The sequence below is a fragment of the Suncus etruscus genome, chromosome 1 (genome assembly GCF_024139225.1).
Source record: "Suncus etruscus isolate mSunEtr1 chromosome 1, mSunEtr1.pri.cur, whole genome shotgun sequence".
Classification (NCBI taxonomy): domain Eukaryota; kingdom Metazoa; phylum Chordata; class Mammalia; order Eulipotyphla; family Soricidae; genus Suncus; species Suncus etruscus.
This window is the reverse complement of record NC_064848.1, coordinates 190,558,566-190,628,504: the sequence shown is the minus strand read 5'-3', so window position 1 is coordinate 190,628,504 and position 69,939 is coordinate 190,558,566. Positions and strand designations below refer to the sequence as shown.

The window sequence follows — 69,939 nt, the reverse complement described above, 5'->3', positions numbered from 1 at the left end:
TCTCTCCAGAATTGTTCTCAAGTTCATGATCTTCACCCTTGAAGCCTCATCCCTCCTTTCTTCCTAGGTAACTTGACCTTACCTGCAAGACCCCTCCCATTCCGGGGAGTGGTCTTGGAAGGTTATATAAAGCCTTTGACCCAGGGGATTGGGCGCTCTCAGCGCTTTTGGTCTTTGGCCAGCATGGAGGTCAAATGGAAGATGGCTGAAAGGAGTTAAGATGCAGGGCTAGTTAAGAATAGAAAATGAGGGCCCGGAGAGATAGCACAGCGGCGTTTGCCTAGCAAGCAGCCGATCCAGGACCAAAGGTGGTTGGTTCGAATCCCGGTGTCCCATATGGTCCCCCGTGCCTGCCAGGAGCTATTTCTGAGCAGACAGCCAGGAATAGCCCCTGAGCACCGCCGGGTGTGACCCAAAACCAAAAAAAAAAAAAAAAAGAATAGCAAATGCTTGAAAGGTTATTATATAGGCCACACATGTGGTGGATAGGGCATGAATAAAGTTGATGCTTCCTGATGCCTGTCTCTGGATGAGTGATTCAAACCTGGGACCCTACAGCTGAATTGCCTTTGTTTTTGTCTTGGGGTCCACACCTAGCCATACTCAGGGCTTCTCTTTGCTCTGCATTTAGGAATCACTCCTGGTGGTGCTCAGGGGACCATAGGTGGTGCTATGAGTTAAACCTGGGGTGACCATGTGCAAAGCAAATAAATGTCCCTACCCTCTGTACTATCACTCCAACCCCTAAAATAGAGTTTTCTAATAAAAAATTTTCAAGTCTTCCCTCTCCCCACAACCTTCTCAGAGTAACTGGCTTCATCTCACTCTTACTTGTTGCCAGTATCCCCTTCTGTATCTCAACAGTTAGTTATACCATATGAAAAGTAATAAAGAGCTGAGGTCCTAGGATTTTGTGAGAGAGCTCCAGCCCTGGACTATGTCCTGGGGAGAAGTTTCTCTAACTTGATCCAGAAGATGGCTGTCTGGCAGAGCCTAAAGCAAGAGTTGGCACCGTGGAGGCAGGCCCTCTGCTATGAAGAGGAAGTGCCTTGGCAGATATCTATGTCCCAAATTCGGAGTCTTTAGCCCTCAAGTGACCTACAGTGGAGAAAAATAACCTTGGAGATATTGAGGCAGAGACCTTTGGGGTGGCAGAGGGCCTTCGGGTCACCCCACTTTATCCCTATTGCCAGACTGCAGCCAAGGACACTGCTGAGGACTAAGAGGGATGAGTCACAGGTGTACAAAAGAGGGCCCAGGTGGCAGAGTCCCGACCCAGCAGAACCAGCCTGGCAGCTCAGCGGGGCACATCCAGAGCTGACGCGCACCTGGGCACGCTTCCGGATGTGGGCCTACACCCACCCCTGTCCTGCCAGCCCAGGGCAAAAGCAATTGGGAATTGGCCTCAATTCAGCAGCCCTCAACTCCTCAGGATTGCCAGCACCTTCCTTCTCCCCCTCTCCAGGAGCCAGGACTCTGCTATTGGGGAATCCCCATTTGCACAACAGGTGGGGGTAACTGGCAAGATAAGAACAGGTTCTGGGTTTTCTTAGGCACACTTGGCCCTGGTGCCGGTAAGGGGGTTACCCTGAAGGTTTGAACAAGGATCGAAGGCATTTCACTCCCATCACACCTAATATTGGTGCTTGCCTCCTCTCCTAGAGAGTGAATGGGGTTCCACAAGGTACCAATAACCACTATCATCACCCCCTCAAGGGACTAGCTATAATGCTCAGGGCTAGAAAACTCAGGCCATAGTTAGTGGGGCCAGGTCGGTCTGACCCAATCCTCCCCATACTGGCCACAGCTGCCGCCAATGAGCTGCAGTCAGCAAGACTGAGCTCAGCTCGCTGGCTTAAATCCAAGGGGGAATTACTTTCCATTCTCACAGCATCCCCAAGTGTATGGGGGAATGGGGTGTTCTAGGGTGGGAGAATGTATCATATCAACCTGAATAAAGGGAAAGTAGGTCAGGAAGAGTCCTTTAAGGGCTTATCTATAGAGTTCTAGAAGGTATTCTCAAGAGTAAGGAAGGATCAAGGAACAGCACTGAGCAGCAACATCTGGAGAAATCTGTATGGGCCAGCTGGTATCGGGGATGAAGGGGGGAGGATGAAAAATAGGAAAAAATGAAGCCCACCTCCTCCCAAAAAGGGAAGACATTAGCAATAGTGTAGGGGTTTCAACTTCGCCAATAATTTCTTAAATATACAATCTAATTTTTAGTGGTCTTCCTTTCGCAAACTCTTTCCAAAATGATTCTTCCACTGCCTCCTCCCTCACCCCCACTCACACCAGCATATAACTCTAGACTTGGGCCAGAATGATAGCACAGAAGGTAGGGTGTTTGCCTTATCTGCTGCTGATCCACGTTCGATCCCCAGCATCTCATATGATCCCCTGAGCCTGCCAGGAGTAATCCCTGAGCACAACCAGGTGTGGCCCAGTAACCCAATAAATAAATAAATAAATAAAACCCTAGACTTCCCTTGGGTAAAGGAACAAGACAGGAAAATGCCAGATCAAAGCTATTGTGTCATCAGTCTTTAATAACTTACAGGCAAATGCTAAAAAATAGTTAAGAATAATGATAGAGAAAACATATGTATAAAAGGGTTGGGGTTGTAAAACATAGGGGAAGGGTCCGTGGCATGTTCATACAGACATAAAGACTTGTAACTGGCCTCTCTAGAAAAGCAGCCTGGGGGGTCAGGGGAGAAGGACTCCTCAGGAGAAGGCAGGGAAGGGGGGGGCAGGGAGGAGAGTCTTTGCTCATCTCAAATGCACCTTCTCCAAGCAAATTCCCTTTGCCCCAGAACAGTCCATCCAAAAGCTGGAGAAGCCCAAAAAATAAAAAAGAGGGTCGAGGTAGAGTCACAGTTTACACTGAACTTTCCAGAGTCCTGCAGCTCCCCCCCTCACACCCCACCTCCTCCAGAGGTGAGGATGAAGGAGCCATATGGAGGAAGACATCCCAACCTTGTTTCCCCCAAGATGGCACAGAAACCGGGACTCCCAGTGATGCCCCTTGCTCCTTCACCAAGGTGGGCATGTCCTGACCCGGGAGGGCTGAGTGAGGGGGGGTGTCACAGGCTCTGCCAGGTTCTATCCAAGTGTGCAGACCCCAAAACTGTTGGAAGGGGCAGCTGTCACCGTCTCTTCTTGCCAGCCCTTGCCGCCTTCTTCCTCTTGAGGATCATCTCGTACAGGCGCTCCAGGCCTGGCTGCAAGCCCTGCCCGTCCACGGCGCTGCAGCCCTGCACATGAGTAAGCGTAGCTGCAGATAACTCCCTCACTGCCAGCCTCTTCTCCACCTCGGCGGCACTCAGCGCCCCAGGCTGGTCCTGCTTGTTGGCCAGCACCAGCACGGGCACCCCCTGATTGTCCGAGGCCCTGCTGATTCGGTGCAGCTCCACCTTGGCTTCCTCCAGGCGCTCCGCCTCGGCAGCGTCCACCACGAACACCAGCCCGTCGGTCCGGCGGGTGTAGGAGCGCCACAGGGGCCGCAGCTTCTCCTGTCCCCCGACGTCCCACACTTGGAAGGTGATGGCACGCGATCCGCCCAGGGCCACCCGGATCTTCTCGGTGTTGAAGCCCTTGGTGGGGACGCTCTGGACGAATTCCTTGAACTTGAGGCGATAGAGGAGGGAGGTTTTCCCAGCCGCGTCTAGTCCGATGACCACGACGTGCAGGGCTTGGAAGTGTGGCAGGAAGGATGCAGTAGGTGCCATCTCGGTCAAGTGGTTTCCCATGACTAAAAAGTGGAGGAAGGTCTGGGGCGAGGCTAGGCGGAGAAGGAGGAAGCAAGCTCTAGGAAAACACACCGGATTTTGCTAGAAGGGAGCAAAAGCCAGGAGAGAAGAAAAAAAGGAGATATTTAAGAACCCCAACTTGCAACTTCTTCATCCTTTCCTGAGCCAGCACAGCAGCCCAGGGTTCCTTTCTAAAATGTGTTTTCTTGGGGGTCGAAGCGGTGGCACAAGCAGTAATGCATCTGCCTTGCCCAGGCTAGCCTTGGACGGACCTGGGTTCCATCCCAGGCGTCCAATAGGGTCTCCCAAGCCAGGAAGAGCCCCTGAGCATCACCGGGTGTGGCCCAAAAACAAACAAAAATGTTTTTTGGCTTTTAAAAGCAATTGCATATGCAGCAAGGCAGTCCCCGTCCCTGCAAGCCGTTAACAGCACATAGGCGATCTAGAAACTCCCTGGGGATCAGGGGCATCGAGGTGGCATGTGCGGGTCCCACCGGGACAGCCTAGAATCGGCTTCCAGCATGTACACCACGACCTGTTTTCCACCCCCTAGCATCCCGGCGGGAAGGGACAAATTGGGCAGCGCCTTAATAGCGGGGGACGCTGGAACCAGAGATTGGGGACGCGGTGCACAAGCTCCAGGCGATTGACACGCCCCATCTAATCGGTGACCTCTTTCCCCCCGGCTCCCCAGGGCTCCAATTCCCCAAATCCGGCTTCGGGGACACGTCTCAGCACGGCCCGTATTGCCTGTCCCTTTCTTTACCTTCTGTCTGCCGCGCTGTCCCCGCCACCAGCCGCTCAGCCGCAGTCCCAGGAACGACCCAAACCGAGGTCCAACGCGCAGTGTGACTGCGGAGCTGTCGGCGAGCGCGTCTTTAAGTACCCTGGAGTGACGTCACGAGGCGACAGCCTATCAGAGGCGCCGTAGGGAAAGGGGCGTGGCGTGGAAATCCACATCGCTGCGGCGAGATGGACGTTTGCCCGAGTGCTGGTCCTTTTAGTCCATCCTCTCTGCATCCTCTTCTCATATTTGGAATTAAATTCGGGGTGTACCCGGGTGGAAGGGGGAGCGGGGCAAAATGAACAAGAGGTTAAAAAAAGAACAGCCTGGTAGTGCCAATACCGCCCCATCCCCTCCTCCAAGGACTCCACCCGCAATGCCCACTCCCTTCTCCAGGGTGTGCTTGAAGATGCTTAAGGGGGTTCCCTCCTTTGCTTTTCTAGTTTAATATTCAAATATGGACAAACCCCGAATCCCCATAAGCTTAGCCTATTAGCGCTCTTGAGCTTCACGGGAGCTGGTGAGTTACGAGCAAAGATTTTGCTGCATTCTGTAAGGAACTAGAGCTCAGAATTGCTTCATGACTAACCTTAAGGTAAACAGCACTGGCAAGGAATAGGAGGATTAATCCGGTACCTGAGCTCTGCATTCCTTAGTTATCCATCTTCTCTCATCAGAAAGCTCGAAGTATTTCAGCAAAAAAAAAAAAAAAAACTTCAACGGCTCACTGGTCACTGCTGACCAGCTGCAGTTCCCCACCCCACAAGGGCCTCTCTTACTATAGCAAAGACCAAAATTTTCGCTAGATGGCTGTTGACCTTGTTCCCACTGAGCTCTTTCTGAGCCAGAGACCTGGTACATAGAGAATGCACGGCCCCCTGGGCCTGGCAGAGAGCACTTGGGGTGAGGGGTGGGAGTTGTGGGGGCACGATGACTTACAGGGGAACTCAGTGGCAAAACAGAGAAACTCATTAGTGGATCTTCATAATCAGGAGGTAAGAAGTTGTTGCATTTCAGAGATCGAAGAAATATATGAAATAGATGCTTCTGGAAGGTTTTTTTTTAAATTTACTCCTATAAGAGGGAACACAACTGGGTGGCATTTTGTTGTTATTTGGTTTTGTTTTATGGGACACACCTTGTGGCACTCAGAGATAATCTTTTTTTTTTTTTTTTTTTTTTTTTGGTTTTTGGTTTTTGGGCCACACCCGGCGGTGCTCAGGTGTTACTCCTGGCTATGTGCTCAGAAATAGCTCCTGGCAGGCACGGGAGACCATATGGGACACCGGGATTCGAACCAACCACCTTTGGTCCTGGATCGGCTGCTTGCAAGGCGAACACCACTGTGCTATCTCCCCGGGCCCAGAGATAATTTCTGATGGGGCTCTGGGAACCATATGGGATATAGGGGCTCAAATCCAGGTCAGCCACTTGCAAGGCTAGCACCTTACCTCTGTACTATAGCTCTAGTCCTGGGGTATATTTTTCCAGCCATTGCCATCCAGGAATCCCTAACCAGGAAGAGAAGTAATAAATGGATATTCTGACCAAAAGGACAACAGTGATTACCTGGGGGTGAGGAAAGGGGTATCAAAGGAAACTGAGACTGAAACACAAATTGCCCTCTGGAGGGGGATTCCTGTATTTATGGTGAGCTTCAGTGTCAACCTTTTAAAAGTCTGTCATCAGTTGCAGGGAATGGTGCATAGTTGTGAAGAGGAAGTCCATGCCAGCCAGCATGGACTGGCCCTTCCTGCCCCCTTGCTTCCCATCTGTTTCTCACTAGCCTGCTTAACCACCTTCTTCTCTCTGCTTCAAAACCATCTTCCTAGTGTCCCCAGTAAAGCAGGGGGGCTCTCCAAATCACTGAAGAAGATCTTAGGAATGAGTTTATAATAGCTCAGCAGGGGCTGTGGCCATTTGTAGTAGGGGCTCAAGCACCGAGCTGGATTTAAGCTCCGGAAATTAGAAGAAAGCAAGACAGACAAGGCCAAAAGGTAGGTAACCACTCTTCCCCCTCTAGTGGCCACTGAGTGTCAAAATCTAATAGAGGAACTTCATATACATTTTTTCTTTTTTCTTTTAGTTTTGGAGTGGGAATGGGAGCTACATTTGATGGTGCTTAAGGACTACTCCAGATTTTGGATTTAAGAATCATTTCCAGGGCCCGGAGAGATAGCACAGCGGTGTTTGCCTTGCAAACAGCCGATCCAGGACCAAAGGTGGTTGGTTCAAATCCCAGTGTCCCATATGATCCCCCTTGCCTGCCAGGAGCTATTTCTGAGCAGACAGCCAGGAGTAACCCCTAAGCAACGCCGGATGTGACCCAAAAACCAAAAAAAAAAAAAAAAATCATTTCCAGGGCCACAGTGATTGCAGAGTAGGTAGGGTTTTTGCCTTGATGTAGCCGACCCAGGTCAATCCCCTGCATCCCAAATTATCCCCTGAGCCTGCCAGGAGTCCTGAGTGGTTTTCTAAGTAGAGAGCCAGGAGTAATCCCTCAGCAAAGCCATGTGTACTCGTCCATCCAAGAAAACTTGTTTCTGTGGTGCTCTGGAACTACAGGAATCAGCCCTGAGCTTCCAGGGCTAGGGCTTCCAGCATGCAAGCAGTCCTTTGAGCCACATCCCTTAAGCCCCTTTTCCTTTTTCAATCTGTAATTCCACCCAGGAAGTAAGTATGGTAATCTAAGAATTTCTTTTTATTTGGGGACCACAACAGTGATGTACACACCACTGGTATTGGATTGTGTGTGGGTGGAAAAATGGGATGTGTGCTCATGGTTCCATTAGGATGCCTATGATTAAACCTGGGCCTCTAGTCTGCTGAATGTGCATACTAGCCCTACCTAGTACTGTTACTTTTTTAGCTGTTGTTTTCTGTTTTGAGGAGATCACACCCAGCTGTGCTCAGGGGTTACCACTGCTTGCAACTAAGGACTTCAGGGAACCAGAGATCCAACACAAGTTGGCTGCCTTTAAGGCAGTGCCCCACAGTACCTTACCTACTGTACTATCTCTCCAGCTCTTTTAGTACAGTTATTCTAAAGAGAAGCACAAAATTAGGTAATTTATCCTACTTGATCTAGTGAGAAGTGAACCAGAACTGACTTTGATCAAATGTTACAATGGCCCTTTAATGGAAAGGCGCCAAGGAACTGAAACGCACAAAAATTTACCCAGAGCTCAGCCAGTCTTGTGTTTCTGCCCCATCTTTGAACCCTTGTTATTCCTCCTGCATCTCCATTGCTTCACACCCTACATGAAATTCTCACTGGACTATCTGATAAAGGAGCTGAAACTGGCAATCCCACCCCACCCTTCATCTTTCATCTTGGCTAGGAAAGGTGTTGATGAACAAATGGGAAAGAGGAGGTGGGCAGAGGAGGGTAAGGAGGAGCCCCTCCCCTATTTGTCAAGGGAGCACTAAGCTGTGGCTCTACCTCAGCCTTTTCTCCTCCAAAGGGAAACTCTGTCACTGCCCCAGCCCAAGACCTAGACCCAGAGAGACTCCCTCTGTTAATTTAATCCTTGTGTTTTCTAGCAGCCTCATTTAAGCAGCCCTTTCTCCTTTTTAAGATTAACAGCCCAGGGGCCGGGTAGGTGGCGCTGGAGGTAAGGTGTCTGCCTTGCAAGCGCTAGCCAAGGAAGGACCGCGGTTCGATCCCCCGGCGTCCCATATGGTCCCCCCAAGCCAGGGGCGATTTCTGAGCACATAGCCAGGAGTAACCCCTGAGCGTCAAACGGGTGTGGCCCAAAAACCAAAAAAAAAAAAAAAAAGATTAACAGCCCATGCCGGAGAGATAGCATGGAGGTAAAGGCGTTTGCCTTTCATGCAGGAGGTCATCAGTTCGAATCCCGACATCCCATGTGGTCCCCCGTGCCTGCCAGGAGCAATTTCTGAGCCTGGAGCCAGGAATAACCCCTGAGCACTGCTGGGTGTGACCCAGAAACCACAAAAAAAAAAAAAAAAAAAAAGATTAACAGCCCATGAGAGATTCACCCAGGGGTGATTCAGGCATTTAAGAATCATGCAGTTCCTACTAGGTGCTGGGAGCCACGCTAGGTTCCAGCCTACAGCCCTGAGTCAGATGAATTCAAAGAGCTGCTTTCTGGGAGATGGCAGGTCTGTCTCCATCTGGAGATTATATTGTGTAGGAGTGAAGAGGATAGATTTGAGGTCCTGGGATGTAACTCCTTAGCAAAACACTCGCCTTGCACATGTAAGGTTCTGGCTCACAAAGAAAGAAGAGGAATGGAGGAAGGGAGGGAGAGGATAGGTTCAGATGGGGATCCATGTCCTCAGAGACAATAAAACTGGGTGATCTGACAAAGATACTGGGGGCAGGGCAGGACTTTACATAAAAGGAGAATGAATTGCTCTGGAAGGTCTCCCCATCTTTAGAACCAAGGTTGAAGTGATCAGGAATCCAATAAACATTTAGGAGAGAAGGACTGGCTGGGCTCTCACTGTTTCCACCTCTTGTGTGTGTGTGTGTGTGTGTGTGTGTGTGTGTGTGTGTGTGTGTGTGTGTGTTTTTGTTTTTGTTTTGGGGCCACACCCAGGGTGCTCAGGGGTTACTCCTGGCTGTCTGCTCAGAAATAGCTCCTGGCAGGCACGGGGGACCATATGGGACACCGGGATTCGAACCAACCACCTTTGGTCCTGGATCGGCTGCTTGCAAGGCAAACGCCGCTGTGCTATCTCTTCAGGCCCTGTTTCCCACTGGCATCAGATTCCCCCAGGTGCTGGACCTGTCCCTAGAGCTATCTCCCATGCCAGCCTGAGCCTTAAGCCTGGTTCCTCTGAGCAGAAGTTTTTGTGCCATGCCTGACACACAGGAGGCAGGCAGGAAAACTAGCATCAATTGGTGCATATAGGATGGAATTATTAAATGACCTTGGGGTCATTCCCTGAGTATGGGAGCTACTTTTAGCCTGAGTTCTCTGGCCTGGGGTCATGGGAGTTCTGTGGATATTGGGTTACCTGGGATTCCTCATAAAATCCTGCTTTTTTTTTTTTTTTTTTTTTTTTTTTTGGTTTTTGGGTCATACCCGGCAGCGTTCAGGGGTTACTCCTGGCTCTATGCTCAGAAATCGCTCCTGGCAGGCTCGGGAGACCATATGGAATTATGGGACTTGAACCACCGTCATTCTGCATCTAAGGCAAACGCCTTCCACTGTGCTACTCTCCAGCCCCAAAATCCTGCATTCTTTTTTTTTGTTTGTTTGTTTTGTTTTTTTTGGGTTTTTGGGTCACACCCGGCAGTGCTCAGGGGTTATTCCTGGCTCCAGGCTCAGAAATTGCTCCTGGCAGGCACGGGGAACCATATGGGACGCCGGGATTCGAACCGATGACCTCTTGCATGAAAGGCAAATGCCTTACCTCCATGCTATCTCTCCGGCCCCAAAATCCTGCATTCTTGAGATAGATAGTATAGAAGGTAATGTAGTTGCCTTGCATATGGCTAATTACAATTTGATCCCTGCTATCACATATGGTCTCTTCAATACCACCAGGTACCACTCGTGAGCACAGATCTAGGAATAATCCCAGAGAAATATATATGCTCCCACAGTAGAAAGAATGAAATGGAGGAACCAAGAGTACAGTGATTAGGGTGCATAGCTAGCAAGTATCTGAGCTAGGTTTGGCCCTTGGCTCCAAAAGTCACTAGGCAACACCAGGTATATCCCTGGAGGTCCCTCAGCACTGACATGGTAGCCCTAGTGAACCCTAGCCTGCAAGACCCACATGCTAACACATCCTCTCAAGCTCTAGCACTAAACTGCTGGCCTGGTTGACCTGGGAAACTTGGGAATGACCCTCAGACCCCAATAGCAAAGCATGAGATCTAAAAATTAAAAATTAAGGGGCTGGAGAGATAGCATGGAGGTAAGGCATTTGCCTTGCATGCAGTAGGACAGTGGTTCAAATCCTGACATCCCATATAATCCCCCGAGTCTGCCAGGAGCGATTTCTGAGCCTAGAGCTAGGAGTAACCCGAGTGCTGCCGCGTGTGATCAAAAAAACAAAACAAAAAAATTAAAAATTAAAATTAAATGAGGGAGGGGACGGAGAGATAGCACAGTGGTAGGGCATTTGCCTTGCATGCAAAAGGATGGTGGTTCAAATCCCAGCATCCCATATGGTCCCCCGAGCCTGCCGGGGGCAATTTCTGAGCATAGAGCCAGGAGTAGCCCCTAAGCGGTGCCGGATGTGACCCAAAAAAAAAATTGAATGGAGGAGCTGGGGATGTAGCTCAGAAATACAACACTTGCCTTGCATGTAAGAGGTCCTGGGTTCAATTCCCAACATCACATGTTCTCTAAGCCCTTGAATGAACTAGCCCTCAAGCACCACCATGTGTGGTGACATTCAAACAGAAGAAAATAAAAACATATTTTTCCTCATAGAAAAACAGCAATAGGGGCCGGAGAGATAGCATAGAAGTAAGGCGTTTGCCTTTCATGCAGGAGGTCATCGGTTTGAATCCCGGCATCCCATATGGTCCCCCGTGTCTGCCAGGAGCAATTTCTGAGCCTGGAGCCAGGAATAACCCCTGAGCACTGCCGGGTGTGACCCAAAAACCACAAAAAAAAAAAACAGCAATATATTAAAAACAGGCAAATAAACAAGCATGTGAGGGTGCCTGAGAGATAGCACAGCAAGCAAGGCTCTTGTCTTGCGTGTTGCCGGGTGGGGTTTGGATCCCAGCATTTCATCTGGTCCCCCGAGCCTGCCAGGAGTGATCCTAAGTACTGAGTCAGTAAGTTGTGATCAGTTGTTGTGACCAAAAAGAAAAAAAAAAAATTTGAAACAAAATCAAAGTGTCCCTTTCTCACTACCAGCCTTTCCCACGGCTGGGGCAAGAGCTATGAGGCAGCAATTGCTGCCCTCTGGTGGATTTATTTGTCACTACAGTATGTGCCTTCTGAGGCCTTCCTACAGATTGGGTTTGTAAATGAAAAATGTTCACTTTTTAAATTTTCTTTGAATTCAGATTTAAATAAATTTATGTGTAGGAGCCGGAGCAGTGGTGCGAGTGGTAGGGCAATTGCCTTGCATGTGCTGACCTAGGACGGACCGCAGTTCAATGCCCCGGCAGGAGTCCCACATGATCCCCCAAGCCAGGAGCGATTTCTGAGCGCATAGCCAGGCGTAACCCCTGGCATAACCCCTGAGCGTCACCAGTGTGGTCCCAAAACAAAACAAAACTAAATAAATTCAGATTTAAATAAACATTTGTGCAAAATATCATTTGTTAATGAGGGTTTAATAATAGACACAAAAGGTTGAGCAGAAGGCCAGAGAATGTTGGAAAGAACCAATACCACCATATATCTGCAAAGATTAAGGTTCACGTAAGGTCAGATGTCAGCAGACACCACACAGGAGACTGAAGCTAGGGAGGGTCTCCGGAGAAGAGATGAGTGAGCAAGAAACAGCAGCAGGGGCCCCAGAAACAAAAGCCAGAAAGGAGGAGCTACCAAGTTAGAGATAAGATGGAGGAAGGGAAACAGGGCGCTTGCAGGCTCCCCGGGAGCACCATGACCATTAGTTTTTCAAGCTGGTGTGTTTCTCAGAGCATTAAACAGGCTCACAGCCAGGAACTTCCTCTTAGAAGACTCATTCTGGTTCATTCCAGAAGAGTTCTTCTTTGCCAGGTCAGAGTTCACATACTGAAAGGTGTTGCTTCAAATACTGGTTCTCAGCACCATGAGTGATGTAGAGGACCTGAATGAACAGAAGCCTATGACCCACTCACACAACCCCGATTCCATGTGTTTTCAATTTGTGGACAAGTGCAGCCCATATATCCATCAGTTTTTCTCCCATCTGGCCCTACCTGGTATCTGAATACTGGGGGCTGGGGAGAAAGGAATTCTAAATTCAGGCCCTGGATTGGAGCTTCCCAAGGGCAGAAGCAGTGTCCAGAGTCGAGCTGTAGTAGTACAGCTGTTAGGGTGTTTGCCTTGCACATGACCAACCCAGGTTTGATTCCTACATCCCCTATCATTCCTCAAGCACTGCTTGGAGTAATCCCTGAGTGCAGAGCCAATAGCAATCCATGAGCATCACCAAGTGTGGCTCAAATATGAAGGAGAATCAGCAGCAGCAGCAGCATCTACCCCTTCTCTGCTCCTAGCCCCTGCTCAGGGATGTCACATCAGATATCAGGCAACCAATGACCTATATTCAGTTGGGAGGGATAATTAAACCCTTTCCTGAAGGGAAAGAATTTCAGGGTAACAGTCTTCTACAGCTGCCTACGATTTTTCCAGTTTTAGGTCAGGGGAGATAACTCAAAGAGCTGAAGTACATGCTCTGCATGAGATAACTGTGGGTTTCATCCCCAACACCACATTAAGCAAACAAACAAATAAGGACTTTTCTGAGGCTGGAGAGATAGCACAGTGAAGGTGGTTCAACACCTGGCATCCCATATGGTCCCCTGAGCCTGCCAGGAGAGATTTCTGAGCCCAGAACTAGGAGTAACTCCTGAGAACAGCTGGATATTATCCCCCCTTCCCTGAATAAAAAAGACTTTGCCAGCTGAGCACCCAAGGTTCCACACTCCAAGAAATCCCTCATTTCAAAGCACATAAGGTAGTTTGTCACTACTGGGTCCCTTGTATGTCTGTTTATATGTGTCTGTGTGTGTGTGTGTGTTTAGTTTTGGGGCCACACCCGGCAATACTCGGGTTACTCCTGGCTCTGCGCTCAGAAATCGCTCCTGACAGGCTCAAGGGACCATATGGGAAGCCGGGAATCAAACTCAGGTAAGTCCTGGGTCAGCTATGTGCAAAGCAAAGCCATCACTCTGGCCCCCCTTGGTGTGTCTCTGACTTTCTCGGCTCATCTATTCCTGGGCTTCCTCTCACCAAGGCTTGGTGGATCATATGGGATGCTGGGGGATCAAACCGTGGTACGTCCTAGACTAGTGTGCGCAAGGCAGACACCTTATGGCTTGCACCACCGCTCTGGCCCCAATGCCAGGAGTGATTTCTGAGCAAAGAGCCAGGAGTGCCCTCTGAGCATTGGGTGTGGCCAAAAAACAAAAAACAAAAAGAAAAAAAGAAAATTCAGAAGCAGGCCCAGAGATGTAGTACAGAGGTTAAGGCATTTGCCTTACATAATGACTGTCCTGGTGCCACATATAGATCCCTGAGGAAGGAGACAAGAGTAAGTCCTAAGCATAGCCAGGTTTGACCCAAACTCCACAGAGAAAAGAGAAAGAGAGAGAGACAGAGAGAGACAGAGACAGAGACAAAGAGACAGACAGAGAGGAGGAGAAGAAGAAGAAGAAGAAGAAGAAGAAGAAGAAGAAGAAGAAGAAGAAGAAGAAGAAGGAAGAAGAAGAAGAAGAAGAAGAAGAAGAAAGAAGAAGAAGAAGAAGAAGAAGAAGAAGAAGAAGAAGAAGAAGAAGAAGAAGAAGAAGAAGAAGAAGAAGAAGAAGAAGAAGAAGAAGAAGAAGAAGAAGAAGAAGAAGAAGAAGAAGAAGAAGAAGAAGAAGAAGAAAAATAAGCATAGGAACAAGGGCCCGGAGAGATAGCACAGCGGCGTTTGCCTTGCAAGCAGCCGATCCAGGACCAAAGGTGGTTGGTTCGAATCCCGGTGTCCCATATGGTCCCCCGTGCCTGCCAGGAGCTATTTCTGAGCAGACAGCCAGGAGTAACTCCTGAGCACCGCCGGGTGTGACCCAAAAAAAAAAAAAAAAAACAAAAAAAAAGCATAGGAACAAATGAATGAAGGAAAAGGGAAGGAAAGGGGAAAAAGGAATGAAGGCAGAAGAGATATTACCACAGATAGGGCACAAGTCTTGCACAGTCAACCTGGGTTAGATCCTCTGCACTCAATTTTTTTGTTTTGTTTTGTTTTTTGTTTTTGGGCCACACCCGGCAGTGCTCAGGGGTTACTCCTGGCTGTCTGCTCAGAAATAGCTCCTGGCAGGCACGGGGGACCATATGGGACACCTGGATTCGAACCAATCACCTTTGGTCCTGGATGGGCTGCTTGCAAGGCAAACACCGCTGTGCTATCTCTCCGGACCTCTGCACTCAATTTGGTCCCTGGAGCACAACCAGGAGTGATTCTTGAGTGAAGATTCAGGAGTAACCCCTGAGTACTGCTAGGTGTGAAACACACACCCCAAAAAAAAAGCAGGATAGAAAGGAAAAAGCAAATATATTTTGGGGTGGTAGGGAGACACCTAGAGGTGTGAGGACCATACTATCTCAGGCGCCAATGGGAAAAAAAAAATCTTCACTCAACAACTAAGTAAGATTCTACTTGGAAAAGAGAACAGGTAAGGTAAAAGTAGCCAGCCCCCTCAGTCCGGGGAAGGTTTCGACTCCTCTGCAGGGAACGGAGGAGAGTTCAATGCTTTGGTGGCCTTGGGGCCCAGAGCAAATATTCCTGCATTGCTCTCACGGTAAAAAGGAGTTCCCCAAAACACAAATCAATGGACGCCCCTCGGAGAGGCCGAGCCCGGAGCCTTTCTCCCAGAAGCCCAAGAGCTCGGCCCAAGGACAGTCAGAGATGGTTATAAAGGCAAAAAGTCAAATCAAATCAGAAAATGAGGACAACGGGGAAGAGGGTGCGATCAGGTAAGCAAGTTGGGGAAGCCAAATAAGCTCGTTAATAGAGAAGACGCTTATGGCCGGGAAGATCAATTGGCTGTGGGAAGGGGGAGCCTGTCTCGCCGACCGCCTCCCCCGGAGGCTCCCTGGACCGAGGAGGCGCCTCAAACGTCAACTCGAGGGACTGGGGGGCGGTCCGGCCTCCTGGACACGCCCTCTGATGGGCGGGGCATGCAATTTGAACGGCCGCGCGGGTGGGGGCCTGGACGCGAGCGTGGCCGGTTCCGCGCTCGGGACGTGGAGGCCGGAGGATGGCGTGAGGCGTGCGGGGGGCGGTGCGGGGGGAGCGCGAGGGGCGGCGGGGCGGGGCGGGGCGGGTGGGAGGGGGGCAAAGGCGCAGGCGGCTCACCGTGAGCTGAACCGGGGCGGCGCGGGCAAGGCTGGGGCGCCAAGGAACATCCGAGCATCGCTTCTCGGCCTTTTGGCTAAGATCAAGTGTAGTATCTGTTCTTATCAGTTTAATATCTGATACGTCCTCTATCCGAGGACAATATATTAAATGGATTTTTGGAGCTGGGAGTCGGAAGAGGAGCTTGCTCCGTCCGCTCCGCGCATCGACCCGGTATTGCAGTATCTTCGGGAACGGTGCACCCCTCTCGGGGGTTAAAATCAAGGTCACAAAGGAAGAACTTAAGAGATTCTCGGGTGTCAGTATCTTCTATTACCTTTCAGTATGTCCACTTTTACAAGGGCCGTGTTTTTTCCTGGTTGGAGGATAAAATTTCCTTTTGTATGGTTGACACCTGGTGGCTCTCACCAGGCCCCTACTGTCAGAAGTCACGTCTACCAGGTTCAGAGAACTATATAGGGATTCAAACCACCGCCCTTATACTTCGTGCTATCTCTTTGTTCCCGGGAGTTGTTCCTTATAACTGTGGTTTATATGTATATATGCAGAGATCTGGGCCCGTAGCGGCAGCTAATGACGGCGAGCAGGGCATTCTCCCTCCCAAGCGGCCCACGAGCTCTATCCCTGGCATCCCTCTGTGATTCCCCAAGCCTGAGAGAAGCGATTTCTAAGAGCAGAGCCAGGAATAATCCCCAAGACATGGGGAAATTAAAAAAAGTCACTGCTGGGGCCGGAGAGATAGCATGGAGGTAAGGCATTTTTGCCTTTCATGCAGAAGGTCATCGGTTCGAATCCTGGCGTTCCATATGGTCCCCCGGGCCTGCCAGAGCAATTTCTGAGCATGGAGCCAGTAGTAGCCCCTGAGCACTGCCGGGTGTGACCCAAAACACACACACACACACAGTCACTGCAGAGATCCAGAGGTGCGGGATCTATGGACTGGGCTTTTTGTTATTTTTTGGTTGTTGTTTTTTGGTTTTTTGTTTGTTTGTTTGTTTTGTTTTGTTTTGTTTTTGGTTAGGGTTAAGGAAATGCAGACACGTGTATCATCTCTGGACCCCCTGCATGAGACATCCTTAATAAAAATTCTTCATGTAATTATTTTCCATAACCTGCCTGCTTCTTTATTTTTTTGGAGAGGTGAGCCCTACCTGGTAGAGTTTATTAGGGAGCTATTCCTAGGTTTTTTTTTTAATTGTTAACAACTTTATTGTTCCACTGGTGCAAAAACAAAGATCAAAACAAAAATAATATTGTATGATGCAATTATCCCTAAATTTACAAAGTTATATATAAATTATAAAGATCACAAATTTTCTAATTTAATCTACTTAGAACAAACTATTTGATAAATAGGTCCAGAGGACAACATAGAATTCTTAATGATTGCTGAGTCCAAATATGCAAAATATAGTTCCTCGTTTGACCATGGTACTTTACAATTCTCAAACATGCATTAATAGTCCAATTTTAGGGAAAATATTACACATAGTCTTCTCCTGCATTTCTGTGAAAAACCGAAGCTGAATTTCATGTACAGTATTCATTTTCTCGAAATTAATCTCAAATTAGACTAGAGAACAAAGAAGACTGATACTTTTGGGTTAGTTCCCAAGTAATGAAGAAAATTATACAAGATGTAGAAAACAGAAAGAGAAAGGAAAATTTCATTAGTAGCCAAGTGAATTTTTTTGGTGTGTATTTTTGTTTTGTTTTAAAGTGATCACGGGAATTTTATTTTATTTTATTTTATTTGGTTTTTGGGCCACACCCTGAGGTGCTCAGAGGTTACTCCTGGCTGTCTGCTCAGAAATAGCTCCTGGCAGGCACAGGGGACCACATGGGACACCGGGATTCGAACCAACCACCTTTGGTCCTGGATCGGCTGCTTGCAAGGCAAACACCGATGTGCTATCTCTCCGGGCCGATCACAGGAATTTTAAACTTTAGACCAATCATGCTACTTGGGGTGATCAGACAGACCCGAACACTTATAAAGTGAGTAACTTTATTGAGGTCCTGAAGGTGAGTGTCCGAAGGTGCTGGATTAACACATCACAGGTAAGAAACAGGAAACCTACCTCAGCATTTATTCCTAGTTTTTTACATGGATCAAGCCCTGGTGGTGTTAAGCAGACATATACAGTGCAAGAGATTCTGGATCAAAAGGAATGCAAAACAAAAATCATAGACTGTACCAGGGGTACTCCTGGTGGGCTCAGACAGATTTTATATGAGACTATATATGTATATGTATACATGTGAGGGGAGGTCGAACCCCTTGCTGATGGTCTGCGAGTCCAAAAATAACTCCCAGAAAGATAAATTAAATCCCATTCTTCCGTCCCCCCTTTTGGGGGAGACCTTGGTAATAATATCCAGAGTAAATAATCAACAAAGGCTAAAGATTAGGGGACCAAAGGTTCAACAAAAAGAGTTTTTTGTCAGTTGCAGCCAGCTCTGGCAAAAAGCCCCTTACGCCTCCCCAACAAGCTATTTTATTCTTTCCTTAATCGCCCCACCTGGAAGATCCAGGTGGGACGACAGGCAAAAACAATATTACAAAAAATACACAACATATACATACCCTTATGGCCAGGAAGAACAATTGGCTTGTGATTAAGGGGGACAGTCACAATTAGGAGTAGTGATGCCAGCAATGGAACAGTTGTTTTAGGGCTGGCTGTCCTTTTTTGTTTGGTTGGTTTGGTTTGGTCTTTGGTTTTGGGGGACACACCCAGCAGCTTTCAGGGGTTACTCTTAGCAGGCTGGGTGGGGGTCATATGGGATGCCAGAGATCGAACAGCCACGGGCAAGGCAAACGCCCTACCCTCTGTGCTGTTGCTCGGGCCCAGGACTGTCCATGTTAATGGGCTACACCAGCCCCTTGGGCGGTCCCTTGCCGAGAACAGGCTAGGAGAGGACAAAGATGGAAGTCCCGAGGTCGGGGGACTCGTCGCCCCTCTGCACTCGGGGTCAGACTTCGATGCAGCACCCTGGATGGAGCCCAGAGGCCTCTTCGTTGGCTTCCCGGTGCAATCAGAGACCTGCGCACCGTCTAGTGAAGCCCCGCAGCAAACGGTCCGAAGCAGCAGCCGGCGGGCCGACCGGCCGACCTGTGGGGTTTATTTACACTCACACTGGGGTCGCCGTAGCAGTCGGATGGGGTCGGATCGCTGACCCGCAAATGGTGCAAGCCACAGGATTGGCCCAAAGGATGAAGGGGCGGGGCATGCAAATTGCACGGGCCGCGCGGGGGTGGGTGGGGTCTGGACGCGAGCGTGGCCGGTTCCGCGCTCGGGACACGGAGGCCGGAGGATGGCGCGAGGCGTGCGGGGGGTGGTGCGGGGGGAACACGAGGGGCGGCGGGACGGGGCGGTGGGGGCAAAGGCGCAGGCGGCTCACCGTGAGCTGAACCGGGGCGGCGCGGGCAGGGCCGGGGCGCGGGACAGTGAGTGAGCATCGCTTCTCGGCCTTTTGGCTAAGATCAAGTGTAGTATCTGTTCTTTTTTTTTTTTTTTTTTTTTTTTTAAATTTTTATTTTTAATTATGAGAACAAGGGTGCAAAGTAAGAGGACAAGGTAAAGTTACAGTGGAAGGACAATCACCCATAACATAATTCTCAGAAGTCCCCTTGCTGATATATTAACTTTGAAATTTCAGCCAAAGAACATTAAGATAAATAACACAGAATCCATGTACAATTACTTTGTCCCTCAAGTCCCCAGATTGTAATACATTATAATATTTCTTAACAGTACACAAGGCAATCTAAAGCCATAAAACTTACGTAACTCCTTAAACATTACAGGCATAGTATTTTCTTACATTTCCATATACATGCATATTAGCTTAAGTTAACCTCAAATTTTAAGTGAGTTCTTTTTAAGGATTAGAGTTAAAGGAGCACAGTAAGAATGGTGTTAGAGTGGCAATTGTTGTTTGCATAGGCTCACCAAAATATGAGGAACATGGAAAGAAATAACCTTGGCCTAAGTACAAAGAGACCAGACCCCTGAAGTTTCCTGGCACAAGACCAAGTCTAGGCTCCAAGCAAGCTAGATCGTCCAATCCAATACATTGTCTGTAGTGCCAACACACTTTTATTTTTCACACAGTCTCTGTTGTTGGTATCATGTTTCTGTATTAAAGATCCTGGAATCTGCATATCTTACATTGAAGTCAGGACGTGGAGCATCCTCTCCTTTCACCTCACAATCAAAGGGCAATGCAGGGAGCCCTGTCCTGTAAGCCGGTCGTTGTTGTTGTTAAGTCTTCTCAGTGTTAAGGGAAGTCTCTTTTGAGCAGGTCGAAGTCTGAGCAGTGTAGGTCTTCCATGGTAGAGGATTGCTTCCAAGTGATGTTATAGACCAGCCTGGATGTTTCGTGGATGGCTTTCCTGGTTCAGGGGAGAATGGAATATGCCCTTTCTTCTGACGTCTGTGCCAGGTCGTTATGTCAATGTTCAGGGTGTAAGGTCCCTTTGCACTACAAGGTTTGTGTGTTCTAATCTCTATTAGATAGGATCTTATTTGTATTTATACTATTTTCCCATTTTAATGTGCCTATGCAAATAAGAAGCAATGCCACATGGTGTTATTGGCGCGTATGGGGGCCATAAGAACAATTACAATGATTCCATTGACATGATTCAATCATAAGCATTAAACTGGGGGACTCTTCCACCAAAATTCCTTGTTAAACAGCTCAAAAAGAGAACATAAAAAGTGGTTAGAATCATCACTATATAAGACAACATTTAGTAAGAATTATAGCTGTCAGAGAAAAAACACAAAATATTCTAAAGAAATACGTGTCCATTTTATGTATCTTGAAACAGTTTGGGGTTGTCATACACAATGCACAGCTTTGGACTGTGATTACGATTCTACACTACTGAAGTTAAAAAGAGAAAACTAGATTAGTGATGTTTGAGAAGGGGTTAGAGAGTTAAGGAGTGAAAAAGAGCTTTGTAGGGGTGTGGGAAAGGGGAGAATACAAAATAAACATTCTGTGTACGGAAAACATAACATAAGAATAAGGGATATTCTGAATACATGAAATACATGAAGTACGCGCGGGGGCGTAAGCCCCCGCGCGGTTCTGTAGTTTTTGGATGCCTAGGGAGGAATTTCTCACCCCCTCCCCCCAAGGCCCGATTAACCAGGCGTGGCCCTGAAGACCCGCCTGGTGTAGGGGGAATCATGCTCTCCTGGACAAAGTGGTCAGCCCAGGGTCCTATGGCTAGCTGTCCTGCCCAGAGCCCCCATCATACCAGTCAAAAGCCCACGAAATCCTGGCATGTGGAGTGTTCTGGTCCCAGCCGAGCCTCTGTGGTTTTTGGATGCCTAGGAAGGATTTCTCACCCCCTCCCCCCAGGGCCCGATTAACCAGGCGTGGCCCTGAAGACCCGCCTGGTGTGGGGGAATCTTGTTCCCCTGGACTAAGTGGTCAGCCCAGGGGTCCTATGGCTAGCTGTCCTGCCCAGAGCCCCCAACATACCAGGCAAACACACCAAGAAATCCTGGCATTCGGAGTGTTCTGGGCCCAGCCAAGGCTCTGCAGTTTTTGGATGCCTAGGGAGGAATTTCTCACCCCCTCCCCCCAAGGCCCGATTAACCGGGCGTGGCCCTGAAGACCCGCCTGGTGTGGGGGGGAATCATGCTCTCCTGGACAAAGTGGTCAGCCCAGGGTCCTATGGCTAGCTGTCCTGCCCAGAGCCCCCATCATACCAGTCAAAAGCCCACGAAATCCTGGCATGTGGAGTGTTCTGGTCCCAGCCGAGCCTCTGTGGTTTTTGGATGCCTAGGAAGGATTTCTCACCCCCTCCCCCCAGGGCCCGATTAACCAGGCGTGGCCCTGAAGACCCGCCTGGTGTGGGGGAATCTTGTTCCCCTGGACTAAGTGGTCAGCCCAGGGGTCCTATGGCTAGCTGTCCTGCCCAGAGCCCCCAACATACCAGGCAAACACACCAAGAAATCCTGGCATTCGGAGTGTTCTGGGCCCAGCCAAGGCTCTGCAGTTTTTGGATGCCTAGGGAGGAATTTCTCACCCCCTCCCCCCAAGGCCCGATTAACCAGGCGTGGCCCTGAAGACCCGCCTGGTGTGGGGGGAATCATGCTCTCCTGGACAAAGTGGTCAGCCCAGGGTCCTATGGCTAGCTGTCCTGCCCAGAGCCCCCATCATACCAGTCAAAAGCCCACGAAATCCTGGCATGTGGAGTGTTCTGGTCCCAGCCGAGCCTCTGTGGTTTTTGGATGCCTAGGAAGGATTTCTCACCCCCTCCCCCCAGGGCCCGATTAACCAGGCGTGGCCCTGAAGACCCGCCTGGTGTGGGGGAATCTTGTTCCCCTGGACTAAGTGGTCAGCCCAGGGGTCCTATGGCTAGCTGTCCTGCCCAGAGCCCCCAACATACCAGGCAAACACACCAAGAAATCCTGGCATTCGGAGTGTTCTGGGCCCAGCCAAGGCTCTGCAGTTTTTGGATGCCTAGGGAGGAATTTCTCACCCCCTCCCCCCAAGGCCCGATTAACCAGGCGTGGCCCTGAAGACCCGCCTGGTGTGGGGGGAATCATGCTCTCCTGGACAAAGTGGTCAGCCCAGGGTCCTATGGCTAGCTGTCCTGCCCAGAGCCCCCATCATACCAGTCAAAAGCCCACGAAATCCTGGCATGTGGAGTGTTCTGGTCCCAGCCGAGCCTCTGTGGTTTTTGGATGCCTAGGAAGGATTTCTCACCCCCTCCCCCCAGGGCCCGATTAACCAGGCGTGGCCCTGAAGACCCGCCTGGTGTGGGGGAATCTTGTTCCCCTGGACTAAGTGGTCAGCCCAGGGGTCCTATGGCTAGCTGTCCTGCCCAGAGCCCCCAACATACCAGGCAAACACACCAAGAAATCCTGGCATTCGGAGTGTTCTGGGCCCAGCCAAGGCTCTGCAGTTTTTGGATGCCTAGGGAGGAATTTCTCACCCCCTCCCCCCAAGGCCCGATTAACCAGGCGTGGCCCTGAAGACCCGCCTGGTGTGGGGGGAATCATGCTCTCCTGGACAAAGTGGTCAGCCCAGGGTCCTATGGCTAGCTGTCCTGCCCAGAGCCCCCATCATACCAGTCAAAAGCCCACGAAATCCTGGCATGTGGAGTGTTCTGGTCCCAGCCGAGCCTCTGTGGTTTTTGGATGCCTAGGAAGGATTTCTCACCCCCTCCCCCCAGGGCCCGATTAACCAGGCGTGGCCCTGAAGACCCGCCTGGTGTGGGGGAATCTTGTTCCCCTGGACTAAGTGGTCAGCCCAGGGGTCCTATGGCTAGCTGTCCTGCCCAGAGCCCCCAACATACCAGGCAAACACACCAAGAAATCCTGGCATTCGGAGTGTTCTGGGCCCAGCCAAGGCTCTGCAGTTTTTGGATGCCTAGGGAGGAATTTCTCACCCCCTCCCCCCAAGGCCCGATTAACCAGGCGTGGCCCTGAAGACCCGCCTGGTGTGGGGGGAATCATGCTCTCCTGGACAAAGTGGTCAGCCCAGGGTCCTATGGCTAGCTGTCCTGCCCAGAGCCCCCATCATACCAGTCAAAAGCCCACGAAATCCTGGCATGTGGAGTGTTCTGGTCCCAGCCGAGCCTCTGTGGTTTTTGGATGCCTAGGAAGGATTTCTCACCCCCTCCCCCCAGGGCCCGATTAACCAGGCGTGGCCCTGAAGACCCGCCTGGTGTGGGGGAATCTTGTTCCCCTGGACTAAGTGGTCAGCCCAGGGGTCCTATGGCTAGCTGTCCTGCCCAGAGCCCCCAACATACCAGGCAAACACACCAAGAAATCCTGGCATTCGGAGTGTTCTGGGCCCAGCCAAGGCTCTGCAGTTTTTGAATGCCTAGGGAGGAATTTCTCACCCCCTCCCCCCAAGGCCCGATTAACCAGGCGTGGCCCTGAAGACCCGCCTGGTGTGGGGGGAATCATGCTCTCCTGGACAAAGTGGTCAGCCCAGGGTCCTATGGCTAGCTGTCCTGCCCAGAGCCCCCATCATACCAGTCAAAAGCCCACGAAATCCTGGCATGTGGAGTGTTCTGGTCCCAGCCGAGCCTCTGTGGTTTTTGGATGCCTAGGAAGGATTTCTCACCCCCTCCCCCCAGGGCCCGATTAACCAGGCGTGGCCCTGAAGACCCGCCTGGTGTGGGGGAATCTTGTTCCCCTGGACTAAGTGGTCAGCCCAGGGGTCCTATGGCTAGCTGTCCTGCCCAGAGCCCCCAACATACCAGGCAAACACACCAAGAAATCCTGGCATTCGGAGTGTTCTGGGCCCAGCCAAGGCTCTGCAGTTTTTGGATGCCTAGGGAGGAATTTCTCACCCCCTCCCCCCAAGGCCCGATTAACCAGGCGTGGCCCTGAAGACCCGCCTGGTGTGGGGGGAATCATGCTCTCCTGGACAAAGTGGTCAGCCCAGGGTCCTATGGCTAGCTGTCCTGCCCAGAGCCCCCATCATACCAGTCAAAAGCCCACGAAATCCTGGCATGTGGAGTGTTCTGGTCCCAGCCGAGCCTCTGTGGTTTTTGGATGCCTAGGAAGGATTTCTCACCCCCTCCCCCCAGGGCCCGATTAACCAGGCGTGGCCCTGAAGACCCGCCTGGTGTGGGGGAATCTTGTTCCCCTGGACTAAGTGGTCAGCCCAGGGGTCCTATGGCTAGCTGTCCTGCCCAGAGCCCCCAACATACCAGGCAAACACACCAAGAAATCCTGGCATTCGGAGTGTTCTGGGCCCAGCCAAGGCTCTGCAGTTTTTGGATGCCTAGGGAGGAATTTCTCACCCCCTCCCCCCAAGGCCCGATTAACCAGGCGTGGCCCTGAAGACCCGCCTGGTGTGGGGGGAATCATGCTCTCCTGGACAAAGTGGTCAGCCCAGGGTCCTATGGCTAGCTGTCCTGCCCAGAGCCCCCATCATACCAGTCAAAAGCCCACGAAATCCTGGCATGTGGAGTGTTCTGGTCCCAGCCGAGCCTCTGTGGTTTTTGGATGCCTAGGAAGGATTTCTCACCCCCTCCCCCCAGGGCCCGATTAACCAGGCGTGGCCCTGAAGACCCGCCTGGTGTGGGGGAATCTTGTTCCCCTGGACTAAGTGGTCAGCCCAGGGGTCCTATGGCTAGCTGTCCTGCCCAGAGCCCCCAACATACCAGGCAAACACACCAAGAAATCCTGGCATTCGGAGTGTTCTGGGCCCAGCCAAGGCTCTGTAGTTTTTGGATGCCTAGGGAGGAATTTCTCACCCCCCTCCCCCCAAGGCCCGATTAACCAGGCGTGGCCCTGAAGACCCGCCTGGTGTGGGGGGAATCATGCTCTCCTGGACAAAGTGGTCAGCCCAGGGTCCTATGGCTAGCTGTCCTGCCCAGAGCCCCCATCATACCAGTCAAAAGCCCACGAAATCCTGGCATGTGGAGTGTTCTGGTCCCAGCCCGTAGTATCTGTTCTTATCAGTTTAATATCTGATACGTCCTCTATCCGAGGACAATATATTAAATGGATTTTTGGAGCTGGGAGTCGGAAGAGGAGCTTGCTCCGTCCGCTCCGCGCATCGACCCGGTATTGCAGTACCTCCGGGAACGGTGCACCCCCTCCTCGGGGAAATAAACTTTTTCAAGAAAAGACCTAAAGCTTCACAGTCTACTTCTTAGAATTTATTACTCTTTCTGCGTTTCCACTTTAATTGACAAACAGCCCTTCTATCAATTTTTTTTCCTTGGGCACCGGAAATGAGGGGAGGTGCACCGTGTGTTTGTGTGTGTGTGTGTGTGGTTTTAGGTCACACCTGGCAGTGCTCAGGGGTTACTCCTGGCTCCATGCTCAGAAGTTGCTCCTGGCAGGCACGGGGGACTATATGGGACGTCGGGATTCGAACCGATGACCTTCTGCATAAAAGGCAAAACACCTTACCTCCAATGGAGATGGGGGACTGTAGAGTTTGGTGTCCTGAAAGGAGACGGTTCCAAAACCTACCAATGTATCTGGACCTGGCAACCTGGCAGAGTGGCACTGAAAGGTAGCTGATATGCTCCCAATTCTGCAAATTCACTCACCAGGCCTGCCTCACTCCTTGGTGGCAGAGGTCCTCTCAGGTAGAAAGGAAGCAGGCAGTGAAGACGAGAGAGCTGAAGACCCTGAGCATGGTCCCAGACAACGACAACCACTGCCTTTCTTAGTAAGCGATTTGTGCAAGGACATTAGCCCCCAACCTAAGCACTTACTGAGGTCACCTATGGGGTAGAAGCCAATGAGACTGCCCCATTAGATGGGGACCAAAAGCAAGGAGAGGAAGCAGGTCCCTACCACTGAGATTCTGGCCCAAATACTGAAGGCCTCAGCACCCTACCACAGAAAGTAAAGGTGACAATGAAGAAACCAAGCCCAGCCAAAACCCAATTGAGAAGCTGCTTTCAAAACCTCCTGCACCTGGGTCATTTCCGAAAAATTAACTTTCTGCTAGGTTACTCTTGATCCTATTTGCATCGGTCACTATATTGTTGGTTAAGATGTGTGTTCTGGGGCCCGGAGAGATAGCACAGCGGCGTTTGCCTTGCAAGCAGCCGATCCAGGACCAAAGGTGGTTGGTTCGAATCCCGGTGTCTAGCCAAGGAACAGACCGCGGTTCGATCCCCCGGTGTCCCATATGGTCCCCCCAAGCCAGGGGCAATTTCTGAGCACATAGCCAGGAGTAACCCCAGAGCGTCAAACGGGTGTGGCCCAAAAACCAAAAAAAAAAAAAAAAAGAATTTTAATGTTCTTGGGGCTGGAGAGATAGTATGGAGGTAGGGCATTTGCCTTGCATGCAGAAGGACGGTGGTTCAGCATCCCATATGGTCCCCCGGGCCTGCCAGGAGCAATTTCTGAGCATAGAGCCAGGAGTAACCCCTGAGCGCTGCTGGGTATGACCCTCCAAAAAATGTTTAATGGTTCTTGGCTATCCAAGTTTATGTTTCCCAATTGTTATGATGTTTGTTTGTATATATTATTTAGCAACATATTCTCAAATTGTCTGCAAAATGTTCTAGTGTTTTTGTCCACAGTATTCTATGGAAAAGAAATTTCGATACAGTAGACTCTTATTACAGTGTTGTTATGACAATGTTTTAACAAACTTATTTTCAAACTATGTATAGATGCAGAATTGTTCTAATGAGGGGCTGGAGAGATAGCACAGCAGTAGGGCATCTATCTTGCATTCTGCCAATCCAGGACAAATGGTGGTTTGAATCCCAGCATTCCATATAGTCCCTGTGCCTGCCAGGAGTGATTTCTGAGCACAGAGCCAGGAGTAACCCCAGACCACTGCTGCCAGGTGTGACCTCCCCCAAAAAAGAAGAAATTGGGGCCAGAGAAATGGGGGCACAGCAGTAGGGCATTTGCCTTGCACATAGCCTATCCAGGATGGATGGTGGTTCGCATCCTGGCATCACCTGTGGTCCCCATTGCCAGCCAGGAGTGATTTCTGAGAACAGAGCCAGGAGTAACTCCAGAGCACCGCTGCCAGGTGTGACCCCTCCCCAAAAAAGAAGAAATGTTCTAATGATTTTGTTTAGGAAGTTCATGAGGGGGGGGGCAGAGTGATAGCACAGCAGTAGTGCATTTGTGTTGCACACGGCTGGCCCAGGACAGATCTGGGTTCAATCCTCAACATCCTCTATAGTCCCCGAGTCAAGAGCAACTTCTGAGTGCATAGCCTCCTGAGAGACTCTCTGAGAGTCATTGGGTGTGGCTCCCCACAAAAAAATAAAGTCTGGGGGCCGGGCGGTGGCGCTAAAGGTAAGGTGCCTGCCTTGCCTGTGCTAGCCTTGGACGGACCTCGGTTCGATCCCCCAGTGTCCCATATGGTCCCCCAAGCCAGGAGCAACTTCTGAGCGCATAGCCAGGAGTAACTCCTGAGCGTTACTGGGTGTGGCCCAAAAACCAAAAAAATAAAATAAAATAAAATAAAGTCTGGGGCTGGAGAGATAGCATGGAGGTAAGGCTTTGCCTTTCATGCAGAAGGTCATCAGTTCAAATCCCGGTGTCCCATATGCCCCCCCCCCCCCCCGTGCCTGCCAGGAGCAATTTCTGAGCATGGAGCCAGGAATAACCCCTGAGCACTGCCCCAAAACCACAAAATAAATAAATAAATAAATAAATAAATAAATAAATAAATAAAGTCTATGGGGAAGGAACTTGGATGCTCTAGCTCATATTATAGAGCTTGGTGTAAGAATGTTTTCAGGGGCCGGGCGGTGGCGCTGGAGGTAAGGTGCCTGTCTTACCTGCGCTAGCCTAGGAGACGGACCGCGGTTCGATCCCCCGGCGTCCCATATGGTCCCCCAAGCCAGGAGCGACTTCTGAGCGCATAGCCAGGAGTAACCCCTGAGCGTTACCGGGTGTGGCCCAAAATCCAAAAAAAAAAAAAAAAAGAATGTTTTCAAAGTAAGTATATTTGTTTTCTGTTTTTTGTTTTGTTTTGGTTTTGGTTTTTGGGTCACACCCGGCGGTGCTCAGGGGTCATTCCTGGCTGTCTGCTCAGAAATAGCTCCTGGCAGGCACAGGGGACCATATGGGACACCGGGATTCGAACCAACCACCTTTGGTCCTGGATCGGCTGCTTGCAAGGCAAACACCGCTGTGCTATCTCTCCGGGCCCAGTATATTTGTTTTCTAATTACATTTTCAAATTAAGTATATTTGCAGTTTTAACTTGAAAACAAGTATATCTCTGCAGATGCAGAGAGGTTCTGATGTTTATTTTCAGAAATATTTATAAAAATATTTTGTGAGCTGCAAGGGAGATAGCACAGTGGTAGGGCATTTGTCTTGCACATGGCCAACTCCATGATGAACCTCGGTTCATTCCCAGCATCCCATATGGTCCCCCAAGCCTGCCAGGAGCAATTTCAGGGTGTAGAGCCAGGAGTAACCCCTGAGGCACTGCCAGGTATGGCCTAAAGACAAACACAAAAAAAATTTGTGATATGTATAAAAGGGATACGTAAAAAGCTGATTGTTTTGAAAATGATATATGCACAATCTACTCTATGATGCTTTTACAGCCAAGTCCACCCTCATTAGGAGTTCTGAATAAGCTACAGTAGTAATTGGCTTAAAATATCCTCACCACCTTACTTGCTGCTAAAAGGTTTTTATTCCTTTTATCTTCGAAACTTTTACCTTGACTATGCAAAATAACCACTTTTATGAGTTCTGATCTAGGGTTGCTGCTTATAGTGGAAGACAATCTAGCACAGCTAATCTAGCTCTTCTTTATTTTATTTTATTTTATTTTATTTTATTTTATTTTATTTTATTTTATTTTATTTTATGGTTTTTTGAGTCACACCAGCAGCACTCAGGGGTTACTCCTGGTTCTAGGCTCAGAAATCACTCCTGGCAGGCTCGAGGGACCATATGCGATACTGGGATTTGAACCACCATCCTTCTGCATGCAAGGCAAACGCCTTACCTCATGCTATCTCCCCGGCCCCACTCCTTTATTTTTTTGTATGCTTAATAAACTAATTACTTTCAGCACACACCCTATTTTAACACCCAGAGCAAACCACCTGCTTTCACTCACACCCTTACCCAGTCTTTTCTATATTAAAAGTATATATCCTGTTTTATTTATTCATTTATTTACTTGCTTATTCATTTATTTATGTTTTTGGGCCACACTCGTGGCGCTCAGGATTACTCCTGGCTCTGTGCTCAGAAATCACTCCTGGGGCCGGGAAGGTGGCGCTAGAGGTAAGCAAGCGCTAGCATAGGACAGACCACGGTTCGATCCCCCGGCGTCCCATATGGTCCCCCCAAGCCAGGGGCGATTTCTGAGCGCATAGCCAGGAGTAACCCCTGAGCGTCAAATGGGTGTGGCCCAAAAACCAAAAAAAAAAAGAAAAAAGAAAAGAAAGAAATCACTCCTGGCAGCCATGGGGGATCATATGAAATGCCAAGGATCAAATGTGGGTCCATCCCAAGTCGATGATGTACAAGGCAAATGCCCTACCGCTGTGCTATCTCTCGGCCCAAAAATGGGGTTTCTTAATGGTTCTTCCTCACAGTTTCAGTTCCGGAGATTCATGTGTCAGTTTGCCAGCACCAGGTTGGAAACTTGGAGCCACCCACCCCCCACTGAAAGGGCCATGCTTAATCATTCTCACCACCCAACTGCAGTGAAGGTGGACGAAGTCCAGACTTGAAAACACACCTCCCATCTGAAGGAAGCACCAGACACTGCTGACTCTGAGGACCAGGAATGGATCCCCAGCCATGTTGAAGAACGACTTAAAACTAAAGTGGATGGTATTTGAGTGACATTGCCACGGGGATTGTAAAATAAATTACACATTGTAAAATGACCTCACGCACCATATTTCTTTTTTGTTTGTTTGTGACCTCACACAGCCAGGGATAGAACCTGGTAGACCCTGGTCAGCAGCGTGCAAGGCAAAGGCCCTACCGCTGTGCTATCACTTCAGAAATGCACTGTATTTTTTTTTCTTTTTGATTTCTGGTCCACATCTGGTGGTGCTCAAGGGTTACTCCTGGCTCTGTTCAGAAATCGCTCCTGGTAGGCTTGGGGACTATATGGGATGCCGGGAATCGAACCCAGGTCCATCCTGGGTCAGCCACGTGCAAGGCAAATGTCCTACCACTGTGTTATTTCTCCGCCCTGCACTGTATTTCTTTTCTTGTCTTTTTTTTTTTTTTTTCTGGTTTTTGGTTTTTGGGTCACACCTGACAATGCTCAGAGGTTACTCCTGGCTCTGTGTTCAGAAATAGCTCCTGGCAGGCTCAAGGGACCATATGGGATGTGGGGATTCGAGCCACTGTCGTTCCTGGGTCTATTGCTTGCAAGGCAAATGCCCCACACTGTATTTCTTTTTTTCTTTTTTCTTTTTTGGTTTTTGGGCTACACCCGGCGGTGCTCAGGGGTTACTCCTGGCTGTCTGCTCAGAAATAGCTCCTGGCAGGCACAGGGGACCATATGGGACATGGGGACCAACCACCTTTGGTCCTGGATGGGCTGCTTGCAAGGCAAACGCCGCTGTGCTATCTCTCCGGGCCCCCCACACTGTATTTCTAACCCCAGGTAGGTGTGAAGAAGCCGGGTAGCCGCTAAGAATGAATAAACAAAAGCCAATCAGAAAAGAGTCATGGAGTCAGTTTGCTTCTCACCCCACCTAGTCGTAGATGCCTGAGAACACCAAAGCCAAACTGCCTTTACTCTCAGTACAAAATTCAACCAGGTTGGGGATGGGATGGAGTGGAGCAAGATCCCAGTGAACGTTTACATATCAAACGGCTTGATGAAAAGGAAGGAGGAGATTAGGGGAAGCCTCTTGGGTTAGTTCAGGGGTCTCAAACTCAATTTACCTGGGAGCCGCAGGAGGCAAAGTCGGGGCGATCCTTGAGTGCAAAGTCAGTAGTAAAGCCTTGAACATTGGGAGGTGTGACTCAAACAACTAAAACAAAACAAAACAAAAAAAGATTCCTCTAGGGCAGGGCCACAAAATGTTGTACGGAGGGCCGCGAGTTTGAGACCCCTGGATTAGTTGCTGTGTGTCATTTTACATGTGGGTGAAGGGAATGTTAATGTGCACCAACCCTAATTTTTGGCAGTGGGTGTTAATCGACATCCAAACGGGGAAGCTTTTGGCTAAGGCTACACACAACCCCCCAATTCAAGATAGATCTGTACTCTGTGGTGACACTTGACCTGCCAGAGGGAAGCCCTCCTATTGCCCCATTCCCAGGAGGTCCAGGACTGTAGATGGCACCACCGTGAGTGTACAATAGCCACAACATGCTGTGGAAATCTAGTTATGAGCAGCAAGCTGTCACAGAGGGGTTCTACGCTTGTCCCTAGGAAGGGAAAGAGGAGAGCGAGGGAGAACTTCCATACCCTTGTGCTACATGGGCCTGTGAGACCTGGAAGAGAGACCAGAGAAAAGACCCCTACATACATACAGAGAACCACCAGCCCTCAGTGTGTCAAGCAAAGGGACTTACAACACTTTAAAGAGAATTTTTGTTTATTTGCTTTAGGGTCACACTCAGCAGCGCTCAGGGATTACTCCTGGCTCTGTGCTCTGAAATCGCTCTTGGCAGGTATAGGAGACCATTTGGGATGCTGGGGTTCGAACCACCATCCGTCCTGGACAAAACTCAGGGGGATGGCTGGAAAGAATATTCACTTGGTCTCCTTGGATGACCACCTAACAGCAACTCTATCTAGCTGGACCTCTTGTGCTTATACTGCTTGCTCTAAGGATAGGCCCGGCTATCCTGTTCTGAATGTCATATGATTATACAACAAAGAATTGGAAGCATGAACATGATTGGACCAGGGGGCTGGAGAGATAGCATGGAGGTAAGGCATTTGCCCTTGCATGGTTTTGGTTTGCCTTGGTGGTTCGAATCCCAGCATCCCTGAGTGCTGCCGGGTGTGACCAAAACAAAAACAAAAACAAAAAGACGGGACCATATGGGCACTTGAGTAGAGAGGAAGAGTCAGAGTCAAAGATTTGACTAACCATAAGAAAGAGGGGGAGGGACCAGAGAGATAGCATGGAGGTAAGGCGTTTGCCTTTCATGCAGAAGGATGGTGGTTCAAATCCCGGCATCTCATATGGTCCCCCACGCCTGTCATAAGCGATTTCTGAGCGTAGAGCAAAGAGTAACCCGAGTGCTGCCAGGTGTGACCCAAAAACAAAAACAAAAAAAGAGGAGATGAAGAGGGTAAGCCTAAGATTAACTTGACTATATGACCAAGGTTAACTTCGTATAGATATCATAATAGATCAGCCATTTTTATGATATATGCAGAGCTCGAGGAAAAATTACTCTTAGATCACCACCACCACCACCCCCCCCCCCCCTGCTGACTGGCAACACCTTTTACCACAAATGCCCCACATACCAAGCTAGCAGTAGGGAAATTATTGTCACCCAACTTCCTAAACCAGGCAGGGGTCCTCAAACTTTTTAAGCAGGGGGCCAGTTCACTGTCCCTCAGGCCTTTAGAGGGCCGGACTACAGTTAAAAAAAAAAAAGATGAACAAATTTCTTTTTTTTTTTTTTTTTTTTTTGGTTTTTGGGCCACACCCTGTGACGCTCAGGGGTTACTCCTGGCTATGCGCTCAGAAGTTGCTCCTGGCTTCTTGGGGGACCATATGGGACGCCGGGGGATCGAACCGCGGTCCGTCCTAGGCTAGCGCAGGCAAGGCAGGCACCTTACCTCCAGCGCCACCCGCCCGGCTCCCGAACAAATTTCTTAATTTCTTCTTCTTTTTTTTTTTTTTTTTTTGGTTTTTGGGCCACACCCAGCATTGCTCAGGGGTTACTCCTGGCTGTCTGCTCAGAAATAGCTCCTGGCAGGCATGGGGGACCATATGGGACACCGGACACCGGGATTCAAACCAACACCTTTGGTCCTGGATCGGCTGTTTGCAAGTCAAACACCGCTGTGCTATCTCTCCGGGCCTCTTCTTCTTCTTCTCTTCTTCTTCTTCTTCTTCTTCTTCTTCTTCTTCTTCTTCTTCTTCTTCTTCTTCTTCTTCTTCTCCTCCTCCTCCTCTATTTTTTTTTTTTTTTTTTTTTTGGTTTTGGGTCACACCTAGCAGCACTCAAAAGTTATTCCTTGGGGCCAAAGAGATAGCATGGAGGTAAGGCGTTTGCCTTTCATGCAGAAGGTCATCGGTTCGAATCCCGTCCCATATGGTCCCCCGTGCCTGCCAGGAGCAATTTCTGAGCATGGAGTCAGGAGTAACCCCTGAGCACTGCCGGGTGTGACCCAAAAACCAAAAAAAAAAAAAAAAAAAAAAAAAAAAAGAAGTTACTCCTGGCTCTATGCTCAGAAATCACTCCTGGCAGGCTCAGGGGACCATATGGGATGCCGAGATTCAAACCACCGACCTTCTGCATGCAAGGCAAACGCCTTACCTCCATGCTATCTCTCCGCCCCCAGATGAACAAATTTCTATGCACAATGCACATATCTTATTTTTTTTTGCACATATCTTATTTCGAAGTGAAACTCTAAAATGGGAACGACTACAATATTTAAAATGAAGGACAAGTAACGTTAAAGCAGCAAACTTACCGGTATTTCGATTGGGAACTGAACGATGGGCCATAATTTGAGGGCCCGGACCTCAGACCAATTGCAGCACCTGCAGCACCCATCATCGGTCTGCCTAAAGTCGGCTTCTTTTGCATTTGAAGAGAGAGATCCCCACCCACCTGTCAATTCTTAGAAAAAGAATAACAAAGGTGGATTTGACCGCGCCACAAATTTCAAAAATAGACTTCTTCCAAATGGGGCAACCAAGAAAGCATCTGATGCCCCCAGTACTCTTGAGCTCTGATGTGTTGCAGGGGTCCTCAAACTTTTTAAACAGGGGGCCAGTTCACTGTCCCTCAGACCATTGGAGGGTCTGACTATGGTAAAAACAAAGCTTATGAACGAATTCTTTTTTTTTTTTTTTTTTTTTTTGGTTTTTGGGTCACACCCGGCAGTGCTCAGGGGTTACTCCTGGCTTCATGCTCAGAAATTGCTCCTGGCAGGCACGGGGGACCATATGGGACGCCGGGATTCGAACCAATGACCTTCTGCATGAAAGGCAAACGCCTTACCTCCATGCTATCTCTCCGGCCCCATGAACGAATTCTTTTTTTTTTTTTTTTTTTTTGTGGTTTTTGGGTCACACCCAGCAGTGCTCAGGGGTTACTCCTGGCTCCATGCTCAGAAATTGCTCCTGGCAGGCACAGGGGACCATATGGGACGCTGGGATTCGAACCGATGACCTCTTGCATGAAAGGCAAACGCTTTACCTCCATGCTATCTCTCCAGCCCCATGAACGAATTCTTATGCACACTGCATATATCTTATTTTGCAATGAAGAAACAAAACAGATACAAATACAATATGTGGCCCGCGGGCCATAGTTTGAGGACCACTGGAGGGTATAAAAAGGCACTGATCTATTCTCTGCCTGTGGAGCCGGCCCTGTCCCGACCCTTTGCTTGACCTGTGCTGAATAAAACCCTTCGATAGACAGCTCTTGCTTTGTGTGGTCTTTCGGGGACCAGCCCCTAACAGGCGAGGGGCCGGGAAAAGCGATCCAGGCTACGGGGGGGCCGACACATGCTGGGTGCTGTGTCTCTGAGTGTTCCCGAGAGCCGTGAGGGCCCTGGTGGGAGGAAACGCTTCCCGCCTCCCGCCTAGCCACGCCCTCTGACGGGCGGGGCATGCAAATTAACGGGCCGCGCCGGGGGGGCCTGGACGCGAGCGTGGCCGGTTCCGCGCTCGGGACTCGGAGGCCGGAGGATGGCGGGGGGCGGTGCGGGAGGAGCGCGGGGGGCGGTGCGGGAGGAGCGCGAGGGGCGGCGGGTCGGGGCGGTGGGGGCAAAGGCGCAGGCGGCTCACCGTGAGCTGAACCGGGGCGGCGCGGGCAGGGCCGGGGCGCGGGACAGTGAGTGAGCATCGCTTCTCGGCCTTTTGGCTAAGATCAAGTGTAGTATCTGTTCTTATCAGTTTAATATCTGATACGTCCTCTATCCGAGGACAATATATTAAATGGATTTTTGGAGCTGGGAGTCGGAAGAGGAGCTAGCTCCGTCCGCTCCGCGCATCGACCCGGTATTGCAGTACCTCCGGGAACGGTGCACCTCCCTTTATTTACAGTGTCTAAAGAAAGAATTTGATAAAAGTGTTCCTTGTATACGTTACTTCACAATGGTGTTGCACCTATGTGCATACTTAGTTCCGGGGACTTATTGAAATACAAGGGTCTCTTGTCGCTCTTTTTCTCAGGATGCAGATGGCTATTGGAAAGATGCTACTGCAGATTCATAGAACCTTCCCAGGGTTGAATTTTTGTTGCTGTCAACCAAGTTTTTACCTAGTTTTTTTGGACTAATGACTAATCCGACAGTTAGTACTCCAGGCTTCCCTTACTTCAGTTTTTAGTACCTGAAGCACACTGGGCTTTTTTTCCTTTTTGGTTTTTTGAATATCACCCGCCAATGCTCAGGGGTTCCAAACTTCTGGCTCTACGCTCAGAAGTCGCTCCTGCCAGGCTCGGGAACCATATGGGATACCGGGATTCAAACACCATCTTTTTGTTTGTTTGTTTGTTTGTTTTTGGGCCACACCCGGCGGTGCTCAGGGGTTACTCCTGGCTGTCTGCTCAGAAATACCTCCTGGCAGGCACGGGGGACCATATGGGACACCGGGATTCGAACCAACCACCTTTGGTCCTGGATCGGCTGCTTGCAAGGCAAACACCACTGTGCTATCTCTCCGGGCCCCTCAAAATCTTAAGTCCTGGGTTCAGCTGCTTGCAGGCAAATGCCCTCCCGCTGTGCGATCTCTAAGGCCCAACACTGGCAGTTGGAGCTGATGGACTTCGTTCAGTTCCACTCCCAACTCAACTGCGGGAGGCGGGAATGGGGGATAGAGTTTGATTTCAGGGACAATAGTTTGATTTGCGGAGTGAAGAATTTGATAAGGGTGTGTGGTACTGTGCTTTCTCTGGACTGGCTCCATGCGGTGTAGGGGCTCCAAGCATTGGGAGGAGAAAAGTCAGCCACCTTTTTGTTGGGTTTGGGGACCACACCTGGTGGTGCTGAGGAAGTACTCTTAGCAGGCTCTGGGGACCAGATGGGATGCCAGGGGTTCAACCCAGGGTGTGCCTCAAAAAAAAAAAAAAAAGCTTCACCCGCTGTGCTATATTGCTCTGGCTCCAAGTCAGCCCTTAAGGCAAGCTGTATTCTGTCTCCAGCCCTGTTTTGATATCTTTATAAATAATTGATAGTTAGCAATGACTTCATTTGCATTTCGAATAAGGACATAGGGTAGGACAGCATTTTCAACCACTGTGCCAAGAGATATTTTCTGATGTGCCTTGGGAAAAATTACAATTTCTTTCATCTTTTTTGTTTTGTTTTGTTTTGTTTTTGGGCCACACCCGGCCGTGTTCAGGAGTGACTCCTGGCTGTCTGCTCAGAAATAGCTCCTGGCAGGCATGGGGGACCATATGGGACACCGGGATTCGAACCAATCACCTTTGGTCCTGGATCGGCTACTTGCAAGGCAAACGCTGCTGTACTATCTCTCCGGGCCCCCCACCTCTTTTTTTTTTTCATTTTTGGGTCACATCTGGCAACACTCAGGGGTTACTCCTGGCTCTACACTCAGAAATCGCTCCCAGGGGCCAGAGAGATAGCACAGCAGTAGGGCGTTTGCCTTGGATGTGGAAGGATAGTGGTTCGAATCCCAGCATTCCATATGGTCCCCCGACCCTGCCAGGAGCAATTTCTGAGTGTAGAGCCAGGAGTAACCCCTGAGCGCTGCCAGGTGTGACTCCCCCCTCCAAAAAAAAAAAAAAAAAAAAAAAGGAAAAGGAAAAACACTGCTATAGATGGTCTGGGCGCACTAGATGCCCAGCCAGAACTCCTCAGCAGCAAGTTCTTGGTCAGAGTCCTTCTGTGATCTCTCCTCTTTGGCCTAATGAATAGTGTTTCCTGCAGTTTTGGATCCAGAACATGTTGGCCAAGAAATCCCCTAGATTCGCAACGGGTTAGCCACCAGAACACAGGTGTCGACAAGAGAACCATTGAGAAATTCGAGGAGGCCGCCGAGATGGGAAAGGGCTCCTTCAAGTATGCCTGGGTCTTGGATAAGCTGAAAGCTGAGCATGAAAATGGTATCAGCATTGATATCTCCCTGTGGAAGTTTGAGACCAGAAAGTATTATGTGACCATCATTGATGCGCCAGGACAAAGAGACTTCATCAAAAACATGCTTACAGGCACCTCTCAGGCTGACTGTGCTGTCCTGATTGTTGCTGTTGGCTTTGGTGAATTTGAGGCTGGTATCTCCAAGAATGGGCAGACCCTCGAGCATGCCCTTCTGGCTTACACATTACGTATGAAGCAGCTTATTGTTGGTGTTAACAAAATGGATTCCACCGAGCCACCCTACAGCCAGAAGAGATACGAGGAAATTGTTAAGGAAGTTAGCACCTACATTAAGAAAACCCAGATACCGTAGCCTTTGTGCCAATTTCTGGTTGGAACGGTGACAATGTGCTGGAGCCAAGTGCTAACCTGCCATGGTTCAAAGGATGGAAAGTCACCCGTAAAGATGGTGGTGCCAGTGGACCACGGTGCTTGAAGCCCTGGATTGCATCCTGCCACCCACTCATCCAACTTACAAACCCCGGTGCCTGCTTCTCCAGGATGTGTGCAAGATTGGAGATATTGGTACTGTCCCTGTGGGCCGAGTTGAGACTGGTGTTCTCAAACCTGGCATGGTGGTCACATTTGCTCCAGTCAATGTTACAACTGAAGTTAAGTCTGTTGAAATGCACCATGAAGCTCTTAATGAAGCTCTTCCTGGGGACAACGTGGGTTTCAGTGTCAAGAACATATCTGTTGGGGGGGGGGTCAAAAAAAAAGAACATATCGGTTGAAGATGTTCGTCGTTGCAATGTGGCTGGTGATAGCAAAAATGACCCTCCAGTGGAAGCAGCAGGCTTCACTGCTCAGGGGATTATCCTGAACCATCTAGGTCAAATCAGTGGCTATGCACCTGTGCTGGATTGCTTGCAAGTTCGCTGAGCTGAAGGAGAAGATTCATCGTCGTTCTGGGAAAACGCTGGAAGATGGCTCTAAATTCCTGAAGTCTGGTGATGCTGCCATTGTTGATTTGGTGCCTGGCAAGCCCACGTGTGTTGACAGCTTCTCTGACTACCCTCCCCTGGGTTGTTTTGCTGTTCGTGACATGAGACAGACTGTTGCTGTGGGTGTCATCAAAGCAGTGGACAAGAAGGCAGCTGGAGCTGGCAAGGTTACAAAGTCAGCCCAGAAGGCAGAGGCTAAATGAATATTATCCCCAGTACCTGCCATCCCAGTCTTAATCATTGGTGGAAGAACGGCCTCAGAACTGTTTGACTCAATTGGCCATTTAAGTTTAATAGTAAAGGACTGGTTAATAACAATGCACCGTAAAACCTTCAGAAGGAATAACATAAATACTCTAATTTCACTCATGTATATATTATTGGGGCCGGGCGGTGGCGCTAAAGGTAAGGTGCCTGCCTTGCCTGCGCTAGCCTTGGACGGACCGCGGTTCGATCCCCCGGTGTCCCATATGGTCCCCCAAGCCAGGAGCAACTTCTGAGCACATAGCCAGGAGTAACCCCTGAGCGTTACCGGGTGTGGCCCAAAAACCAAAAAAAAAAAAAAAAAAACCTTCAGAAGGAAAGGAAAATGTTTTGTGGACCATTTGTTTTTGTGTGTGTGCGTGGCAGTTTTAAGTTATTAGTTAACTATTATAATCTGTTACTCCACCCTGGATTTACGTGTAGCGACCTGAAACCCACCCATTTCTGGGAGGGGTCTTGGGAACCGGATAGTAGGTGTAACCTTACCTGCGAGACCCTCCCATTCCTGGGAGGGGTCTTGGAAATGTTAGATAAGGCTTGGACCAAGGGAATTCGGCCCTTTTGGCTTTTTGCCCTTTTGGCTCCTTGCCCTTTTTGCGCTGCTGTGCGCTCTGGCTTCTGGGTTTCTGTGTTCTGGTCTTTGACCAGCATGGAACCCAAAGGGAAGATGGCTAACAGAAGATAAGATGCAGGGCTAGCTAAATATTGCTGTGCTTGAAAGGTTATGAATAGGCCACACACACGTGGTGGCTAGGGCTTGAATAAAGTTGTTGCTTCCTGACGCCTGACTGTGAGTGAGTGATTTCACCTGGGCCTGGGACTCGCCAGCTGCATGGAGGTTGCAGAGCCACGTGGACTGGGATGGCACGGAGAGAAATCCACCACCATCCAGCCCCATCTTTAATTATTTAACTCAACATCTGGCGCCCGAACAGGGACCTGAATCCTGGACCCAAGAAAACAGCAAATATGGTAAGATTTCTGCTCTTCTGTTTGATTTTCGCTCTGTTCACATGCAGTCAGCCCAAAGTGTATGGCCACGTGGAGCCATGTTCAAAGATGGCCGCAACCCCTTCTAGGGGCAAAAGGGCAACTAAAAGGAGGGAGATGAAAGCTTGCATCACCTCCAGCCTAGGCCCAGGCCCAGAACTGAAACTTTGTTACAAGAAACAAAAACCTCGGCCTGTACAAAAACTGATTAAAAGCTTAAATTGGAAACGGAGGAGAAAAAAGACTGTATTTAAAGTGGACTGATTTTTCTGAAAATGACCTGCGGCTTAAATTTGGATTTCAACTTTGGAAATTTCGAACTGAACTTTTAGTTTAAATCACTTGAAAATCTGACCATCCAAAAGCGCCCTGTAAAGCTGTGGCCAAAAAGCTGCAGTGGCTGTGGTGCTTCCAAAACTGCAGCCCTTAGGGGGAAAAGCGGCAAAAAGCTCCTATCGGCCCAGAAGCAGAAACGCCTCGGCTCGGCTCGGCTCAACTCTGCTCCAAAAGCGAAAAACCTGGAATCCACCCTCCAGCGAACCGGCAGCGGGCAGCGAAACCTGCAACCTCATGGTCAACAGAACCGTCTACGGGGCCTGAAACTATGAAAAAAAGCCACGTGGTAAGATCAGCGTGGGACAAACCAACATCTGAACTTTAAAAGTTTACAAAAGCCACGTGGTAAAATCAACGTGGTGAGATCAGCGTGAAACAAATTAATCATTTAAACTATAATTTTAGGTGTAGGGACTTAGCAGGTAATCTTATAGTTTACTCATAGTTGGTAATGGGATAAGTTTTAGTTAGTTAGTGGTTAAAAAATAAAAATAAAAGGGAGGTAATACAGTTTAACATCTAATTTCTAACCACCTGCATCTTTGTCTTAGTCATTTTCTTTATAATTTAAATGTGTTTTGTTGTCTTTCATAGTTAATATTTTCAATTGCAAAATGTTTTACTGTGTATTTTAATGTACTTAGCCTGTTTTTAAAATGTATGTTATGCATGTATGCTGCAGTACTTGTGTATAAAAAAGGTATAGGAACAATAAAGTTCCCCCAATATAATTTAAAAGTATAGGAACATAAAAGTTCCGAAATAGTGCTTGGTAAAAAAGCATTAATAAAGTTTTAGGTTACAGGTGTAAAGTATATTTTGCAAAAATATATTTTTGAAAAGGGCTGGTATATTAATTTTCACTTTATTACGTTGCTGCATGAAAATATTAACCCACCTTTGGCTAAAGGTAGAGTCAAAATTACAAAAGGCTCTCTTTATATTTTAAAGAAGGGGGAAATGTTACTCCACCCTGGATTTACGTGTAGCGACCTGAAACCCACCCATTTCTGGGAGGGGTCTTGGGAACCGGATAGTAGGTGTAACCTTACCTGCGAGACCCTCCCATTCCTGGGAGGGGTCTTGGAAATGTTAGATAAGGCTTGGACCAAGGGAATTCGGCCCTTTTGGCTTTTTGCCCTTTTGGCTCCTTGCCCTTTTTGCGCTGCTGTGCGCTCTGGCTTCTGGGTTTCTGTGTTCTGGTCTTTGACCAGCATGGAACCCAAAGGGAAGATGGCTAACAGAAGATAAGATGCAGGGCTAGCTAAATATTGCTGTGCTTGAAAGGTTATGAATAGGCCACACACACGTGGTGGCTAGGGCTTGAATAAAGTTGTTGCTTCCTGACGCCTGACTGTGAGTGAGTGATTTCACCTGGGCCTGGGACTCGCCAACTGCATGGAGGTTGCAGAGCCACGTGGACTGGGATGGCACGGAGAGAAATCCACCACCATCCAGCCCCATCTTTAATTATTTAACTCAACAATAATCAATACTTTTTTTTTTTTGTTTTTGATTTTGGGTCACACCCGGCAGCGCTCAGGGGTTCCTCCTGGCTCTATGCTCAGAAATCGCTCCTGGCAGGATCAGGGGACCATATAGGATGTCAGGATTTGAACCACTGTCCTTCTGCATGCAAGGCAAACACCTTACATCCATGTTATCTCTCCGGCCTCAGAATCAATACTTTTTAATGGAAACAACTTGACCAAAAATCTTCACAATATTTGGAGACCCATTAATACAAAGTTTAATGAGTAAAGAAAAAGAAAAAGAAAGAAATCCCCTAGAAAATAAGTGCTTCTTGAAAGGCAAGGAGTAAGAAAATATCCTCCCAGAACAAGAGCGCTGAGTGTTGTCCTCTGGTGTCTTTGGGTGCACATGGGCTAACCCATCCCTGTTCTCTGCACTTAGGTGCTAGTATCTGACCACTGAAGGTCATTTCTTGACAGCGTTAATGCATGGGGTGGTTGGTGTCCTGTGAGGGCAGGCTATGTTTCTCTTCTTTAGACCTGGTTGATGCGAAAGGTGCCACTGCATGCCGTAGTTTCCGCATAAGAGTCTCCCCGAAGAAAAAGGGGCCAGGCACCTCCTGCTTCTTAGCTAACATGCCTTATGCACATCTGCCCCTTGTGACTGCTCCACAAGTGGTCCACGGTCAAGGCCCAAAGTTGGCTTCACAACCCAAGGGTTTTGTGAAACATGGGCAATAAAGCCAAAGGAGCCTAGAATCAGGGAAGCAACCCAGGCTGCACATGTCCCAAAGTCCCTCATTCTCCTGAAGTAAGTAATTTAGTCTCTCTTGCATATTGTTGCCCCAATCTGCAACCATGTGCAGAGAGCTGGGAGGCCCTCAGGTCTGATAACTGCACTAGGGTACAGGAGAACCTGCCAGGCCCAGCCACATGCATGTGAAGCAGGACATTCCATAATTGGCTCAAGTCTCTGCTAGTTTCCCATGAGATACTTCCTTGGGAACTGCCCGCATTTGCTAGGGGAGAGACTTTAATTTCATGGCCTTGGAACCTGACAACAACGATCTCCCGGCTGGTGTCCTAAAGCCCCAGGTCCAAGATAGAGGAAGACTGACTATCTTCTTTGAGGAAGGATGGAAATAGCCCTGTGATACACTGCCAGACAATCCAGGCCTTCCTTTTCTTATGTCTTTTTAGTTTCCCAGCCTAAAAGAGCCAAGAAGTGTCCCATGCGGCAGAAAGCACCTGACTGGCAATCTCGTCACATCTATTCCACCTGTTTATGTCTTCCAGGAAACCCGGTGCCTCTGTTAAGGAGGTATTGGGGTGGAGGAGAGCCAAGACTCTGCCCCACTTGTGAGGGGTGAAGATCTTCTGAGTGCTCTGTTTGAGGACAGAGCTGTAGGCATCCACTTTTGCTGCTGTGATGGCCAGCTCTGAACTTCTGAGACAACAGTGTGCCCATGCGTGCTGAACTGCCGTGTTTTCGTCCTATGTGACCCACATCACTTGTTGCCTCTCTAGGTTCTGTAAATGATTCAGATTCCCCAAGAATTCTGTAGACCCCTGATCTGTCGGAAATGCCTCCTCATGCCAGGTCAGGAATCCTGGGGATCCTCCCTTGTGCTGAGTTGTGTACAGCGGGGAAACCTTATGGAACTTGTCTACCTCTTTGCTCTGCCACAGAGACGGAAGAACTTTACTCCACCTGCCAAATCTGAGTGTATAATCCAATAGGAAAGAACCCTGCAGCACTTTTCCTACAATGTCCTGGGCTCAACTGGCTGTTGGCACCTTTTTTTCTCAGTGCCATGCTGAGAAACAAAGACTGGGTTTTAGTCTGAATGGTGCCGAAAGGGATGCAGCTTACTGAGTTTGGGAAATGTGGACAGAAAACGAATTGCTCAACAAAGCATTCACTTCACATCCCTAACTTGTGAAAGTGTTTTTCTTTAAACACATTCAATTTCTGTCTTCCTTGGATGTCCATGCGATGGCCCTGTAGATCAATGTTTTTCTTTTTTTTTCTTTTTTTTTTTTTCTTTTTTCTTTTGGTTTTTGGGCCACACCCAGCGTTGCTCAGGGGTTCCTCCTGGCTGTCTGCTCAGAAATAGCTCCTGGCAGGCACGGGGGACCATATGGGACACCGGGATTCGAACTAACCACCTTTGGTCCTGGATCGGCTGCTTGCAAGGCAAACGCCGCTGTGCTATCTCTCCGGGCCCAGATCAATGTTTTTCTTTTTTTTTTTTGTTTTTGTTTTTGTTTTTGTTTTTGGGTCACACCCGGCAGTGCTCAGGGATTATTCCTGGCTCCAGGCTCAGAAATTGTTCCTGGCAGGCACGGGGGAACCATATGGGACGCCGGGATTCGAACCGATGACCTCCTGCATGAAAGGCAAATGCCTTACCTCCATGCTATCTCTCCGGCCCCTAGATCAATGTTTTTCAACCATTGTGCCATGAAATATTTTCTGGTGTGCCGTGGGCAAAATTCCAATTTCACCCATAACATGTGGCTTCACAAATAGATCAGTCATTTGATTCTAATGATTTGTTTTGTTTTGTTTGGTTTTGGTTTTGGTTTTTGGGCCACACCTGGTGGTGCTCAGGAGTTACTCCTGGCTGTCTGCTCAGAAATAGCTCCTGGCAGGCACAGGGGACCATATGAGACACCGGGATTTGAACCAACCACCTTAGGTCCTGGTTTGGCTGCTTGCAAGGCAAACGCCACTGTGCTATTTCTCTGGGCCCTAATTCTAATGATTTATTTCATATTAAAGTAATCTTTTTTTTTTTGGTTTTTGGGCCACACCCGTTTGACACTCAGGGGTTACTCCCAGTGGTCCTCAAATTATGGCTCTCGGGCCACATATTGTATTTGTATCTGTTTTGTTTCTTCATTGCATAAGAATTCGTTCATGGGGCCAGGCGGTGGCGCTAAAGGTAAGGTGCCTGCCTTGCCTGCGCTAGCCTTGAACGGACCGAGGTTCGATCCCCCGGTGTCCCATATGGTCCCCCAAGCCAGGAGCAACTTCTGAGCGCATAGCCAGGAGTAACCCCTGAGCGTTACCGGGTGTGGCCCAAAAACCAAAAAAAAAAAAAAAAAAAAAAAAAAAAGAGTTCGTTCATAAGTTTTGTTTTTACTATAGTCATACCCTCCAATGGTCTGAGGGACAGTGAACTGGCCCCCTGTTTAAAATGTTTGAGGACCCCTGCTCCTGGCTATGCGCTCAGAAATTGCTCCTGGCTTGGGGGACCATATGGGACGCCGGGGGATCAAACCATGGTCTGTCCTATGTTAGCGTTTGCAAAGGTGTCTACCTTACCTTACCTACCTTACCTCTAGCACCACCTTCCCGGCCCCATATTAAAGTAATTATAAAATGATTTCTTTGTGTTTATTTGATTCCTACTCAAGAGAATTACTTTATATGGTCAATAGTTAAATTACTTTATATAAATTACTTTATATTGTCAAAAGTTAAATTTTAACTTTTTTTTTTTTGTATTTTGGACCACACCCATTTGAGGCTCAGGGATTATTCCTGGCTAAGTGCTCAGAAATTGCCCCTGGCTTGGGGGGACCATATGGGATGCCATGGGATCGAACTGCAGTCCTTCCTTGGCTAGCACTTGCAAGGCAGACACCTTACCTCTAGCGCCACCTCACCGGCCCCACTTTTTTTGTTTTTGTTTTTGGGCCACACCTGGCAGTGCTCAGGGGTTACTTCTGGCTCTATGCTCAGAAAATCACTTCTGGCAGGCTCAGGAGACCATATGTGATGCTGGGATTCGAACCACCGTCTTTCTGCATGGAAGGCAAACGCCCTACCTCCATGCTATCTCTACGGCACTTTTTTTTTTTTTTTTTTGGTTTTCCGGGCCACAGTCATTTGATGCTCAGGGGTTACTCCTGGCTAAGCACTCAGAAATTGCCCCTGGTTTGGGGGGACCATATGGGACGCCAGGGGATCGAACCATGGTTCTTTCCTTGGCTAGCGCTTGCAAGGCAGACACCTTACCACCTCGCTGGCCCCATCTCCATGGCCCTTTTTAACATTTTATTTTTTTTGGTTTTTGGGTCACATCTGGCGGCACTCAAGGGTTACTCCTGGCTCTACGCTCAGAAATTGTTCCTGGCAGGCTAAAGGGAGGACCATAGGGGATATCAGGATTCAAACCACCGTCCTTCTGCATGCAAGGCAAACACCCTGCCTCCATACTATCTCTCCAGCCCTTAACTTTTTCTTTTTTTTGGGGGGGGTCACACCCAGCAGTGCTCAGGGGTTACTCCTGGCTCTATGCTCAGAAATTGCTCCTGGCAGGCTCAGGGAACCATATGGGATGCCAGGATTCGAACCATGCATGCAAGGCAAACACGTTACCTCCATGCTATCTCTCCGGCCCCGCTTAACATTTCTAATAATGATGTGCCTCGTGATTTTTTTTTTCATGAAAAAAGTGTGCCTTTGCATAAAAAGGTTGAAAAACACTGGGATAGGAGAACCAGCAGACCAGGAAGAGAACTGCATCTATTCCACTGCTCTCCCTTTTGCCCCTCTAGATCTTTTTGTTTGTTTGTTTGTTTGTTTTGTTTTTGGGTCACACCGACAGCGCTCAGGGGTTACTCCTGGCTCTATGCTCAAGAAATCGCCCCTGGCAGGCACGGGGGACCATATGGGATGCCGGGATTCGAACCACCGTCTTTCTGCATGAAAGGCAAACGCCTTACCTCCATGCTATCTTTCCGGTCCCGCCCCTCTAGATCTTGCTACTTCCGGCCATCCCCACTTTTTTTTTAATCTGAAAAATACAGAAATCCCACATTCCCTAGTAGTCCTAGGGAACGAGGTCCAGGGGCTGGAGGGCGTGGAGGCAGCAAGCCTCCCACAGGCCCTAAGAACTTTTGAGGCCAGACCAGAGAAGGAAGGACACAGGGCAAAGGGTTTTCTTTCTTTTTTTTTTTTTTTTTTTGTGGTTTTTGGGTCACACCCGGCAGTGCTCAGGGATTATTCCTGGCTCCAGGCTCAGAAATTGTTCCTGGCAGGCACAGGGGACCATATGGGACGCCGGGATTCGAACCGATGACCTCCTGCATGAAAGGCAAACGCCTTACCTCCATGCTATCTCTTCGGCCCGCAAAGGGTTTTCTTCACCAAGCAGGCAATGAATGTGAGAGGCCAGAGATGATGTGGACTGTCCAGGGGGAGAGTTCCAGAAGGCCACCCAGCCTCAATCTGGCAGCACCGCCCACGAATCTGCATCCAGGCTGAAGGCTCTGGGTCTCCTTAGGCAGTGGTCGGCAACCTTTTTTATCAACTGAGCCAAATCCCGCCAAAACCACGATTGAACTGTGCAGGGTCCTGAAGCCCCCCAGGGGGGCCCGGCCAGCAGGAATTAGCTGGAAAGGCTTCTCAGACGACCGCACTTCTATTTTGCTGAGTAGAAGCACAACCACACTGTAAAAAATCTGAGAGAGGTTAATAATAAAGACCCAAGGCAGCGTCTCACTGTTCAAGGGTGTCTTTATTGGCTACAGTTCCTTCTTAAATAGTGAAGGAGAAGGGGGCAGTACAAAGGTGATGTCAGTCATACTTTTGGCGCGAAGGCTCATAAGGAAGTGGGCAGTGGGCTAGGGGCTGGATGACCTTCAAGCTATGATGAACGTGCTGTTTCCATGGAAATTTCTAGTGACCTTCCAGCTGCATTCCTAATTGCTTACTATCAGGAGGTGGTGCAAGATGTGCTTGCCTCAGTGATCATGAACAGACAATGTAGCATACACTTATTGATAACAGCCTAGTTCACTCCGGAATGTGGTCTTAAGGAGTGAGGCCTAGTTTCTGATAACTGTACCAGGCAGCTTTTACTCTCCTCCGGGCTTAGAGCTAAATTATGTCCTGCAGCTACACATTCTTTTCTCTTAGCTCAAAATTTTACAGCAAGACTGCATATAGCTTTTAGGTGAAAAGCTGGGCTATGGCAGAGAGAACAGCAAAATGTCCTCAAACAAGTCAGTTCCCAACATCTCCCCCTTTCTCTTCTAATAAAAGAAGGAAAGTCGTGAGCGGGTGGAAGAACCGTGTCTTAGGCATACAAGGTTTGACCAGGTCGGACACGGCCAAAGCCGCATTTAACAGGTGGCTACAAGCGCCGTGGGTGCGCGCAGAGATCCGAATTATGCGTTGTAGCCTTTTAGGGCCGTGCCCTAACTGGGACCTTGCTAATCCCGTCGTAGGTGTCTCCACAGCCGAGAGCACAAGTGCCGGAGCGAGCTCCGTCTGTTAGCTATGCGCTCTATCTCCTGGAAACTTAGTGGCTGGAAAGGCGGCTTGGTGACTAAAGCCAAGTTTTCACAGGAGTCACGCGGGGTTAGACGCTGGTAGTTAACCTGAATAGAGGTTTTTGCCTTTTCATCTACCTGGTTTTTAATAAAGGCAGTAATTTTGCGGAAAATCCATGGGCCAAGAGAAAAGAGCAGCATGAGGCTAATAAGAGGGCCCACAACGGTGGACAAGATTGTGTGGAGCCAAGGGGAAGAGAAAAACCAATCCTGGTACCAACCTTGTTCTTCATCGAAATGTTTTTCAAAATCTTTTATACCATCACCAATATGTTGAACGCTATCTCTAACTAAACCTGTTTTGTCTTTAAAAATACAACATTGTTCCTTAAGGGCTACACAGACTCCCCCTTTCTTCAAAAAAAAAGGAAACCAAATTAAGGCATGGTGGTTTTGCTGCACTATCTTTGCTAGGGATTTAACAATGTGCTTTAAGTGTTGTAAACTTAGTTTAAGTTTGTAAACATTATTAACAACAGTTATACTTAAGGCATTGACAGATTTTAGAGTATGAACCAATGAATAAATTATTGTGCTTACAGCGGTAGCACCCAGGCCTATGATTAAGGCTAGGGTGAGAGCAGGTTTGACAGGTAAGTTAGGCATTAAAACAATGAAAACACAGTAGTTTTAGGACTGAAAAAACAAATGTGAAACAATGTGGGGAGATAAACCAGTAAAACAGGCAAGAAACGTTAAATTGGGGGCAATTATGAACTGAAAGGAGGAATTAATGACAAGAATTTGATTACAATTTTCAATAGGGGGAATTATATTGGGTACCAAAAGGCAAAGTTCAAGTTTCACCACCTGTTTGAAGGTGATGCTGAAGTGAGGCTTGGGGCTGGATTGCAGAGCGAAGGGGTCAGAGACAGGCAGGAGGTTGCCAAAGCAGGCAGGGTCGGTGATGGTGGAGGCGTTGACCAGCTGTAGGATGAGGTTTGAGGTGGGTGAATAGCAGGTACCGAAGGCGTTTGCATCTGGGCGGAGGGCGGAAGCGTTGATCATGACAAGGATGAGCTGAGAAGAGGAGGGGGGGTCCCGAGGACAGCATGGGCTGGAAGGGTGGGGAAGCCGGCAGAGTCCTGAAGAGCTCAGGGCATGGGAGAGGTTGAGCTGACATAGCCAGTGTGTCCTGGGGAATGGGTGAATGGGCCAGGTTGTGGCAAAATTGATTGGGGGTGGCTCACTCTTCCTTAGCACCCATGGTGAGGGCACAAAGGGCTACTTCCAGGATGGGTTAGGGGATGCGTGGGAGGGGTTTGGCTATGTATGCGGCACCATAAAAGGGGAAGGGAAGGAACCAGAGGTGTTGCCATTGTCTTGCAAGGGAGTGAAGTGGAGCAAACAAATTAATGAAGCCTTGGTTCGAAGGGGGTGGTTGGTGGCAGCCAGGCAGAGTACCATTCAGCATTTCCTTTAGGCAGAGTCAGTTAGAAACAGGTCCGGTAGGAATGGTGGGCTAGCAGTGGGTGAAGATAGGACTGCAGGAAGCTGTAGGAGGTCTATAAGAAAACAACTTGGCAGGAGGTAAAATGATTATTTTTGAATGCCACAGAAATGCCTTCTGACTTTTGCCAGACTTTAGCACTTTTAAAAAATCTTATAATTAATGATAGCCAATTGTTCAAAAGCCTTTAAACTGAACTTAAATGATTTTTTTTTTAAACTTCTTAGTTATTATTTTAAAGCTAGATGCTTCTTTTTCTAGCCACATTTGGCCTTATAGTATTGGCCTTAACTACACACAGCAGAAAAACTGGGGATTGCAAAGTCCAGAAATTCTCCAGGAAAAAGTTATTCCTGATGGCCATTTGAGAAATTTTTGGGGTTTACCATCCCCTACCTTTTTTGCCATGCTGATAGAACAAAGCTAGCTGAGCACAGGATTTTTGGCAGGATTTCACAGTTTATAGATGACGAGACTAAGCCAGGTAAAAAATTAATTGAAATTTTAAAAATGGATAAGGCTTTAAAAATTGTATTTATATGAAATGCAAAAATAACAAATAGACAGACAGAACAAACACGAAACACAACATTGTGGCCACTTTCACGCATAACACACACACATGAACAGACAAGAGGACTTATTCAAAATTTGCATTGGAAAAATTGACAAGCGCTTTTAAATATTTAGCCGGCATGTTTGTAAAAAAATTGTTAACGTAGCTGGAGTGGAACTGCTGAAAATAAATTTTAAGGTTTAGCTTTAACACAAAACATTTTTAAAACAATTGTAATTTAAAGTTGAAAACATAAAGTAAAATGTTAGCAGTTAAAATTTTGTTAAGTAAATTGCTTAGTGAGCACTGTAGAAGGAGTCTGCACTCTGAAGTATGATATCATTTGCTGTAAAGGAACAGGTTTGTTATAAATTGGTTTTACAGTAGAATAGTAAGACAGCTGTAATAAAGTGTTAAAATTTTTATGATTAAACACAAGAGCATGAACTATGATTATTAAAGGTATAAAAAACTGACTTTAAAAAACAACTGTTTTTACTTTGAAGACTTAAAGTGAATAATTTGTAAAAAATATTAGATACCAAATTGACAAAATGTTTAGACATTATAAAATATAGTTAAAGACATTTGATGCATTTACACACCTAGAGCTTAAGACCAAAATTATTTTTAATACTTGTTAATTTGCTTATAAAATTTAGTTACTTTTATGATACTAATTAACAATATTATTTTAAAAAGGGCTAACCACAACATGAACAGAGACAACTTAAGATTAAACTTGGAAAATGCAAAATTATTTGTACTTACCTTTGAGTTTAAAATTAAGCTTGAAATTAAGAAAAGAAATAAAGCTACTTAAGGTTTAAGTTTATGAACAATAATTTATGAACAAATTTATTTAACTAGTTATCATATTGTTTTTGTTATTGAAATGGCTTTTATGCCACTATTTGAACTGCCTAACCACTTTTAAGGTTTAGATTATTTGGTTTAAGTTTTTCAAATGGCAATGCTATTTTGCTATATTTATATGCATTCAAAAGAGCTTAGGCTTAGCTTAGAGTTTTGGAATGTTTATACATTATTGTTAAGGAAAGCTGACCAACTTATTTTGCTCACTTGTATTATTTTAGTTCTTAAAAAATTAACTTTCTAAACATGTGCAGTAATTTTAACAAAGGAGTTTTGCTTTTTTTCCCAATGCAGAGGTTCTTAAAAACAAAGTTAAAAATGTTACAAAATGTTATTTAACTATTAGATTTGAATGGCAAACATGGGAAGGAAAGAGCAATTAAAAAGACAAAATATAAGAAATATTTAAATGCAGATTAAGGAGCCTAAGCTACTAAAAAATGCCCATGACATGAACTATTTTACAAACTTCATATACTTTTAAGATTAAAAATAATTTTAAAAAAGACTTAAATTTTAATATTTGTGTGTTTGTTTAAGTTTTAAAGCACGAAAAGGTTTTTTGTTTACTGATAATTTGTTATTACAAGTAACAGAATTATGACCTTACTTTAAAATTTTTGAGAGGCATGAACAAGGGTGTTTATTGCTGTTATTTTCCTGTTGCTGTGACACAGACTTTGGAGAGTGACTCAGGCACAGAGCTGCTGACAAGCTAGGGTTTGGAAAATGTACACTGCGCCTTTAAAAGCTTAGAGGCCGAGCTTACAGCGCAGGGAAGAGAGAAAAAAAAAAAAAAAACGGCGGGCTTTTTTTTTTTTTTTTTTTTTTTTTTTTTTTTTTTTTTTTGCATTTTAGCTACATAGAAACTTAGTTTTAAAAACAGGTACGTCACCTTTGCGTAGGTTAAACTTATTATGACATTTTGTAACACATTTAAGACTTTTTAATTTTACCAACTGTGGCCTTTATACTTAGAAAAACATTTCAACTTAGGCATCCCAACTCAGGAAAAGGGAACAGTTGTAGCACCAGAGAGACAATTATAAAAGCCTGAGGGAAGATAGGCATTTGTATAGTAAGGGATGGGAGGTTTTCGCCCTGCTCGCTGAATTTTGCTGAAGCGGCCGCATGGCCAAGAGGGGGGGGGAGTAGCAAAAGTTTGTTGCTACGTGTGGAACCGGGTTTAAGCTGGGATTTGGAAAATGGGCGCTGTCCCTTTAAGGTGAAGCCAGCGATGAGCTCAGAGATTAGAATGTGTGCTTGCTTGCTGGAAGGAAAGATTTTACTGCGGAGAAAACGTTAACTTTGCAAGAGTTCAGCTTTTCAGCGGGGGAGACAGCGCCGCCCCCAATAGATTTCAAGCAGGAGAGCGTGTAAGGGGCTGGGGTCACACGGCTTGAAACAGCTGTGTGGCTTTTTTAATTAAAGGCTTTGTATTGTTGCAATTGCTGGCTAAGGAGGGGAGGGTGGTGAGGGGAGTAAAGGTTTTGGTGGAACAGGGACGGAGCTGAGACTAGGGAAGTGAAGGGCTGTTTAGGATTTTGCACAGAGGGTGCAGCGGCAGAAGTAAAGATGAAGGGTCAGAAGAGGAAGGAAACTGAGAGACAGAGTCAGAGCGAGAGGGAGCCCAGGAACACTAGATTTCTGGCAAACATCATGAACAAATATTAAAAAATTACAAATATCTTTTTTGGTAACCTCTATATGTCTGGCTTTCAACTCAGACTGTATATATTTAATGAATTTAAGTTCAGTACTCAAAGAATTACCCATGGTAGCGTATCCTATGGGTTAAGCCCCAAAAGCCAATCAGGGGCGGCGATCGGAACGACTGGAAAAACTGCAGTTTAAATATTTGATTAAGGCTAACTCGTTTCAACGCTTACCCTGATGAGGTAATTTCCGCGATTTACGAAGGAGCTCTAGACTCGCCGACCTGTAGTCGTTCGGAGTGTGGCGGTGATCTTCGAGCCCAGCGTTGGGCGCCAAAATGCAGGGTCCTGAAGCCCCCCAGGGGGGCCCGGCCAGCAGGAATTAGCTGGAAAGGCTTCTCAGACGACCGCACTTCTATTTTGCTGAGTAGAAGCACAACCACACTGTAAAAAATCTGAGAGAGGTTAATAATAAAGACCCAAGGCAGCGTCTCACTGTTCAAGGGTGTCTTTATTGGCTACAGTTCCTTCTTAAATAGTGAAGGAGAAGGGGGCAGTACAAAGGTGATGTCAGTCATACTTTTGGCGCGAAGGCTCATAAGGAAGTGGGCAGTGGGCTAGGGGCTGGATGACCTTCAAGCTATGATGAACGTGCTGTTTCCATGGAAATTTCTAGTGACCTTCCAGCTGCATTCCTAATTGCTTACTATCAGGAGGTGGTGCAAGATGTGCTTGCCTCAGTGATCATGAACAGACAATGTAGCATACACTTATTGATAACAGCCTAGTTCACTCCGGAATGTGGTCTTAAGGAGTGAGGCCTAGTTTCTGATAACTGTACCAGGCAGCTTTTACTCTCCTCCGGGCTTAGAGCTAAATTATGTCCTGCAGCTACACATTCTTTTCTCTTAGCTCAAAATTTTACAGCAAGACTGCATATAGCTTTTAGGTGAAAAGCTGGGCTATGGCAGAGAGAACAGCAAAATGTCCTCAAACAAGTCAGTTCCCAACAGAACTGTATTTTGAGAGCCACATTTTTAAAATCGAAAATACACAGGATGGTACACTGTTTTTAGTTTCAATAAGTTTTTATTGAGAATATTCTGCATGCCAGTATCCACATAGGTCAGGAGGATACAAATAACACAACTAATAAAACAAAAACTTTAGAATAATATTATTTATTGATAACGTTAAATTCCGTAAAATTTGCCTTACAATGTAGAGAAAATTACATCCTGACAATGACTGACAGTCACAAACACTAATGTGAACATTGGCCTTACATTTCCTTGGATAGTTTGAGTAAGTCAGGTTTGTATATTATTGTTTTTAATTTTAGGCATGATTCCAGGTTCTCATTGATGAGACAATTTCTCAGTTTACTCCCCCCACCATTCCCCTCCCCACCCCTCAATTTACTCTTGATAAGATTCATGCTTGAAAATGATTGTTCGCATAAATATGTAGACCCGAACAAGGAAAGAACAGCAAACGCTAGATTTTTTAGTTGATTATATGAGTCAGCAATACTATTCCAGGTGTTAAAAATCAACATATCGGGCCCGGAGAGATAGCACAGCAGTGTTTGCCTTGCAAGCAGCCCATCCAGAACCTAAGGTGGTTGGTTCGAATCCCGGTGTCCCATATGGTCCCCCGTGCCTGCCAGGAGGTATTTCTGAGCAGACAGCCAGGAGTAACCCCTGAGCAACGCCGGGTGTGGCCCAAAAACCAAAAACCAAAAAAAAAAAAAAAAATCAACATATCGTCCTTCTCCAGGTCTTTCAAAGCAGACCACTTGTGCTGTGAACTAAGTTCACATTTGTGTTTCTCCAATCTTTCTTCCTTTTTTTTTTTTTTTTTTTTTTGGTTTTTGGTTTTTGGGCCACACCCAGCGGTGCTCAGGGGTTACTCCTGGCTGTCTGCTCAGAAATAGGACCATGTGGGACACCGGGATTCGAACCAACCACCTTTGGTCCTGGATTGGCTGCTTGCAAGGCAAACGCCGCTGTGCTATCTCCCCGGGCCCATCTCCAATCTTTCTAAATTAGGACAAAAACGTTCAAATTTCGAACTCCACAGTTTTTTGTTTTTTAAATCCAGCAATTGCATTTCAAAGTTGCCAATGTCGGGAGAAAAAAAAAAAGGAGAAAAATTTAATTCCATTAAAGTGGCATCCAGAGTTTTTTGTTTTTTGTTTTTTTTTTTTTTTTAACAAAGGCCAGTGTCACTTTGCTGTTTCTGAAATCCTGAAACCTCTTGAGAAAAACTTCCCTCATATTTAAAAGTGCTGTTTTAAAATAGGTAATGTCAATATCAGAATTATTTTCTTGGCGATGTTTCAACAGGCTAGGAAAGTGAATCTAAGTTTCTCTGTCAAAATCTTGAGCAAAACAGATCATTTGTTTTCAAATGAAATAACTTCTAACACCGAAAAAATTGTGTTTCATTTCCCCTTTATGATTAAGCTGATTTAGATGTGAAGTAACATTCACAATGAAATACAGTTTTTGAATCCACTGATCATTTGTTAATTCTGGATAGTGAACACCCTTCTCGAGAAAAAAAGGTTTTGGTTTCTCATAAGGAAGCAAAACGTTTCAAAACATTTCCTCTTGATAACCGAAATGTGCTGAAAAGTTGAAACCCTACAATATGGAGATGAAAGAGGTAAAAGAGAAAAACCTTTTAACAATCTTTAAAAGCAAGAATAGTGTTCCAGAGAAAAGTAGTGATTTCATTGAAAGGAAAAAAAAAATCTATTGACACTTTAGTGTGTGCTGCAAGAAACCAAACTAAAATACATACAAAACAAAAACGGCACTTTGTTAAAGGCATATGATATATCATAAAGGAATTATGATAGAGTACCTGAAACATTTTAAAAATAATTTTTATTTAAGCATATTTGTTACAAATATATTCAAACTTGTGTTTCAATCATAGAATGTACACCACCATTCACCAGTGCACTTTCCCCACCACCAGTGTCCCTTGTTTCCTTTCCCTTCACCCCCCTCTGCCTATGTCAGGGCCAGGCATTTTGTTTTGTTCTATCTCTCTTTTCCTTTATGACACTGAGGATTGCAAATTTCCTTTATGACACCGTGGTTTGCAATATTGTTAAAGGGTACCATGCATGTCACTTATCCATTTTCAGCATCCAGTTCTTGTCCAGAGTGATAAGTTCCAACTATCAATGTCATAATGTACCTTTCTCTATTCTAACTGAACTCACCATTTTTTATGGCAAGCTTCCCATCATGGACTAGTCCTCCTGTCCCTCATCCCTATTTTCTCTAGATATTATTACCATACTGCCATTTATTATTCTTTTTTTTTTTTTTGGGGCCACACCCGGTGACGCTCAGGGGTTACTCCTGGCTATGCGCTCAGAAGTCGCTCCTGGCTTGGGGGACCATATGGGACGCCGGGGGATCGAACTGCGGTCCGTCCTAGGCTAGCGCAGGCAAGGCAGGCACCTTACCTCCAGCGCCACCGCCCGGCCCCCATTTATTATTCTTATATGCCACAAATGATTATTCTGTGTCTATACCTCTCCTTCTGACTCATTTCACTCAGAATAATAATCTGATGTGTTGATGTATGTAACATATGATGCACTGTGCATGGCTCAGTGTTTTTGTGTAGTCACAAAAAACTGAAATTGCACACCCGTACAATGAGTATCCACTCATTGTATGATAGACTGGATTCAAAAAAACTCCCTGCTCAACTAAACTCTGTGACAGATGACACAGTAAAGATAATTTGTGAAATTCACAATTGTGATCAAATCCAGGCTATTCACCATCCTGGGTGAGAGTATGGATGCCCACTACTAGCATCTTCTCCATGAGGAAGTGAAGTAGCTGTTAAGGGGAAGGGTGCTCTCTTGCCTTGTTGGCAAGGGGGAAGAAATAGTGCAGTTCCTGTGAGAGCAGAACTCTGACTTTGTACAACCCCAGATGGACAAGGAATGGGTAGCTAAGCTTGTGTTTTTGTTAGACATTGTTCATTTTCTCTATTAACTTATTATTTATCTGCAGGGGAGTTTCACAAGTAGTTTTTATAGTGAGACATAAGATGGATATGTTCAAAAAAAGAATCTGATTCTGGGATAGCTGTGTCTGAGAAGGAGATATTGAAATGTTTCCACTCTTGCAAAAATTTCTGATTGGTTGCTTTTTTTTATTTGTTTGTTTTTTTGGTTTTTTGGGCCACACCCGTTTGATGCTCAGGGGTTACTCCTGGCTATGGCAGAATGCCATAATCAATATGAAAAACAGCATTTAAGGGCATTAGCTCACAACTTCAATCATGAGTACTCTGAACATGAGAATCCATGGAAAAGAAAACTCTGGGTTGAGAATCCCTTCACGGAAGATGCTCACTCTTGTGCAAAATAAAATATGTCTTTTAAGATCACTCCAGGCACTGTATTTCTAAACCCCACCCAACCTGGTCTGAAGAAGCAGGGTAGCAGGAAAGAAATAATAAACCAAGCTAGCCAGGAAAGGATGATCATGGAGTCCATGCCTTTTACCTTGTACTCTCTGCCTCTATAGCCCAAAAAGCTAGAACACCTCTTTCTTTATTAAAACCAATTTCCTTGGGGCCGGCGAGGTAAGGTGTCTGTCTGCCTTGCAAGCGCTAGCCAAGGAAGGACCGCGGTTCGATCCCTCGGCATCCCATATGGTCCCCCCAAGCCAGGGGCAATTTCTGAGCGCTTAGCCAGGAGTAACTCCTTATCATCAAACGGGTGTGGCCCGAAAAACCAAACCAAACCAAAACAAAACAAAACAAAAACAAAAACCAATTATCAATACCAGGAGGCTTCAGGTCAAGAGAGAGAGAGAGAGAGAGAGAGAGAGAGAGAGAGAGAGAGAGAGAGAGAGAGAGAGAGAGAGAGAGAGAGAGAGAGAGAGAGAGAGAGAGAGAGAGAGAGAGAGAGAGAGAGAGAGAGAGACAAAAGTACATATTCAGTGAGCTTTTACATATCAAAGGAAGAGGTTTAAGAAAGGATGACGTTGGGGGAACATCTTTCTTTGGGTTGATACTGGGTATCATCTTACACTCTTGGAGCCATCCGCCGGGGCTGCACACAGGGTGGACACTGACAGAGGCTAGGAGCAGAGTCCTGACTCCTGAAGAGCCACATTAAAAGTGTAAAGAGCCGCATGTGGCTCGCGAGCCGCGGCTTGCCGACCACTGCCTTAGGGGATTTTGATTTCGGGAGGATTCGACCAGAGGCTGTTTTGGTCTCTCCAGAGAGCCGATGGGAACACTGAGCCTCCACCGCCTCAATGCGGCTCAGTTTGCTAGGAGAACAAGAAAGGCAAAGGATGAGCGGGCAGGAGTCCTCTTTGCAGTCACAGCCGCCTGTCCTCTCGGAGCGGCCCTAACCCCCTCAAAATGTCCTGGCCTCCTTGAACAGGGAGTGAGCCCTAACTCAGGCCGGTTCAAATCTAATGCAATCCAAACTGAGATTGCGTCTCCTGAGCCCATTTGTTTGTCTGTTTGTTTGTTTGTTTGTTTGTTTAGGGGGCACGGGCGTTGGATGCTCAGGTCTTCCCACTCACTCCTACTTTGCTCCGGGGAGCGCAGGCGGTATGGCTGGGGCACCGAACCGCTGTGGACCTGTGTGAGTGAGGCAAGCGCTTTTCCAGCCTGCACCGCCACCGGACCCCGGCCCTAGGTACTCAGGGGTTCCTCATGGCAGACCCGGGAGACCACAGGGGAGGCCGAGGCCTGAACCCCGGTCGGCCGCGTGCAAGGCCAACGCTCTGGCTGCCTTGGGAGTGTGACCTCGGGTGTTCTCGGCTTAACGTCTGGTGCATTCGCCATCTAAGGACGATTGTCAAAGGGTTCTTGCAGCGGGGCTGAAGCAGGCGCTTGCCCGTCCACTCGCGCATCGGCCTGGGATTGGGCTGGCCCAGGAACAGGAGGGGTGCAGTCAAGTCCCTCCTTGGGGCCCAAGATGTGGCTGTCAGAAGTTGACACGAGAGACAAGGCAGATCTGGGGACGTCGTGGGGCGGGAAGCGCCGTTCGCTCCCTCGTGTCCCCCTCTTGCGGGTGTGGCCGCCGCCGACCATCCGGCCGAGGTTCCCTCGAGGCTCCTGGCGGGGCCGATCGCGGCTCTGCCGGGACCCAGTCGGTCGCCTCTGCTCGGGCTCAGGACGGAAGCGCAGCGACGCTTTCTTTCCCCGGAGACGGCGCGAAGAGCGGCCCAGAGGTTGTGGGACGGAGGGCGCCGGGCAGAGCCGGGAGGGCCGCGGCAGAGTGGTCGCCAAGGCGGCGCGTCGGGCACTGCCACGGGCCACGGGCGCGAAGAGCTCGAAGAGCGCGCGCCACGCGGAGGCTTTCGGGAGCTCGCGACAGCCGCAGGCCCCGCCCCTGATAGCCACGCCCACCGCGGGCCGCGGCTGGAGGGGCGGGGCTTCCCGCAGACCCGCGCTCCAGGATTGGAGCCTCTGGGGTGGCCCCGCCTCTGGGGCGGGTCCAGGAGGCGGTGCATGCAGATTAGGGTCGAGCTGTCACCCGGGAAGTGGGGAACCAAAGATATAGAAAACCGAGACATGGGGCCGCGCGGCCGCGTGGGCGTCCCTCGGACCGTGGAGTAGGCCAGGAATGGAAAGGATGGTGCGCCTTCCACTTCTTAATTTTTAATTTCACTGCTGTCACCATAAGCTACAGATCGGTGGCCGAATCTGGTAGGGGCGAGGACAGCCGGCATCAGGCATCGCTTCTCGGCCTTTTGGCTAAGATCAAGTGTAGTATCTGTTCTTATCAGTTTAATATCTGATACGTCCTCTATCCGAGGACAATATATATATTTTTTTTTTTTTTTTTGTGGTTTTTGGGTCACACCCGGCAGTGCTCAGGGGTTATTTCTGGTTCCAGGCTCAGAAATTGCTCCTGGGGGCCGGCGAGGTGGCGCTAGAGGTAAGGTGTCTGCCTTGCAAGCGCTAGCCAAGGATCAGGACCACGGTTCGATCCCCCGGCGTCCCATATGGTCCCCCCAAGCCAGGGGCAATTTCTGAGCGCTTAGCCAGGAGTAACCCCTGAGCATCAAATGGGTGTGGCCCGAAAAACCAAAAAAAAAAAAAAAAAAAAAAAAAAAAAAAAGAAATTGCTCCTGGCAGGCACAGGGGACCATATGGGGCGCCGGGATTCGAACCGATGACCTCCTGCATGAAAGGCAAACGCCTTACCTCCATGCTATCTCTCTCCGGCTCCGAGGACAATATATTAAATGGATTTTTGGAGCTGGGAGTCGGAAGAGGAGCTTGCTCCGTCCGCTCCGCGCATCGACCCGGTATTGCAGTACCTCCGGGAACGGTGCACCTCCCCTCATTTTCGGTACATAAGAAAAGAAATTGTCTTACTGAGGACCGGAGAGGTAGCATGGAGGTAAGGCGTTTGCCTTTCATGCGGCAGGTCATCGGTTCGAATCCCGGCGGCCCATATGGTCCCCAGTGTCTGCCTGGAGCCAGAATTCCTGAGCACTGCCCGGTGTGGCCCAAAAACCAAAAAAAAAAAAAAGATTGTCTTGCTGTTTCCTTGTAAACAATACCCGTTAGTATGTCGAGTTAAAAGCTAAGGGTTGTTTAGAGGATAGGGACACTGTAGTCTCTCATTTCATTAGATGTTAAGTTTTAGTTATCTACAATTCTTGGAGTTTTAGGAGTGTACTCCCAATTTTGCTATTTGATAGTCTCATATCTTGATAAAATACCCTAGATTTACCACTTACTTTTTTTATTTCTTGGGATGGGTTTCCACACTCAGGGATTACTTTACTGGGGTAGGCAAATTGCCTCTGTGCTAGGCCCCTACCACTTCCTAAAAGACATCTCTAAAATAGTGATGTCTTATATTGAGATTTAAAATGATTGTTGAGACAACTGAAACAAACTGCACATCACAGAATTATTAGAGGTCCCGCTTTTATTTTTTCTCTCCTTTTCTTCCTTTCTCTTCAACTGTTACTATTATACCACAGAGCCCATGTTGTCAGTTTCTTTTCAGGAAAAGAACCTCAATGCACTAGACAGTGCTCACTAGCATATTGCTTAGTACTCTAGAAGTGAAAATTACATTTATCCTAAAACGCTCCAGCCACTATCTTAACCCTGAAAGCTTCATTTAGCAAAATTCACTCCTGCCATTGATGAAGTGCCTAAAAATTGAAAACCTTCCCAACCCATGGTGCCGTCCAATTCTTTTATTTATTTTTTCTTCATCCCCCCCCCACAATTCTCCTTTTTCCCTTTCCCAATCAACATTTCAACCATTTTTTTTCTTTTTTGGGGATGGGGGTCACACCCAGTAGTGCTCAGGGGCTACTCCTGACTGTGCTCAGAAATCGCTCATGGCAGGCACAGGGGACCATATGGAATGCCAGATCCTCCCACTTCAAAACTCCTCTATCTTACTGTCCCCTTAATTCTGATCCATTATCCCCCACCCCCACCCCTATTTAACTCTCTTTACTCTCAGCTCTTAAATCTGGGTACTGAGCCCAACCTCCAGCCCCAATAAGCCAACAACCAGCTCTCAAAACAAAAAGACATCCTCTTAGTCCAACAGCTCTTGCCCTTGCAAAAAGCTGCAACCACCACTCCGGATGACTAATTCTATGTGGCTCTTCTCACACCCTCTACTAAATGTGGACTGTAGCATGCTACTGGATTCAGCTCCAGAGGGACCTGAGCTCAGCTCAAGGACACTACCTGAACCCTTACTGCTGCAAACCATTTCTCAAATCCAATCAGACCATGGTGTGGGATTAAAATGTGCCCTGGATCTCAGCCCCCAGGATATCTCAAATGACTTAATGGGGCTATTTTCTTTGTATGTTTAATACCTCAATAGTTATACCTCTTAGTGTGTATATTTCATAAGTTAAAGTAGCCTCCTCCATCTCCTCTTTTTTTTTGGTGGGGGCGAGGGTCACACCTGGTGGTGCTCAGGGTTACTCCTGACTCTGTGCTCGGAAATTGCTCCTGGCAGGGACCATATGGGATGCCGAGATTCAAACCACGGTCCATCCTAGATTGGCTGCAAATAAGACACATTCTGCTTTATTTTTTTGGGGGGGGGGTCACACCCGGCAGTGCCCAGGGATTACTCCTTGCTCTATGCTCAGAAATCGCTCCTGGCAGGCTGGGGGGACCATATGAGATGCCGGGATTCGAACCACCATCCTTCTGCATGCAAGGCAAACGCCTTACATCCATGCTATCTCTCTGGCCCGATATAGTCTTTCTTTAAGGATCCAGAAGTTCTGCTCTGTCATTCTTCTGCATTCTTCTGTAATTAGTGGTCTTGTTTTTTTTTTTTTTTGCCATATTGCAACTGTGCCATATTATATTGCTGGTTTGGGGCCAAGAATAACAGGCTATACTCTCTATGTATACAATCTCTGCTGTGCCCTGGTTGAGCTTTTATCCTAAGCAAAATATTTTCTTCTACAATTTTGTACTAAGCTGATCCAACAAATATATTTATATTTTTTGTATATATATTTTGTACTAAGCTGATCCAACAAATATGTGTGTGTATATATATATATATATATATATATATATATAGAGAGAGAGAGAGAGAGAGAGAGAGAGAGAGAGAGAGAGAGAGAGACTGGAGAGATAACACAGCAGTAGGGCATTTGCCTTGCAAGCAGCCAATCCAGGATGGACGGTGGTTTGAATCTCGGCATCCCATATGGTCCTGTGCCTGCCAGGAACACCTGTGACTGGCTTAAAAACCTAAAAAACCCTGTTTAAAAAAATTAAACTTATCACACTCCTGCCAGAAGCTGTGTTGGCCCCATATACTTGTGTGGTTTCATTATTTCATATTTCACCGTCCGTGCAACCCACTCTCCCTGTAGTGGATTCATTGAAATCCCACTGATGGCTGTAGGACAGAAGCCACCTGCAACATTCTCTAATTTCCCCAATATTTACTGTGCCTATGCAAAAACAAAAATAAAAAAATTCTAGCTACACCAGCCCCCCCATCCCTTTTTTCTTTTTTCTTTTTGGATTTAGGTCACACCTGGCAGTGCTCAGGGGTTACTCCAGATGCTGGGATTCAAACCACCTTCCGTTCTGGACTGTCTGCGTGCAAGGCAAACGCCCTACCACTTTGCTATCTCTCCGAGTCCCTCTTCCTTTTTTTATTTTCTTTCTGGTGGTGTTTTGTTTTTCACTTGGCTTGGTTTGTTTTTGTTCCTTTTTTTGTTTGTTTGTTTGTTTTTTGAGTCATACCCGGCAGGGCTCAGGGGTTACTCCTGGCTCTATCTCAGTAATCACTCCTAGCAGGCTCAGGGGACCATATGGGATGCCGGGATTCAAATCACTGACCTTCCTCATGTAAGGCAAACACACTACCTCCATGCTATCTCTCCTGCCCTGTCTTTGTTTCTTTTTCTTCTTTTAAATCTCTAGCTTCTAGATGGGCTCTTCCCATCTTTTCCTCCTTTTTTTTTTTTTTTTTTTTTTTTTTTGGTTTTTGGGTCACACCCAGCAGCGCTCAAGGGTTACTCCTGGTTCTAAGCTCAGAAATCACTCCTGGCAGACTCGGGGGACCATATGGGATGCCGGGATTTGAATTACTGTCTTTCTCCATGCCCTACCTCCATGCTATCTCTCTGGCCCCCCCACCCTTTTTTTTTTTTTCCTTTTTCTAACAGAACCACAGAACTTGAATCATCTTGTTCTTCCTCATAAGTTGAGGGGAATATAAAAGTAGATAATACCAGGAGCAAACAGTTGCATGAACATTGAGTGAAAATAAAATCATCAGACCTAAACACCAAATCCAAAAACTAAACACCAAATCAACCACAACATGGTGTCGGAGTGTGGTGCAGGGCATAAGGTGTCTGCTCACCCTTCTTGATCCCTGGACTGCTAGTATAACAGGTCCTCTTTATGTATAGGTTGTTGTAGACTGGGTTATCTTGATTCTGTTGTCATTGATTTTGGGTTTTTTTTTTTTTTTTTTTGGTGGTTTTTGGGTCACACCCGGCAGTGCTCAGGGGTTATTCCTGGCTCCGTGCTCAGAAATTGCTCCTGGCAGGCACGGGGGACCATATGGGACGCCGGGATTCGAACCGATGACCTTCTGCATGAAAGGCAAACGCCTTACCTCCATGCTATCTCTCCGGCCCGATTTTGGTTTTTTTGAGGGGGCCAAACCCAGTGACGTTCAGTGGTTACTCCTGGCTATACACTCAGAAATCACCCTTGGCTTGGGGGACCATATGGGCCTCGGGGGATCAAACTGTGGTCCATCCTAGGCTAGCGTGCACAAGGCAGACACCCTACTGCTGTGCTAACCATCTGGCCCAACATTATATTTTGCCCAGATTACTATAATCCAAAATAAGTGTCCATAAATAACTCTTTAATCTTTTTTTTTTTTGCTTCCTAGCATTTGGAGAAAGATAAATTAGTGTTTGCTATAAATTTTTTGGTATGTACCATTTTATTATTTGCTATTTATGATTTCATTGCTGTGTAATTAAAAATGCTAAACATTGGGGGCCGGGAAGGTGGAGCTAGAGGTAAGGTGTCTGCCTTGCAAGCGCTAGAGTAGGACAGACCTCGGTTAATCCCCCCACATCCCATATGGTCCCCCAAGCCAGGGGCAATTTCTGATCGCATAGCCAGGAGTAACTCCTGAACATCAAACGGGTGTGGCCCAAAAACCAAAAAAAAAAAAAAGAAAAGAATGCTAAACATTCTTTGGTACTTGAGAATTTTCTTTTTTTTTTTTGGGTCACACCCGGCGGTGCTCAGGGGTTACTCCTGGCTGTCTGCTCAGAAATAGCTCCTGGCAGGCACGGGGGACCATATGGGACACCGGGATTCGAACCAACCACCTTTAGTCCTGGATCGGCTGTTTGCAAGGCAAACGCCTCAGTGCTATCTCTCCAGGCCCGGTACTTGAGAATTTTCAATGTGGAAAATATTCATTGCTTTTTATGAAACAACTATAAGATTTAAATGAAATAAGTCAGAAAACTTGTCTTAAGCATTGGCTCTCAGTTTTAATAAAAATGTTAGCTAGGGGCCGGGCGGTGGCGCTAAAGGTAAGGTGCCTCTTGCCTGCGCTAGCCTTGGACAGACCGCGGTTCGATCCCCCGGTGTCCCATATGGTCCCCCAAGCCAGGAACAACTTCTTTTTTTTTTTTTTTTTTTTTTTTTTTTTTTTTGGTTTTTGGGCCACACCCTGTGACGCTCAGGGGTTACTCCTGGCTATGCGCTCAGAAGTTGCTCCTGGCTTCTTGGGGGACCATATGGGACGCCGGGGGATCGAACCGCGGTCTGTCCTAGGCTAGCACAGGCAAGGCAGGCACCTTACCTCCAGCGCCACCGCCCGGCCCCCAGGAGCAACTTCTGAGCACATAGCCAGGAGTAACCCCTGAGCGTTACCAGGTGTGGCCCAAAAACCAAAAAAAAAAAAAAAATGTTAGCTCATCCTAAACAGAATGCTGTGGCTCCAGTGACATGAGAAACCCTGGGTAAACAGGACCCTCCTGAAGTCTCCATCACATTCACATTTCAGTATTTTTACTGTCACAACAGTCATACTAGGAAGAACCACCTACAAAACCTCTGAGGGGGCAAAGAAGCTTTGTGACTCTGGGAGAGGTAGAAGAGATAAGAGCAGTCATAGCATTGGCCCACCCCCATCAACAGAGGTCCTGTAGATCTTTCAGGAAGTAAAGGTCCCATAACCACCTGCCCAGCCCCTCACCTTAGTCTATTAATCTTTTTATTTTTTATTTTTTTGATTTTTGGGCCACACCTGGCGGTGCTCAGGGGTTACTCCTGGCTGTCTGCTCAGAAATAGCTCCTGGCAGGCACGGGGGACCCTATGGGACACCGGGATTCGAACCAACCACCTTTGGTCCTGGATCATCTGCTTGCAAGGCAAACGCTGCTGTGCTATCTCTCCGGCCCTCAAAGTAATCTTTTTAACTTAGTATATCTATTTCATAAATGCGTGCATTCCGACAAGAATCGGGAATCACTAGGACAACTTTTCTTTGAAAGCTTCAAGTTACTTTACTTTTTTTTCTCAGTTCTACCATATTTAATGGCTACATAGAGCTTTTTACTTGGCATCAATCATTTCTGACTGGATGCCGACACAACTCAGCATTGCGCCAGCCAGCTGAGATGATCACTGATCTCTCCATTCCTTTGGGGTGACTCTGCCAACCGGGGACAGGTTCCATTCGACGCCGATTTGTGTTACCGTGTAAGTCCACATCGCAACACAAAAAGAAGCTCCACCGGCTAATATGGCGTTCCCATACTTGTCATGGAAGTCGGGGGTCCCTTTCTGGTGGCTCTGCCTTGCCACCGCCTGATGAAAACTCGGAACCCGGAGGCGACTCAGCGCGTTTCTGCCCAGAGGGAACATCTTGAAGCTGAAGACAAGCACAGCGACAGTTAGAGGATGGTTCTTGCAACTCCCGAAAAACCTCAACCTTCTTGAGTCAACTGCAGATCTTAAAACCTATGTGGGATAACTTGAGGGCCTCAATAGATCGGGATAAACATAGGCTGACCGCTCAACCCCTCGGGGATGTTTTCCCTCTGGGAGGAAGAGCACAGAGGAAGCAATCAGGGGCCTTATCAGTGTTTCACATCAGCACCGGCTTTAGGGCTGCACATTTCAAGCTCCAGCTGCTGAGCCTCCTCTGCCACCATATTTTGAACCTGGGAGAAGTCGAAGTGGGAGACGGGCACGGGCCACAGGAATCAGCCGGTGCAAGGTGCAAAGGCTCTTAAGCCTTCACGGAATGCCAGAGCATAAGGGAGCCAGTCGGTCCCTGCTGCAGGCAAACCCGGCTCAGTTCTTCCAGCGCTTTATAAGGGAAAGAAGGGATCGTGCACATCTCCATCTCCTTCCTGGGGCGTTCGGAGCGTGGTAAGAAGCCCGTCCACTCGTCCCCTTCCTGCCAGCCCCCGAATTCCCCGTGGAACGTCCCAGGCTTGGCGGTCACCTTGGGCCCTTGTCCCCGTCACCCTCGCCTCCCTTTCCAGGAGGGTCAGGGGGAGCCAAGGGCAGCCACTTCTCCCCGCCTGCTTCTCTCTCGAGTGGGGGGCTCCCCTGGGCTTTCGTAGGACCCTCAGCCTAGCTGGGCTTGGGGGGCGCTCCTTCCCCCCCACGAGGCTCTTCTTAGCTCTCCTCGGTTCATCTCGCGTCTTACTCCTCCTCCTCCTCCTCCTCCTGCAGCCCCTCCAGCCCCGCACCCCGCCCGCCCTCGGCCGGGAACCCGCAAATGCGCCGCAGCGGGGCCTGGCGCGGGCCTCGGGGGTCGCGGGGAGGGTCTCCCGCCGGAGGGGCGCTCTGCCCGGGGACCCCGACTGCTGGCCCTTGCAGGCGCGCTCACCTGGGCTCCGGGGCCGGACGCCGGGCTCCTTCCTTCTTCGGGGGTCGCTCGCTGGCCGGGTGCCTAGGGAAACAGATGGGAAAGGGGGGATCAGGGCCTCCGCCCGCAGCCGGAGGGCTCGGGGGTCCTGCAGGCCGGGATCGGGGGCATCGGGGTGCGGGAGATGCCGGGCCAGCGCCTTACCCGAGGCTCCTGCGAGGCGACGGCGGCGCCGCGTCCTTGACAGTGGTGGGAGGAAAACCGGAAGCGGAAACGCGCAAAAGGAAAAAGCCTTGTTTCCCTGCCGGGTCAGCTCGGAGCGGCCGGGAGCGCGGGTGGAGTGGGCGGGGCATGCAAATTTGAACCGCACGGGTTTCTGGGAGCCCGGGGGTCCCGCGCCCAGGAGCTTCCAGCGAGCAAACCGTCCCGAATAGGACGTTGCGCCCGGGGGGCCGCCTTCAGCCTCCGTCCGGCCCCGGGAAGCGAACGGGCGTCCGGGGAGGGGGCGTTTGCTCACCGTAAGGGAAAAGGCAGGGGAGCGTGAGGGTGTGCCGGCGCGAGGGCAACGCATGTTATCGCTTCTCGGCCTTTTGGCTAAGATCAAGTGTAGTATCTGTTCTTATCAGTTTAATATCTGATACGTCCTCTATCCGAGGACAATATATTAAATGGATTTTTGGAGCTGGGAGTCGGAAGAGGAGCTTGCTCCGTCCGCTCCGCGCATCGACCCGGTATTGCAGTACTTCCGGGAACGGTGCACCCCCTCCTCGGGGAAAAATAACTTGTTTAAGAGAAAGGCTTAATATTTGGACCTGCAGAGATGGCATAGCGGCGTTTGCCTTGCAAGCAGCCGATCCAGGACCAAAGGTGGTTGGTTCCAATCCCGGTGTCCCATATGGTCCCCCGTGTCTGTCAGTAGATGATTTCTGAGTGTAGAGGCTAAGAGGAATCTAGAGAGATGCCAGTGTGACCCAAAACAATAACAAATATTAAGTTTAGCCATTGCATGTTGCACTAGAAATTTAGTTTTAGTAGATTACCCAAAGTATATCAGCACCCCTATTTGAGTCGCACCATTTATCACCTTAATTTCTTCTTTTGGGGGAAGGGGTTTGGGCCACACCCGGCATCGCTCAGGGATTATTCCTGGCTATCTGCTCAGAATTCGCCCCTGGCAGGCACGGGGGACCATATGGGACACCGGGACACTAGGTCCTGGATCGGTTGCTTGCAAGGCAAACACTGCTGTGCTATTTCCCCAGCCCCACCTTAATTTGTTCTAAAGAGACCTTTATTTAAGTGCAGATATCCTAGGGTTTTTCCTAGTGATGAGAACTATAAAGGGCACCCTTATTTGAGTCATATCGTGGATGGAGTATGATATACACAGCATGCTGTAATGTTAAGAATAGCAGTCTCGGGGCCGGAGAGATAGCATGGAGGTAAGGCATTTGCCTTTCATGCAGAAGGTCATCGGTTCGAATCCCGGCGTCCCATATGGTCCCCCGTGCTTGCCAGGAGCAATTTCTGAGCATGGAGCCAGGAGTAACCCCTGAGCACAGCCGGGTGAGACCTAAAAACCAAAAAAAAAAAAAAAAAAAAAAAAAGAATAGCAGTCTCAAGCCGGAAAAATAGCACAGCAGTAAGGCCTTAGACGCAGGAGGACGGTGGTTCAAATCCCAGCATCCCATATGGTTCCCGGAGCCATATGGTTCCCGGAGCCTGCCAGGAGCTATTTCTGAGTGTAGAGCCGGGAGTAACCCCTGAGTGCTGCCGGGTGTGACTCAAAGAAGAAAAACAAAACAAAAAGCAGTAGCAGTCTCTACATGCCTTTGCCATGATGTTTCTCTGTCGTGGCACCTAGTTCCACTGTACTTTGAAAGATCAGAATCTGCAGTAGTGATCTCAGCCAACCGCCCAACTGTGGTTGAGAGAACAGCCAGGGCTCATCAAATACTTATGTTAGGACACCAGAGGTCTACACTCATGACATTTTATTATTATTATTATTATTATCATCATCATCATTATTATAGAATAACAGCCCTGGATGCATCATCATCATTATTATTATAGAATAACAGCCCTGGATGGGGCTGAATGGTGATGGATGGAGGGTGAGGCCTTTCTCCTCCAGCTCAGACCATGCAACATCCTTCAGCAGAAGGGTCTGCAGGTTCAGGATAGCGATGGGGAGAAAATTCAAAGGCAATCAGGTTTCAGGAGAAGTGAAGCTTTACTCAAGGCCCTAGCAACCGACGCTAACCATTTAAGCAGCCTTTCCACCAACTGATGTGGAGCTATAAGGGTCCCTAACCCTGTCCAGGCATTAAGTGGAGACTGAAGAGAAATAAAATGACAACTTCTCCTTGAGAGTTTTCAGATGTTTAACTATTATTTCACACAGTGCAGCAGTGTGAACACCTTGCCATTGCTTGGCGAGATTGAACATTTCAAGATTGCCACTTTCCACGTGCTGATGCCAGAGTTGCTCCTTTGAACGGAATCCATTTATTTTATGTGCTCGTAAGCAGGTTTTCATTTCTGCCTTACGTTCATGTGTTCAGTTCATTCAGATAATGAAAAATATCTGCCAGGTATGCCAGCCTTGCACACCACTCATCACTTGCAAGCAGCTTTGCTTAATCTGACCTCTCATTTGTCAGAAACACTTTCAATTCCTCCCACAGCTTATACACACCAACCAAGAGCTTGCCACATGACAACCACCAGACCTTTGTATGAAAGAAGGTTTTATGCTTCGCTCCCATCTCCTCATGCAAAGCTGCAAACATGCAACTTTTCACGGGTCGTGACTTCACAAAGTTTACCATGCACACATCATCCAACACAGGAACTAGGTCTGCTGGTAAAGTCTTTTTTTGTTTGTTGGTTTTGGTTTTCGGGCCACACCCGTTTGATGCTCAGGTGTTACTCCTGGCCAAGCGCTCAGAAATTGCCCCTGGCTTCGGGGGACCATATGGGACCTCAGGGGATCAAAATGCAGTCCTTCCTTGGCTTGCAAGGCAGACACCTTACCTCTAGCACCACCTCACCAGCCCCAGCTGGTAGTAGTAGTCTTGACTACAAAGGCCTCACAGTGTTAAAAAACAATGCATAATGGGGCCGGGCGGTGGCGCTGGAGGTAAGGTGCCTGCCTTGCCTGCGCTGGCCTAGGACGGACCGCGGTTCGATCCCCCGGCATCCCATATGGTCCCCCAAGCCAGGAGCGACTTCTGAGTGCATAGCCAGGAGTAACCCCTGAGCGTCACCGGGTGTGGCCCAAAAAACCAAAAAAAAAAAAAAAAACAATGCATAAGGGCCCGGAGAGATAGCACAGCGGCGTTTGCCTTGCAAGCAGCCGATCCAGGACCAAAGGTGGTTGG

The 69,939-nt window shown here is 48.1% G+C and overlaps 2 protein-coding genes, 5 non-coding genes and 3 pseudogenes across 7 annotated transcripts; 8 read left to right on the top strand and 2 right to left on the bottom strand.

Annotated features, from left to right (window-relative positions):
• Positions 1-2,529: 2,529 nt before the first annotated feature.
• On the bottom strand, positions 2,530-4,587 carry ARL4D (ADP ribosylation factor like GTPase 4D). Its single transcript, XM_049781387.1, has 2 exons — positions 4,519-4,587; positions 2,530-3,833 (listed from the first exon to the last, which is right to left on the bottom strand). Exon 2 carries the CDS (start codon positions 3,750-3,752, stop codon positions 3,150-3,152), a length of 603 nt encoding a protein of 200 aa, XP_049637344.1. The 5' UTR covers positions 3,753-3,833; positions 4,519-4,587; the 3' UTR covers positions 2,530-3,149.
• Positions 4,588-15,584: 10,997 nt separating this feature from the next.
• Positions 15,585-15,775, top strand: LOC126033658 (U2 spliceosomal RNA). Its single transcript, XR_007504480.1, has one exon. It is a non-coding gene; the product is annotated as a U2 spliceosomal RNA (small nuclear RNA).
• Positions 15,776-18,989: 3,214 nt separating this feature from the next.
• LOC125994892 (uncharacterized) lies at positions 18,990-19,145 on the top strand (annotated as a pseudogene).
• Positions 19,146-24,926: 5,781 nt separating this feature from the next.
• On the top strand, positions 24,927-25,119 carry LOC125994788 (U2 spliceosomal RNA). Its single transcript, XR_007490685.1, has one exon. It is a non-coding gene; the product is annotated as a U2 spliceosomal RNA (small nuclear RNA).
• Positions 25,120-33,646: 8,527 nt separating this feature from the next.
• Positions 33,647-38,410, top strand: LOC126000924 (elongation factor 1-alpha 1-like; annotated as a pseudogene).
• Positions 35,005-35,195, top strand: LOC126033663 (U2 spliceosomal RNA). The gene has a single exon (XR_007504481.1). It is a non-coding gene; the product is annotated as a U2 spliceosomal RNA (small nuclear RNA).
• Positions 38,411-58,896: 20,486 nt separating the features above from the next.
• Positions 58,897-59,082, top strand: LOC125994796 (U2 spliceosomal RNA). The gene has a single exon (XR_007490686.1). It is a non-coding gene; the product is annotated as a U2 spliceosomal RNA (small nuclear RNA).
• A 296-nt stretch (positions 59,083-59,378) lies between these two features.
• On the top strand, positions 59,379-59,507 carry LOC125994877 (uncharacterized; annotated as a pseudogene).
• A 5,738-nt stretch (positions 59,508-65,245) lies between these two features.
• LOC126020094 (cytochrome c oxidase subunit 7B, mitochondrial-like) lies at positions 65,246-65,608 on the bottom strand. Its single transcript, XM_049781578.1, has one exon. The coding sequence runs from the start codon at positions 65,596-65,598 to the stop codon at positions 65,356-65,358; it is 243 nt and encodes an 80-aa protein (XP_049637535.1). The 5' UTR covers positions 65,599-65,608; the 3' UTR covers positions 65,246-65,355.
• Positions 65,609-67,127: 1,519 nt separating this feature from the next.
• On the top strand, positions 67,128-67,318 carry LOC126033607 (U2 spliceosomal RNA). The gene has a single exon (XR_007504470.1). It is a non-coding gene; the product is annotated as a U2 spliceosomal RNA (small nuclear RNA).
• Positions 67,319-69,939: the final 2,621 nt, after the last annotated feature.

Coding starts and splice junctions, on each gene's coding strand:
- ARL4D (XM_049781387.1), bottom strand. CDS start 3,752: ATGGGAAACCACTTGACCGAGATGGCACCTACTGCATCCTTCCTGCCA.
- LOC126020094 (XM_049781578.1), bottom strand. CDS start 65,598: ATGTTCCCTCTGGGCAGAAACGCGCTGAGTCGCCTCCGGGTTCCGAGT.